This window comes from Alexandromys fortis, unplaced genomic scaffold (genome assembly GCF_014885135.2).
Source record: "Alexandromys fortis isolate MF-2015 unplaced genomic scaffold, M_Fortis_MF-2015_v1.1 scaffold_391, whole genome shotgun sequence".
Taxonomy (NCBI): Eukaryota; Metazoa; Chordata; class Mammalia; order Rodentia; family Cricetidae; genus Alexandromys; species Alexandromys fortis.
This window is the reverse complement of record NW_026068277.1, coordinates 330,124-402,212: the sequence shown is the minus strand read 5'-3', so window position 1 is coordinate 402,212 and position 72,089 is coordinate 330,124. Positions and strand designations below refer to the sequence as shown.

At 42.5% G+C, this 72,089-nt stretch overlaps 2 protein-coding genes and 1 pseudogene across 4 annotated transcripts in view; 1 reads left to right on the top strand and 2 right to left on the bottom strand.

The window, feature by feature from the left end:
- Positions 1-769, bottom strand: part of Tmem255a (transmembrane protein 255A) — a 55,557-nt gene extending 54,788 nt beyond the window's left edge. For both annotated transcript variants that reach the window (XM_050132123.1, XM_050132124.1), the window contains exon 1: positions 570-769. In XM_050132123.1, coding sequence (XP_049988080.1) covers positions 570-627 — 58 coding nt within the window. In that variant the 5' untranslated portion in view covers positions 628-769. The remainder of the gene's footprint in view (positions 1-569) is intronic.
- Positions 770-30,835: 30,066 nt separating this feature from the next.
- Positions 30,836-46,364, bottom strand: LOC126494667 (arylsulfatase K-like; annotated as a pseudogene).
- A 1,291-nt stretch (positions 46,365-47,655) lies between these two features.
- On the top strand, positions 47,656-65,309 carry Atp1b4 (ATPase Na+/K+ transporting family member beta 4). Of its 2 annotated transcripts, none has more exons than XM_050132126.1 (8): positions 47,656-47,718; positions 51,784-52,033; positions 55,621-55,749; positions 56,022-56,126; positions 59,411-59,607; positions 60,961-61,017; positions 63,258-63,353; positions 64,044-65,309. In XM_050132126.1, the coding sequence occupies exons 1-8, from the start codon at positions 47,656-47,658 to the stop codon at positions 64,203-64,205; spliced, it is 1,059 nt and encodes a 352-aa protein (XP_049988083.1). In that variant the 3' UTR covers positions 64,206-65,309. The 2 variants fall into 2 exon arrangements, with proteins under 2 accessions (XP_049988083.1, XP_049988082.1); XM_050132125.1 differs by having other exon boundaries at positions 51,784-52,045.
- The last annotated feature ends 6,780 nt before the right edge of the window (positions 65,310-72,089 follow it).

The following is a 72,089-nucleotide window of genomic DNA, read 5'->3' as shown; positions in this document are numbered from 1 at the left end:
CCAGCATCCCTCTTTTTCTTCCCCCATCCCCATTCCCCGGGGTTGCAGCCCCCACCCCCGTCTGCGAATTGTAAATTAGCCCCCCCCCACCATTGCAGTTCCGAATTTCAGAATAGCACCTAGAGAGTTGAGGGGATGGTGAAGACCCTGCTTAGTCTAATTTTCATTAGTCGTGATCTCAGAAGTGATGAGGACTTTGCAAAGAAGGAGAGTTGAATCGAAAGCGAAGGCGCAGGTTGAAGGAAGTGTTTTGATGCGCAAACAGCTGGAATTTACCACTGGCTGCAAGTCTGTACACACGCACACAAACACGCACACACTCGCACTCCGGGCTAGGTAGGGCTACTCCGACCCTAGCTTGGCGCCCCAGTCTCAGCGCATCACACTTATCACAGCTGGGCCGCTCCCTTGGGGCTCCTGTCCACCTCCCAGACACTCGAGTTTGAGGACCCCCAGCCCAGCTGCCCTCTCTCTGGCTCTGGGGCAGCCAGAAGCCAGCTGTCCGGAGAACAACGCACTTATCCCTTTGCTATCGCTGCCCTGAGGACAGGACTAGCGGCTAGACTTACCCATGGAATCGGGCAGGGACATGTCGCTGGACCGTTGCTGAGTCAGGGACTGATGCATGGTGAAAGCTGTCCAGTTGCCCCGGTCCCCGAAGCTCCTTCTAGAGCCCCTGACTCAGGGCGCTCCGCAGAGCATCTTACTCTGCCGCCGCCTCTCTCGGTCTTTCAGAGCGCTGAGAGAGACTGACAGCCTCTGGTTGAGAGCTGCAGCCCAAGTGCCGCCTCCCCCTCCCTTCCCCTCCTCTCCCTCCCTCCTCTTCTGCCTCCCTCTGCTCCAAGAGGCAGCAGCATTGGCGTCCTTGCAGCAGCGTGCGCTTGCGCAAGACCCCCCCCTCTTCGGCCTCCCCATCCTAGTTATCCACCTCCCAGCCTCCCAAGCCAGACAGGGAGACGGTTTCGCCCCTTGGGGCCAAAGCTGCGCAGAGAAAAAAGAAGGCTTCAGCCTGGGGCCAACTGGCCTCTGCAGTTTAAAGAGAGGGTCTTGCTTGGGCAGTAAACCCTTTACAAGGTTTATAATTGGGGAAGGGTGCAGAGTCAGAGGTTCAGAACTGGAGAGCGCATACAGGGACACAGACAGACAGACACAGACAGACAGGCAGACACGCACGCACGCGCGCGCACACACACACACACACACACACACACACTTATGCAGGTCTGATCTTACAGCTTCCAGAATGACATAATGGACCTGGAGATGATCCAGAGAAGAGCCACTCTATAATCAAAAGGATGGTGGTGGTTGCGGAGTCGGGACGGGGGGAGGGGGAGCAGAATGCCTTATGAAGATAGATTAAACAAATTCGTACTCTTTAGTCTAGAATGATGAAGGCTGGGAAGGGATGTGACCAGAGTGTATAAAATTATGCAGTTAGAGACAGAGAACACAGCCTTATTCATCACAACTGAGAATTCTAGAACTAACGGCCCCCTAAGAGCTAGAAGGAGGTTCAGCTAAAGAAAACATGACACTATGTCAGGATCCCAGTTTGCGTTTTTTGTTCAAGACAGTTTTATATCAAGATAGGCTTTTTAGATCACAGCAGCCATGAAGAGGAGACAGAGGGATTATCAGTAACCTTATTTTATAGATAAAGAAACTGAACAGGAGTTAAAAATTCTCTGTGACTTTGCAGCTACTAAGTAACAGAAAAGTGATTCAAAGAGGGAGCTCGAGTTGAGGGCTCTTACTATGAAAGCGCCTACAAGGTCCTGCTCCTGCAACTCAACCCAAGTAGGAAATTCTCCAGGCAGGCTGGGGAGATGGGGCAAGGTGTCTGCTCTGCAAGCTTGAGGACTGAGCCCAAGCTCAAAGTCAGGCGCACCAGCACTTGCTTGTGACCCCAGCCCTGAAGGTGCAGAGACTGCATAATCCCAGGGGTTGTTGGCCAGTCCCAGGTCCAGTGAGAGATCCTGTCTCAAAAAAGAAAAAAAGATGGAAAGAATGCTTAAGGAAGACTCTCGACAGATAACCTCAGACCTCTTTATGAGCGCGTACACACACACACACACACACACACACACACACACACACACACACACGCACACACACAGAGTCCTGAGAAGAAGGAATGGGGGTGAAGTCCTTGGTTCCTTTCCAGATCTGCCTTGCTAATCTGCTCTGAGACATGTTTCCTTACCCAGGAAATGGAACCAAAGGCCCTTGCCCTTTCTCACCTTCCAAAGGAAGAAAAGATTCTTCCTGAAGGTTAAAAAGGAAGGCTTTTGTAAAGAACTTGGGCGCCCCAGGGGCCAGGTTGTATGCTGTGTCAAGTATTATTAGCCTTCCTACACTACAGACGTGGTTTAAAGATCTGTGGCACATGTCCTAGATAGACACAAGATGGCCGCTCTTGTAAAGGTGGGTGTCTTAATCAAGCTTGGCGTGTGGGTCATTCTCCAGGAGCTCCAGGGAGGCAGAAAGGAAACCCATATTTATACTGTAGCAGTGACTGTCTTTCAATCCGATTTACTTAGCTCTTCCTTCTCCCACTCTGAATAGCTCGTGTTTAATGTGAGTAACTCCTGCAATCAGCTCTGATTTCTCAGGAGTGCTTCAGAATCAGCTTAGTTTGCTTCCGTGAAAGTAGCCTGGAGAAAAAGAGATTTTTATACAGGCTGGAAGACTGTTCACCGCCACCTTGTTTAGCAATGAGTGTCTCCCCTCAGCAACCACACAGCTAGAGAGGCTGAAAGATGCCAAATACAAGCTTGTTACTGTAGCGTGCTGCCTTAAGTAGACTCAAGGAAGCTTTTGCATTTGAGAAAGAAACGCACCTACTCATCGTGTGAAACAGAAAGCGTATGGTATAGGACTTTTATAAAAAGAGCCACAAACCAATAGAAACTCTTAATGGGGGTGGGGGCAAGTAAAGCCTTACCTTCTGCAGCGTCTGTATTCCTGAGTCATGTGTGAAAATTGAACATAATTTCTAAAAGAACTTGAGGAGCCAGCTGTTTAAAAGACTTGCATTCGGCTAGGCAGTGGTGGTGCACGCCTTTAATCCTAGCGCTTGGGAGGCAGAGACAGGAGGATCTCTGTGAGTTTGAGGCCATCCTGGTCTACAAGAGCTAGTTCCAGGACAGGCTCCAAAGCTACAGAGAAACCCTATCTCGAAAAACAAACAAGCAAACAAACAAATAAAAACAAAAAAGCCTTGACTTCTATGTATGTCTTCCATACTATCTCTTGGGGAGGGGGAGGTATGGGCCTTGGAACACAGCAAACACGTAGTCAAGTTAAAATGACTTTGAAACCCCAAGCAGAGAGAGCAGCAGTGGCTGTGACAGGGCATGAAAGAGTAGCAGTCTCCTTCCCAGAAATGATGTACTTGTTTGGATCTCGGAAAAGGAGAGGGGCTAGAGTGAGAACTAGTGGGTAGGGGGACTCAGTGGGGGCCTTTCTTCAGGTATCTAAATTTCTTTCTCATCCAAAGAAAGTTTATCTGAATTCAGAATGAACTGGGCAATTGAAAAGCAAAGGACAATTTCTTCATGGAATTCATCCCGATTTTCTTCCTTTCAAAACATGTGCAGATTGTATGCATAAATAGACTCTTAATAAATTTTACCAATAGACAACCCATCTAGATGAAGGAACAGGTATTTCATGCAAATGGAGACTACTGTAAAATTGCTTTGTTAGTTTCTGATTAAAAAAAGAAATTATTATAGCGGCTTAAAATAAATCCTTTTCATTGCGAGTTTAATCAAGCATATAGTGCTACCCTAGGTTGCAAACTATTTTACGGCACCGGGAAACTTTGCCAACAGAGCTGCAGCCCAATTCTCTCTATCTTCTTGAAGCCAATAATGAAGACTCTTCCCAGAAGCCTTTGGAGTAGAAAAATGCCAGATGGCGCTCTGTTTCGTACACATTCACCCTGGGAATACTCAAAACAATCACCTCCTTATTTTGATAATCAATTTGACTTAGTTAAATTAATGTAGTACGTTCCAAATTTGCGATTCTGAACCAGGATATCTACACACACACATACACATTATGCATGTATATTTAAAAGGGATGGTCATACGCATTCATATCATAAATATACATGCACACATATTAATTCACACATGCCATATGTATATACATCTACACTACTATGTCTATACACTGATTATTACCACTTACTCCCCAGTTTTCTAGCTTCTGTTGACCAAAAATACAGAGGAGCTTCAGAAAAATGGAGCAGCTCTGAGTCCACACATTCCTAGTTGAGGTTCGGCATTGGATCTACCAGACTACTTTAGGTCAATGACTGGTACTTAGTGTCTGTACCACAAAGTGAGTCCTTACTCAAGAGAACCATAGTTGAAGGTCTTATTTCAACCATGAAACCTGAATGGTTCCCATTGTCGGCTGGTCACTTTTGTTGGGCACCAGGACATCAAGTACAGCACGAAGGGATAACAGTGGTACTGTTTTCTCTTTGTTTGTTGTTGTTTTCTATTTTATAGTGAACTTTGTTTATCAATCACTATTTCCCAATAGCAGTAAGCAATTTATCATAATGTGATATTGCCGTGGGTGAGCCATCATTTCCTTACCCTTCAGCTCTTACTGGACATTTTAGTGATTTCCAGTTTTCAAACTTGTAAATAGCATAATGAACTTTTACTTAGTAGAAGCTACAATTATTGAATTATTAATTGAAGAGTTCCAAAATATATATTATTGAATGAATTTTATTCCCATACATAAAGTGCACATACTGATACGTTCACACACACACACACTGACCAGATTAACCTTTCCAACATGGATGCCCTTTCTCTTTTATCCTCCAGGAAGCTACCAGAACTCTGATATTTATCAACAAACCTAAATACTTTTTTGTTTATTTTTGTAAATGTATTTTGATTACAATATTTCTCCTTCCCCTTTCCTCCTTCTAATCCCTCGTTTTTACCCCTCCACATCTCTTCTTCAAATTCATGGCTTCTCTTTCTGACAATTGTTATTGCATGCATATCTGCATTTGCATATATATATGCCTAAATATAACCTGTTGAACCTATATGTTACCCATATGTATGTTTTCAGGGCTGACCATTTGGCACAAAACAACCAATTGTGCTCTTCCCTGGGGAGGACCTCCTCTCCTGCTCCCAGCTTTCCTCAGTTGCCCTTAGTTATTTGTGTAGGACTGAGGACTCATGAAGCCCAAATACCTTAAAGTATGTACTGTCAGATTTCCTCGAAAACATTGGTAGCAAAGTATAGGAAAATGTCTGAGTTCCCGGACCATTTTGGTTTGTCATAGAAAAGAAGATACTTAGCTGAAGCCACACCAAGATAGAGTCATCAATATACAGAGATAGTCAAGAAGCTAAATTGGGGTTCCAAAGAGCAAAACACATCCAGTAGGCACCACAGATATAGACTACAGACACAGAAGTCAGTCGGAGGTGACAGACAGCACGGTCACAACCCCCAAGTGTCTTAGATCCTTCTAGCACTCACGTGTTTCCATCATTGTATTTTTATTCAATTGTTTTTAATGTTTTGACTGTTTTGCTTAAGTGTATGTCCGTGAGTGCCTGATGCCCAAAGAAGCCAGAAGAGGGTGTCAGATTCCTTGGGACTTGAGATACAGACAGCTGGGAGCCACCATGTGGGTGCTGGGAATCGAATCCAGGTCCTTTTGTATATTCTCTGTTGCTCTCTTTGCACATACTTAGTCTTTATATGTAGTGTTCAGTTTTCCTGCACTAATCACTTAGCTGTACCTGGTACAGAGCTGGCATTTAAATACTCGTTGAATATAACACTTTGTAGCTACGTTTCTCTGCTTATTAAAATAAATGGCGACATTCTAAAACTTTCCTTGGCTGCTTAGTTCTACAGAGCAGCAGAGACCCAGCTCCCCACAGTTCCCATCACAAGCAAAAGAAGGGTCTACAGCTTGGTTGTCATTTTTCCAGAATTCTTCTCCGCGAATATTTTTTACTTTTACTCACCCACTTTAAGGACTCAATGTTCATTTTTAAAAGTAAACTTTTGAGCTAACAAACAGTAAATCTTTTATTAATCATTGTGACATACTTAATGGTTCACAAATGATTCACATCTTCAACTAACCAAACCTCCTCCAAGGTTATGATACATATTGAGTTGTTCCAGGCTGGGAGTGGAAATTCCACATCTCCATTCTGTTCACTAATGTGGGATGAAGAGCACCAGGAGAGGTCTAGGAAAATGAAGAAAACAAACACGATTTTTATTTCAGGCAACTCGGTTTGGAATCTGAGCACCGCAATGATGCAAGGATACATAATTCCACTGAATTCTTGATAGGAGTGTTCTGAAGAATGAGCAATCTGTTTCCTACAACAGGAAGGGGATGGTTTCTTTGTAAGGTCAAAGTATTTGTTTTCCCACAGAATTTCACGTCTCCCTAATGTAAAGGCAAAAAAATGCAACAGAGAACAATGGTGCATAAAACAATGGATACACCGAGGACGGTGTGATATTAAAAGAGCTAGACAATGCTTGAGTTTTAGAATAAATGCAGCTGTCTCTAATAATAATAACATAATGATATTAAAATCAGAGTAAAATCACTCAAGGAGTAAATGTAATTAATATTTTATAGAATAAATATTTACATGAAACGCTATTAAAGAAGCATAGCTGTACTGAAAAATTCCCCACGCTTATTACTCTTTCGTCAGGAAAAGAGAATAGATGGTGGAGAAAATAGCTTTAAAAGCACAGGAACAATTTGCAGGGAGCATTCGGGGTAGCTCATCATTTAAATGCCCTGGTTTACCTGATAGCAGCGGCAGTTGGTGGGGTTAGTACATACAATAGAATTCAGTTAAGCCATAACTACCCAGTTTCCTTCCTCTAATTAATTACTGAGCTCAATACATCCTTTTCCCTTTTTGTCATAAAAATATCATTAAACACCTAATTAAATGTGGCATTGTCACAGGCATTGTCAACTGCTTCGTTCAGCTTTAGCCTGGAGAGGATGCCTGTGTTCCGTAGTTTCTGGGAATCAATAGATTTGCTACCAGTTAAAACTGTTCCACAGAAGCTTTCAAAATGTTTACTCTCTGCGACCCAGTAATTCCACTTCTGGGAATCTGTGCTAGGAAAAGAGAAATCTGGTTGAAGATTTATTGTGGAAGTCAGCAGTGGCAATGTTATTTACAGCCTAAGAATTGGAGGGGGGGGAACCCTGAAATACTCAAAATTAAGGGAGTGATTTAGGATGTGATGTCATAGGCACGTGGTGAATTTGTAATGCAGCTAGAAAAATGGTGTTTTCAAATATTTAAGAGCCCAGACACATACATAGCAATGAGGGAAGGGGTAGGCTAATATGTGTGTGTAGGCTATGATTCCAGTTTTGTTTAAAATTCCACACGTTCGCAGAGAAAATGACTCAAAGGTCACTTGCAACATTAACTGTATCTGAGCAGGGAAATGGCCAATTATATTTATGCTTTCCTCTCTTTTTAAATGGATAAGAAATTGTCCTACTGAAATTAGCACCAACCAACCTGTTTGTTGGTTGTTCTGTTTGATAAACAAATTGATGGGTGTGAATTATATTCTCAGCCTTGCAGGGTATGCCTGGACTCACCCTGGACGTGCCGTTTGATTCCCCAGCGCGTGCACATGCGTGTGCATGAACACACACACACACACCTTTTCCAGTCTTGTTTGCCTTCGTACAAGTTTCAGAAAATGTGACACCTCTTTCAAGGGAATTTGTAGTGCTCATTGGTGTGATTAATGCTCGTTGGTGCTAGCAGGTGGGCATGGGCATGCACTTATCCTGGTACGACTATTTATGCCCCTGAAATAACACCAGTAGAGGGCTGTCTACTCTGTGGATTGCTTGGGAGGAGCTGTTTGGTAGAAAACTGGCCAGACTGTGAAGACAAAAGGAAATTAGTGCAGAAACCTAGCGAAGGAGAAGAGAAATTGAAGGGCAAGACAGAATAGCGAGAGTGCTACGTCATCAACTACTGTTTGCTAGGGAAGATTCCCCTGCTAAGACTTCCATGAGTTACAGTTTACATGAACTAGGACTGAGTCAGTAAGAAATCCTATTGGAGGTGAAATGCACGCAAGTGCATGCCTGTTAGCCCTCTCTGGAAGGAACTCAGATTCTTGCTATAACAAGCAGGGAAGTGTTGGGGGAAGGGCTGCCTTCCTTTAACAGAAACTCTGACGTGGGATGTCCTTCTGTATTTGTGTTGCTTTTATTGGTTGATGAATAAAGGTGTTTTGGCCAGGCGAGAAACCCGAACATAAATAGAGAGAGAGAGTAGGCAGAGTCAGAGAGATACCAGGTAGCTGTGGAAAAAGAAAGACACCGCTGCCGGATGCCACAGTCTCATGGTGATACACAGATGAATAGAAATGGGTTAATTTAAGATATAAGAGCTATAGAAAAATGCCTAAGCTATTGGTCAAACAGTATTGTAATTAATATAGTTTCTGTGTGATTATTTGGGTCTGATCATCTGGGAAATGAACATGCAGTCTCTGCCTACAAAACTTTGAAATGGCACAAGTAGAATATACAGGCAAATCTCAAATTATACAATTGCATTAAAAATGAGTCTTCCCTGCCCCAATTTCACTCGCCAAAGGTAACCTCTATTGAAAATCTCTTACCAGACCTTTCTTTTTTTCCTCTGCATATACAACAGGCACAGAGCTTCACACATATTTACAAATGTAACAAACAAAAATTGAACCACACTCTAAATATTATTCTATAGCAGACTTAAAGAAACCCAGCTGGGTAGAGGTGACACACACCTTTGATCCCAGTATTCAGGAGGCAGAGGCGGAGGCAAGCAGATCTCTGTGAGTTTGTAGCCAGCCTGGTCTACAGAGCTAGTTTCAGAACAGCCAAAGATACACAGAGAAATCCTGTCTCGAAAAACAAAAGGAAGAAAGAAAGAAAGAAAGAAAGAAAGAAAGAAAGAAAGAAAGAGAAGAAAGAAACCCAACACCTTTCATGAATCTTTTTTTCTATGTCACTTTCTGTAAATTTGCCTCATTTTTAGCTGCTGCATATTATTCTATAGGGTTTTTGTTTGTCTAAAAACAAATCCCTCCATGATTGAACATTCAATTTAGTTCCAGTTTTTCATACCTATAAGCAATGTGCTAAACATGCCTGTGTGCACACCACAGAATCAATTTAAGGGAAAATCTTCCTTCCATCAGATATGCATTACCTAACCATTTGCAATTAGTTTCCTGGGCTCTGGAGAACAGTTTTTAATGGCTATGCCAAATGTTCTGTAGCATCCCGAATAGTTCAAGGCATCCTTTCCAATTAAGTTGGAGTCTACTACACACTGCATTTTAAATTACATTGTGCTTTAAGGACAGGGAGCTGTCTTACATTATTGATACAGTGTTATAATGTCCTATCTTGGTATTAATATCCTGAACTTGAATGAGCACTGTCTGCAGAGAGGCGACAGAGGGAGGCTGCTGGTACCTACGACCAAGGGCAGGCCAACCCAGGGAAGCACAAACACAGAAGAAACATTGTTTCTCCTCAAGTTGAGCCTAGCATCTGGCAGAAGGCCCAATTTCAGACAAGGCATTTATCTGCTGCCTATTGGTTGGCAGGAAAGGAGGGAAGCACCTATATGGCCATCCGGACTGGTAAAGGAGACCTGCTGCTTTCTGGTACCTCCCATCCTATCTGCCTCCCCTTAGCCAAACTGAAACACATTGTTTCAAAGATGCCGTTTGGCTGCTACAGGCTCTTATCTTGATATCCTACTTGGAGGTGAACTCCTTAGCCATTGGGTGACGCCCCCATCAAAACTTAGCCTTTTTATAACGTCTAGCTACTAGTGTTCATTTGTATTGGCAATCTTAGGATCAAAGACCACTCTTTATCTGTATGTATTTGGTCAAATCAGCAAATGCCTCTCTGAGTCTTTTTTTTTAATTTGTTTTATTTTTTAATTAATTAATTACTTGTTTATTTTATGTACCAACCACAGTTTCCCCTCGGTCCTCTCCTCCCGTTCCCTCCCCCACCTCCTTTATAATCCCCCACCCCTCAAAAAGGGTAAGGCCTCCAATGGGAGTCAGCAAATTTCTCCCTTGCTTGTAAAATGCTTGTAAAATGGAAATCACGCAGATCTTTTTTTTTTTTTTTTAATGTGCATTAGTGTTTGATCTGCATGTCTTTGTGAGGGAGTTGGATCCACCGGAGCTAGAGTTACAGACAGTTGTGAGCTGCCATGTGGGTGCTGGGAATTGAACTTGGGTCCTCTGGAAGAACAGTCAGTGCTCTTAACTACCGGCCGTGTCTCCAGCCGCCATGTAGAACTTTGCTTGCAATATTTCATCATACCTTATCTCACAAGGTTGATGGAAATAAAAAAAATGCAGTATTACATAATGTCTTCCCTCACAGGTGTAAGGAAGGGGTCTCTGATGACATGATGTCAAAGTTCCTTATTATTTGTTTCAAATAAGCTAGTTTCGTCTCCTACTGCTTCAGTTGGATTTGTTTGGTTAAGAGAATGTAAGAAAACTTCTTACTCAGGTGAAACTGTCAGGCAGTGGAGATCCATTGTCATGGGAAAATCTTTCCAGGCCTTCAAACACTCATATGGGGAAGATGCTGTTATAATCAAGAAAGTAGCTCGCCAGCGACCACTAAAAACAACTGTCAGAAAGCTCTCTCGTGGTGTCTATTGTCACCAGTGAAGAGGAAGGTTGGTAGGAAGGGGGCGGGATTGTATAGACTTCTGTGGGTTGGCCGGAGGCTCTGTCTTCCCTGGGGAGATGTGCGCTAGCAACTGTTTGGTATATTTTTAAAGGTCAGAGAGGCTTGGGCTCTATAGGGTGGATTGGCTGTGGCAGCTGATTAATGTCTGTGCAGTACTTTCCAGAATGAAATTTAATCAGCAGAATGATTGCAGCAAGCAGCTGCCTGGAGGAAAATATTCCCGTTCTAATGGTGACTCGTTTGATGTGTTGGCATTGTAGTAAGGCACGTACATTATTAGTTCAACCAAAGGGGCCCCAACTAGGGCACTAGATCAACGAGTCGGGAAATACAGCAAACAGCATCGGCCTTGCCAGGGCTCTGCATAGGGCCATCACTGTCAGACTGCCAGTTCCTCCTCACTCCAAGGACCTTTCCTGTCAGCCTCCTTTTCACCCCTAGGGTCTTCCTTGTCAGCTCTTTTTGCACCCCCCTCATCATTATCCATTCCCAGAGTACCCTCAGATCCATCATTCTGGACACGCTCTCGCACTGCGGCGTCAAGGCTTTCACTGACTGCTTCCTCACAACGTGCGTGCACGCACGCCCAAGCACATCTCCCTCCTCTCCCCTCATAAGTATCCTCGAGATTTAAGTGAAGTGACAAAATTGCCTCTCCTCACAGAAAATGATGGGTGTGTTCAGGTCTAATTAACCCTTCTTGCCCTGTTTTTCCGGCGCCAGCACAGAGGTGATTATACAGACTTGCAGAAACTCTGTGCTCACTATTATACTCTTTAATGTGTAGAAAATTCTGCACAGGCCCACGTGACTGACATCTCCTGCCACTCAAATGATGAATTCTGCATGAAAGCTGCGTGCATGAGGCATTCCTCGCCAGGATGTGTGGGTCTGTGGTGGGCGATATTTTTTTCTAATAGAAGAGGTAATACAGTTGAATTGGTCACGCTTTCTTTGCTGGACTTTATTTCCCTTGTTGGCATTGTTTTTTCATGGAATCTCTCCAGAGTGTCCCCCAAATGATGACCAGTATCTGAGTCAGAATAAGTGCACCACTTGAAGCTAGGAAGTCCACAGTAGGAAGAGAGTCGTGCAGGGTCAAAGTGGATGGAAGCATAGCCTTCTCTACCATCAGAGGCTGGACAGTCCAGTGTTCTGTGGGTCACTGAGACTGCTGCAAGATTCGCACGCTTCTTCTGAGCTACTACCCAAGGGCACTGTGTATGAAATAAATGTGGAATCCAAGAAAATCAGAAGCCCACTTAGTGTCCCTAGTCACTAAGTTGTTGTGGCAGAAAAGGGCTATCGAGATTCCTGGGAAGGACTGGAGTGTGTAAAAATGTTAAGTCGTAGCTAAAAGACACTGCACCTAGAGGAGAACAGACCCTCGGCGAGCACTTGATATTTCTAGGGACTAGAAATAAGGAAAATGCAGATCCTGTTCTCGGGGAGTTCATACTGAAATAGGGAAGACAGATTTTGAAAGATCGTTTCAGTCGGGGTTAATAGCACATACCCATAATTCTAGCACCCATAAGAACCGAAGCGAGAGGATCACAGGTTGGAGACTTCTCTGAGCTGCATGTCAAGACTCTCTTTCATTTTCTTTCAATCCAAATACTTAAGAATGTTGATAAAAGTTGTGTTGGCTACTGAGCGAAGAGGGAGATGAGGTTCATGGATGAAAGGTACAGAGGAAGTGTCACCTGACTTCATTATTAAAGAATTTATTCATTCATTCATTCCCTGTGAACATAGTCAGGGACTGGTTTTGTTCATTATTGTATGCATAATGCTGAGGATATTGCCAGAAATATTATAGATCAATCGATGTTCATTGAACAAATGAATACCTGATATGTGCCAGCCCGTGTGTTAAACACTGGAGATACACGAGGAAGAGGATCTATATAGATTTCAGTCAAGACTAGATAGTTTAGAGGTTGGAGAGATCTCTCAGTAGTTAAGAACACTTGCTACACCATCATGAGAACCCCAGTCCAGATCCCAGTACCCACATAAAAAGCTGGATGTCAGCCAGGCGGTGGTGGCGCACGCCTTTAATCCCAGCACTCGGGAGGCAGAGGCAGGCGGATCTCTGTGAGTTCGAGGCCAGCCTGGTCTACAGAGTGAGTTCCAGGACAGGCACCAAAGCTACAGAGAAACCCTGTCTCGAAAACAACAACAACAACAACAAACAATAAAACAAAAAGCTGGATGTCCTACAAACACCTGTAACTCTGACTTCAAGAAATTCAGTTCTTTCTTCTGGCTTCCATGCCTGTACAGGCAGGCACACACACACACACACACACACACACACACACACACACACACACCACAAAATAAATGATAAAATCAATCTTTAAATAGACTAACAGGTTTTTGTCATTCAGATTGCTTCTTTCCTTTTTTCTCCTATGTAAGTGCATTAAAGCAGGGTATTGAGGTTTTCACCTGTTACTATGGAATTGTTTCTTTCCCATCACAGTTGTAGCTGAGATAGTAGCTATGAAACATAGCAACAACGAGAAGATCCTGGTAGTGTGGGAATCCGGTGTCATTCTAGGTGTGCATTTATTACGGTTATATATTCTTAACTCCAGGTCATTTTAAACTATAAAATGTACCACTTCGTGTCGATTAACTCTTATCTCAAAGTCTATTTTGTCTGAAGTATGTGCTCTTCAACTCTCCTTTCGTTAGACTGCATGGTCTAGTTTGAGCTATCTTTTTACTTTTAACATAATTATGTTGTTTTAATCTTAATCCTTGTCTCTTGCAGCTAGCAAGTAGTTGGATCATTTTTAAAATGTGATAATTAAATTTGTTCTTTGATTGTTTCATACATGTATATAACGTATTCTAATTATTCTCCCCCATCATGTCTTGTCTGTTTCCCATGCCTATCAATAACCCCTCCAGTCTCCAACTCCTTTCCTTGATTTTTTTTTTGATGGGACCAGTCTTGCGCATACACAGCGCAGGTAACTGAAGCTTCTGTGAGCTCATGATTGCAATGGCTATGTCATGCCCAGACGATGGCATTCCACATCCCTTCTCACTTAACTGACATTCTTCCTGCTTCTTCTTCCATGATGCTCCCCTAGTCTTAGAGGGGCGGCTACAAATGTCTTATTTAAGGCTGCGAATTCAGCACACTCAGTGTCTCTGAGCCTCTGCATTCACTGCTATTCACTGCAAAGAAAAGCTTCTCCGAGCAAGGCTGAGAACAGCATCTATCTACGGTTATAAACACAGGGATTTAGAAGACAAGTTGGTGCTGTGTCAATATAACTCAACAGCCGTCATAAGTTCCCCTCTAGGGCCCAGGACTTCCCCAGTCATGAGTTTCGGTCTGGGTTACAGTACCAGACATGGATTCCCTCCTGTAGAGTGGGTCTCCAATTTAGTCAAAGGGTGATTAACTGTCCCCATAGAAGCCGAAGCACTATTGCACAAGTAAACACATCTTGCCTGGGTGGCTGATGTTGAAGATTGTAGGGCTCACACCTGGTTAAGATCATCTGGATCATTTCTTTAACAGACATTTTCGGTCTTAAGTGAAGCCTGTTTCGTTGTATGCTCGCTTCAAGATTAACTAACAAAAGAGAAACACTAACGCGAAGAGGGAAAAGGGACTTTGGTCCAGTCCAGCCCTGCTCATTTCCCTTCCTTTATGCTTGCCACATAAATTACAAGTTCCAGCTTTCCATGCCAGATCTGTAGCAATGCAGGTCTGTTAGGAGTGCTTTCTGAACTAGTCTCTTAAATCTGAAAAGAGTGCGCGAGTGAGCGAGAGAGAGAGAGAGAGAGAGAGAGAGAGAGAGAGAGAGAATACGGTGTGATTTGTGCAAACAGATGATCACCATTAAGTGATTGTGAGGGAAGTTTTCTGGAGAAAAGTGGCGGGGTGGGGGTGGAGGACTAGGACTCTGTAGGAGAACCATGGCAGAACGGTAGGCCAAAGGTTTCTTTCTCTACCGCCTATTACTAATGCTGTCAATGTAACAAAGGGCTCAGTTTTCAGGGGTGCATGAAAGAGAGATGGAAATGTGGGTGCAGAATATGACAAAACTGGACATTCAAAATGTATTAGGATGATTTCTGCAGTGAAACTTGAACTGGGGCAGCCTAGCCCTTGGACCTCTGTATTACTGCACGTATTCTGAAGTGACATCATCCTTTGCTGAAATCCACCAATTAGTAAAGCTCTGCCCATTGATCAATATAGAGAATCAAATTATAGCTGTATCTAGAGGCCCATGAACTGTAAACAAGGTACTCCCCACAATAGTAAAGAAGTAGAGTGGGAACACAGGTGTGACTCGACTCAACTACCAGAATCATTATTTGGCTGAAATTCCCCGTGGTCATCATACGCATTATGCTGAAAAGCCTTTACATTTTTAAATTGGCATGGACATTCTGAGCAATAAATTTAAATTCAATGTTTGGCATTTTAAACTTGGCTCAGTTAAATGAGATGCAATTGTTTCATTAAAATAATTACTATGGCACAGTGTGACTTATAGCAAGGAAGGTCCTTCAATAATGAAAAAGTATTATATAAGCCTTAACCAGCAAAGGGGCAACTATTCCAAGCACATTTCTACTTAACACCCCAGATTGGCCTGTTATGTTTGTTTGTTTGTTTGTTTGTTTGTTTGTTTGTTTGTTTTTCAAGACAGGGTTTCTCTGTAGCTATGGAACCTGTCCTGGACTAGCTCTTGTAGACCAGGCTGGCCTCGAACTCACAGAGATCCGCCTACCTCTGTCTCCCGAGTGCTGGGATTAAAGGTGTGCACGACCACCGCTCGGCCCAAAATTGCATATTCTTCAATCTGAAAAGATAGTGCCTCAGTAGATAACTGCACTTAATACAAGTCACATCCATTAAGGGCCTTATGCCCAATAGCCAGCATTACTGGAATTGATGATTATCTAGTTAGCAGCCAGTAAAGACTAGGTCATTATAGGTTTGGATTGTATGTTTTATCTGATGTCTATTTCAACAAGCTCTCAGTGTAGATAGCTTTAACCTCCTAAAAGATACAATATGCCATTGTGCACGGTCTTTGCAGGCAAGCCACTGTGAGGTCTTCACAATGACACTAAATCTGGGACCTCCAGTAAGTTCTATTCACAAGAGAGATTGGACTTCCTTCTCCTCCATCATTCGCTAGATGTCCTGGTACTGAAGGGAGTCAGCCTTTTGATAAGCCCTTGGCAAGGTAGGAATTCATTCACTATAGATGGCTTCTCACCATTATACAGCATAGAATTCAATAGAGTGTTGTTATTCTTCTCTTTGCTAGAAAGTCTCTGAAAAGAACATATCAAAGAGTTAGCATCATTAGTCACACTTTAGACAGTCAACTGGATGCCCTGGCCGACAAATGGTCCTACACACACCTTGTATCAGCTCTGGAACTGTTGCATGAAAGTTGTCTCTTCTGGAAGAAAGGACTCTTGAAATCTATTTTATAGATACTCAAAATCTAAACCAATATAACACATATTTCTGCATATACTAAGGTCATAGTAAATGGACTTACCAAGATAATCCTTATTCCTTTTGCAGTTTCAAGTCCTGAGAGCGGGAAAAGCACCAATTTGCTTTCCAGAGCACAAAATACCAGGCTCTTGAAGAAGGCATTCGGCATAACTCCCACCCCATGGGCAGCTGCTTTATTGAAAACAAAATGGGCTCTTTAGAGACTCTTCAGTTGAAAAGTAACAAATGGACCCCTCTGAATGTCGCCTTTGCCATAGGTACTGATTATTCTAAATTCATACATAGGAGGGCAAGTATTGCCTGCATCGATGCCATATAGGTCCTTCAAATGCCATTATTGGCTATATAGGACGACACCTGTAATGTTCATGGTGTTTGAGGCCCACCCAACCATGCTCACACTCTTAAGTACCTGCCTACTCCACTTCTTAGGAAGATGCTTCTACTCCTCCACAAGTCTCCGTTGTCACCAGTTTAAATCGGTGTAATGATACCAAGGGGTCAATCCTGCCACAAGTCCTAAAATTAAGCACTTCTTTGACATCCAGAGAAGTCAAAGGGTATTCAATAGTTGAGCTATAACTTTTCTTCTCCACTGTGCGCCTGTAGAGAAAATCCCTAGCCAACCCCCAATCTTTAATATATGAATTCAGCACAGTTCTTGCTTATCCCTACGTGGGAAGCATCAGTCCTTGAAGAGCCCATGAAATTATTCAAACAAGTTAATCACATCCTTCCATGGGAACCAGGATCCTATAAGGTCTCTCTCCCACAAACCCTGCTGTTCGTTCTCTATCAAGGACATATTCTTGTGGCCTTGCATGGTACAAACAGTCCTTCTCTTTTAGCCTGCCAGTTGTTTTGTTTTAGAAACCACTGTCAGTCTCGTCTGACAAATACTGAGTGTTGTGTGTTCGGCTATCTTGATAAACCTATGAGGATCCATCCGTCCTTCACCAATGGATTGAAGATGTGGCCTAAAGAAGGAAATGCAAAGGGGGCAAGCATATGGCCATTTATGCCTACTTCCATAGTTACTGGCTTTTTTTTTTCTTTCATGCGGATCTAAGTTACTAGCGTCCTTTCATTTCAGCATGAATTCTCCCATTTTCTCATTTCTTGTAAGGCTTGTGTACCAGCAATGTATCTGTTTGTTTATCTGGAAATGTTTTCATTTCCTTTTCCTTTTTTTTTCCCTCTGAGATAATATCTTCCTTTAGCTCAGGCTGTCTTGAACCTTGCGACTCTTCTATCTCATGCTGGGATCACAGCCATGTGCCACCACACTCAGCTTCTCCTACATTTCAGGGGAAGTCTTACTGTGCTTGTAGTTCCTTTTCTACAACAGGCTTTCACTATGTTGCCCAGGCTGGACTTGAACTGGTGAGTGTCATGCTTCAGACTCCAAGTAGCTGGGATTTTAGGTATGCACCACCTCTTTCAACATAGACACAGAATTCCTAGGTGACAGCATTTTTACTTACAAGCCATTTTACTGCTGTCTAGCCTCTATAGTTTTCCATAAGAAATGTAACTTTTAAATGTGGTGAATATCCCTTGCACGTAATGAGTTTTTCCTTTCTCCTTGCAAATTTCGTTGCCTTTCGGTGGTTTAGTTATGATATAATTAGGCATGGAACTCTGAATTTATACTATTTGGAGCTCGTGTCATTTCTTGAATGTGTAGAGTCATGTTATCATGCAACTACAATGAAATTCGGGATTTGTTTTTACATTCTTTCAAATACACTTCTACCCATGTTTTCTCTGTTTTCCTTCTTGGCCTTGCATTGTGCTTGCGTTGGTATACTTGGTCATCTTCAGCAGGTCTTGGAGTCTCTGTTCTTTATGCCGTGTTTTATTCTCTCTATCCATTGTGCTTAACAATATTAACTAGCTTATCTTTGGGTTCACCGATTCTCTCTTGTGCCTGTTGAGTCTACTCGCAAGTTCCTATAGTGACTAGTTTGCATTGGTAATTTTACTTTTCACCTCCACACTTTCTTTTCTTCTTTTTTATTTTAATTTTTTTGAGACAGATAAGGTCTCTCTTTCATGTAGCCTTTGCTGTCGTGGAACTCACTATCACGACCAAGCTGGACTGGAGCAGAGATCCACCTGCCTCTTCCTCCCAAGTACTGGGGTTAAAGGTGTGCACCCCCACCAGTCAGCTCAAGTCCACATTTTCTACTGTGTAATTGTTATCTCTTTCCTGATCATCTCTAGTTGGTGATATCACATAATGCTTCTGTAGATCTGAGTTCCTCTAGGTTAGTGCTAGTAAACTTCATATAATAAGTAGTATGTCTGGGCTTTCTCAGGGACTGCTCCTATTTATTATTTTTCTCCATCAGCCTATCACCCATCCTTTGCTGTTTTTTTGTATGTCGCAACTTTGTTTCCTAAAGATGATATTTTAAGGCACTTAATATGGCAGTCATGGAAATTAGATTCTTTCATAAGTCTGGGGTATATTTTAATCACTGATTATTTTGTTATTATTCCTGCTTATGTAATGGCTTGCTGAAGCAATTCTGTGATGTTTATACTCTTTGTCACCTGTGATAACCGAAGCCTCCATTTAGTCTGGTGGCCAAGTAATGATTAAAAAGGTCATTTTTGAAATGCCGGAAGCAGGAAGTTTGATAGTCTTCTTTGAGGTGCTCTGTGTCCATGGAGAGGCATTCAGCACTCAATTTCACAGTAGGAAACTTCATACTGTTCTTCGCATCTGTCTCTGTAGAGCTCTGTCCAGCGCGAAGTGAAGGTTTTGGCTCCCCGCAGGTCTTTCTTGGGAACATCGAGCCCCATTCATGTGTGTGGCCCTCTCGGTTCTCCAGGTCCGGAAGAACTTTGTCAGCACCCTATGGATGTTTATTTTCCAATTTTTCATTTTGAGACCTTTTCTTTCGTCATCCTACACTGTTTGTACCAAGCTTTGCTTTATCAAATGACCTTGCTTTTGAACAGTTGCTGCTTGTTATTTTCAACTCAGTGAAAAGACAAACTGAATTAGTTCAAATAAGGACAGGTTTTTGAATGGACTCTTCCAGGAAATGATGAGACAGTTGGTTTACTCACTATAATAAGGACATGGCCTTATGGGAACTGCAGCCCCACTCTGCTTCCTCAGTCCTCTTGTTTCCACATGATTCTTGAAGGTCATTTTTTTTTTCAAAACTCCAGAGCTAGAGAGAAGGGAATAGTCATGTCACAAGTTAAAACACAAATATATGTGTGTGTGTGTGTGTGTGTGTGTGTGCATGTATGTATGTATGCATGTTTCTGGGTGTTTTACCTGCATGTGTGTATGTATTTGCATTGTTCCTGGTGCCTATAGAAGTCAGAAGAGAGTGCTGGATTTCCTACAAGTTGAGTTCTGAGACGCCATCTGGGTGCTGGGGACAAGTGAAACAAGTGCCATCTCTCCATTCCCCAGTCTTATTCTTATCACAACCTAGATGACGGGGGTAGGGGAACACTTGATTCCTACCATTTTAAGCACTATTCTCTTCCTTCTGGGGAAGATTTTTTTTCTTCCTTACCACACTATTATTTCCGGCATTGCTCTGACAGTTTTGAGCAGTTTGTAATACAGAGAAGCTGTGTGTTAAAATTTGAAGCTTGGAAGGAAGCAATCTAGTTAGTGTAAAGACAAAAAATGGAGAAGATGCCATTGGAGTAGATTAGATCACTCAATGAGAATTTGAAGGATTAGAAAGTCTTAGGACAGAATTCTAAGTAACAGAAATACTTAAGTGTTAGAGAAATTGGAGATAAAGGTCTGATCCCAAAAGGTAAAATGAACCAGAAAACCTAGGCTTTATAACAGGGTTTCTTGTGGACAATCAGCCATAGTTTGAAAGTCAGTATAGCCCCATCATTCTTCTTGCTGATATGGAATCACCACTGTGTCTATCTACCCTAGCAGCTGCTCTAGTTTTCATTCAATGATAGAAAATTCAGGGCATTTGTTGCATCTACCTGATTATTTCACTAATCTTTTCAACTCTTGCTCAAATCCAGACTTCTCTCTAAAGCCTTCTAATATGAATTAAAACAGAATCAATGTATAATCCTTATTTCTGGGTTCCCTAAAACTCTTTTTATCTTTCTACCAGTATTATCTTTATTTGTACATGTACCTATCTAAAAGATTTTGCTTTGTTCCTGAGAGCTATATTTTGAATGCAGCTCCTCAACAATTCAGAAGTTGTCAGTAGTGGGCAAGGCATATCTTTGCATTATTTTCACAATATGTGAACTAAAATTATGTCCACAATAATTAACTTTTAAAAGGCAGTAAGAGAGAAAATATGCAAGTCCTACAAGAGAAAGAGTTTCTTGGGAGACTTTTCAATAGCAACAATGTAGTGTAGAAAGTCCTTCTGTCTATGTGTTGTTTTTATTGGTTAATGAATAAATCTGTTTCAGCCAGTGGCTTAACAAAATAGAGCTAGGCAGGAAAACTAAACTGAATGCTGGGAGAAAGAAGGTGGAGTGAGAAGAAGCCATGTAGCTGCTGCCAGGGACAGATATGCCAGAACCTTGCTGGTAAGCCACAGCCATGTGGTGATATGCAAATTAATAAAAATGGGTTAAGATATGAGTTAGCCAGAAATACACTTAAGCTATTGGCCAAAGAGTATTGCAATTAATATAGTTTCTATGTGATTATTTCTAGACTGAGAATCTGGAATGAACAAGCAGCCTCCCCCAAGAATGGAAGTCAAGCGGTCAGTGCAAGAATTTCCTTAAAGGGCTAGTAAGTCTGTTAACTTTGAACTGATGAACAAATACACTTTCATATATGCAAGCACAGAAAAAAGTGAAAAGGTTATACTTCAAGAAAAGAAATTCCTTTCAGAAAGAAGGTCTCAGACACAAGAAGGAACAATGGGAAAGTATGGTTGAGTGTGTTTGGACAGGGTCTGAAAAAAAGCAAAGTAAATCAATGCTATGGTTTCGTTCTGTACAGAGGCAATACAATAAAAATACTAGGCAATATTTGCACAAAATGTATAAAGGCTTAAAAATGGGCTTATTACAAAGTGATGTTTTTTCAACTAAATAAATTCTAAAAGTAAGAGGGTGAGATGGGAATGCAAATAGAATATAAGCAGAAGCAAACCTAGCAACATTTCATATACATAACATAATCATTTTGGTAACTATGCATAAGGAGAAAATATACAAAGAAATGTTTTGTTTGTTTGTTTGTTTGTTTGTTTTTTTACAAAGAAATGTTTTAACACACCATTTTGACTGAATGTCATCAAGTTAAACACAAAGAACTAGTACTTACTAGGTATATTTTTATGCACTGATATACTTCAACAGGTCTGAAAGTTGTTGTAAATACACTTGAGAATAACACACACGAGGTTGCTTGATGTGAGATCAGGGAGTCACAAAATAAAAAGGAGGATGGCTGGAAGGTAGTCTTGTTGTTTGGGATCTGAAGCATTGTAGCCAATGTGAATTCATGGCTTTTGATATGTGTGACTTTTCCTGACAACTAATAAGTTCCAGTAGTGATGTACATATTTATATGGCATGTATTTTCATATCTATATAATCATCTGTAAGTAAAGGGACAGAAAACTTGGAGAAATCACTGAATCCAGGGTAGAACAAAGCATGTGTCTTAGACTGCTGGAAAATAAGGAAATACTAAAAACATAATAGATAATTGTCAAAGGGACACAGCTGCTGACCTGAAATGATACCAACTGGCCAAATACATGACAAATTCATGAACAGCATGGACATATTAATAAATTATAAGCAATATACAACAATGTTCACAAACATACTAAAATAAATAAAAAAAACACTTTCATATGGTAAAATGCCAGTTAGTAAATGTAAGAGGATTGATGGAATTCAAAAATTACCATTTGGCAACCACCAAAATAATATTGGTTTGGGGCTGAAATAAACAAGTGAAAGTATGGGTGAGAAAAAGTGCCTTCATAATTCTCAAAGAATCCATAAATACATGTAATATTTATTTTATTCAAGCCGGGCGGTGGTGGCGCATGCCTTTAATCCCAGCACTTGGGAGGCAGAGGCAGGCGGATCTCTGGGAGTTCAAGGCCAGCCTGGTCTACAAGAGCTAGTTCCGGGACAGGCACCAAAGTTACAGAGAAACCCTGTCTCAAAAAACCAAAAAAAAAAATTTATTTTATTCAGTTATGTCTATTGTTGCAATGTGGAGTATGACATTACAGTGAAAGGAAAGAGTCCCCTGTTCGGGGCCACGTTAAGGAAGTAAAAAAAGATTAAATTATGAACCAAAGGACAAAGGTGGCTTAGCAGTTACGGAGCACTTAATATTCTTGTAGAGGACCCAGGTTCAGGTCCCAGTACCAAGAGGACTCAGCCATCTGCAGCTCCCATTTCAGGGGTTCCAACTGCCTCTTCTGGCCTCCATGGGTACTGGGTATGCAAGCAGTTCACAGACATACCTGCAGAGAAAACATCTGTACACCAAAAAGAAATTAATTGATCTTTAAAAAGAGAAAGAATGGCAGTTCTGTGACACCCCTGCTCAAGATGCACAAACTAAATCCAATAATGGGGAATCAGCAAAAAATCCCAAATTAAGAGACATTCTAAAAATAGCAGACCTTTAGTTGTTGAAAAAGTCACATCCAGACAGAGATTGAGGAACTGTGAAAGATTTAAAGGAATCTAAAAGGTTATAGTAATTAAATACTGTGTATAGTCCTGGATCCAATCCTGGACCATATTTTTTTTTCTTTTCTTACAAATATCACTAGTTCAACACTGATGAAACCTAATTTAAAATAAAAATTTGGCACATCTAATAATATTATTGTATCAGTGTTCATTTCTGAGTTTGATAATTGTTCTGACATTAAGAGAAAATCTCTGTTTTTTAAAAAATATCTATGTAATATCACAAACTTACAAAACAACCATCTGGTCTAACTTGCTAACTTTGGTAAATGGAGTAAAATGAAATCTTAGATTCTTTGTAGTTCTTGGCATTGCTATTCAGCAATGCACAGTATTCCAAATCCTAAAAGACACACTATGTGAGGGCAATCCTTCACTTGTGTTTATAAAGTCCTAGCATTCTCAAGGTTTCTGCAATAGCTTTATATCTTTTTGCTTGGGGTAGGTGCTAAAGACCACAGATCTTGTTCCCAATGATCAACCTCACCGCTAGAGCATTTATTGTCTCAATATTAAAATCATATTTAATTATGTGTCTGTGTGTGGATGCGTGCACATGCGTGCAGGTGCCTGATGATGCCAGAGGTGTTGGATCCCCAAGGAGGTGGAGTTAACAGTGTTGGTTAGTCAAATGGTGCTGGGACTTGAACACAAGTCCGCTGGAAGTACAATACATGTTCTTAACCCTGTGTCATTTCTCGGGCCCCTGGAGCAGATTAGTATGTGCTAGCTATTAGTTATAAAATACTCATCTACTCTACCCCAGACAGGTTCCTAACATGGAATGTGAACTTGTAAATGAATATATGCTAATCCTGTAGCACACATAAAACACCGAATACCAGAAGATAAAGCCCCAGAAAGATAAACCGGGCCTTCAAGAATCTTCAGAAGGTGCTGCATAGATGGCTGAGTGGTTAGGAGCACTGATTACTCTCAAGAGGACCCAGGTTCGATTCCCAGCACTTACATGGCAGCTCACAACCATCAGTAACAAGTTCCAGGGCACTTGTCATCCTCTTCTGGCCTCCTCAGACACACACATATGTGCATGCAAAAGACTCATCCTCATACAGTTAAAATCAATGCATCTTTTTAAAAAGAATCTTGAGGAACTTCAAGTAGCATCATGAGTAATAATTTGGGGGAACAGTAAGTATGTAACAGAGCAAAAATCATTCAAAATGGCATATGAGTGCCTCAGAGTCATGAAAGCCCTTGTCACATGAAGAGAATGGTGAAGAGTTTGAGGTGCCTGGTGACCTGGTGTCGGGGTGACCAAGAGAACTGGGAGGCTAGCTATGGACAAAATAGGAAAAGATGGGGAACGATCCCTATTCTCACATTTCCCCCAATCCCAACTGCAGCACACTCCGCATTCCAGCTTCTATTGGAAAGAATTCATGCTGGAGACCAGGTAAAGCAAGCGAGTAATCAAGGTTTATTTCAGTAGGCAAGAAAAGCAGAAAGCAAACACACCCTCCAGGCCAGAGGGAGCACCACGCAGAGCAGCAATGCAAAGGGCTGCTTCGAATATGAGGACTCATTAGCAGCACTAACCTACGGTTTCTCCTCCCCTTGCCCACACTTGGGGCAGTCTGGAGTACTCTCCTTCCTGGAATAGGCAGAGGCTTTCTTAGAAATCATCTTTACCCACAATTCAGTCTGCTACAATGCATTCAGTCTGTTAGATACATTAGATGTGTGAATATATGCAAAGGCTTAATTATACTCAAAGCAACAAATGCCTCACTCATCCTCCCCAGGAAGCTGTACTTGGGAGTTGGGCAGAGCTTACCCAGAAGAGCTTTGCTCTTTTGCCCAGAGCCTTTCCTTCCTGTTAGATGGTCAGCTTGGCTATCTCATGCCCAGCAGCAAGTCTTATTTACTTCCTCAAGTGTTCCTGGCCTCACCATTTTCACTCCAACATTGATTTTAATCCTCGCTGTTGTTTTCACCATAACAAGCTGCTCTCCCCAGGGCTCCTCCAAGGACTCGAGTATGTACAGACAATAATTTCATAAAATGGTCACATTCAGACTGGGATGTATCTTGGTGGTTGAATGTTTACCCAGCATTATGGATGACCTGAGTTCCATCCTCAGCTCCACAAAACAAAAATGAAACAAAAATTCCAGATTTAGTTTTAGTCTATTAAATTCCGAATATGAAGTAAGTTCACATTCACAACTTGGAGGAATAAGTTATTCATAATTCACATTAAATGAAAGCCACTGCTAGTGATTTTATTAGTTCTACTTGGTCATTTTTTGTTTTTATTTATTTATTTTCTATTTTCTTGATCTTTTTTAAAATTAGATTTTAAAACAATACCAATCCAAATTCCCACGCCCTCCTCTCCTCCCATTCTCTCCACACACCCTCCCACCCCACCCCTTCTAATCCTGAGAGGGTAAGGCACATGGCTTTGTGGAAAGTCCAAGACCCTGCCTACTATATCTAAATATGCAAGGAATACATCCAAGGAGAATAGGATCCCAAAAAGCCAGTACATGCAATAGAAATAAATCCCAGTGCCACTGCCAGTGGCCCCTCAGTCTGTCCCAGCCATACAACTGTCAACCACATTCAAAGGGACTAGTTTGGTCCTATGCTTGTTCCTTCCCAGTCCAGCTGGAGTTGGTGAGCTCCTATTAGCTCAGGTAAACTGTTTCAGTAGATGAACCCTTCATGGTCTTGACCTCTTTGTTCATATTCTCATTCCTTCTACTCTTCAACTGGACCTTGGGAGCTTGGTCCAGTGCTCTGATGCGGGTCTCTGCCTCTGTTTCCATCTGTTGTTGGATGAAGGTTCTATGGTGGTATTTAAGATAATCATCAGTCTGACTACAGGGCAAGTCAGGATCAGTCCCCCTCTCCTTTATTGCTTAGGGTCTTAGCTGGGGTCATCCTTGTGCATTCCTGGGAATTTTTCTAGAGCCAGGTTTCTTGCTAACCTCATAATGGCTCCCTCAATCAAGATATCTCTTTCATTGCCCTCATATCTGTCCTTCCTCCATCTCGACTATCCCATTCCCTCAAGTTCTCCTCAGCCCTCCTCTTCACCTTCTCCTCTTCCTTCTACCCCACCCCCACGCTCCCAAATTTTGTCAGGCGATCTTGTCTGCTTCCAATTTTGAGATGGATGTATATATGTTTTTCTTTGGGTTCACTTTATTTCTTAGCTTTTCTAGGATCATAAACTATAGCCTCAATGTCCTTTGTTTATGGCTAGAATCCACTAATGAGTACATACCATATTCATTTTGGGGACTCTGGGTTATCTCACTCAGGATAGTGTTTTCTATTTCCATCCATTTGCATGCAAAACTCAAAATGTCATTTTTTTCCCACTGAGTAGTACTCTAATGTGTATATGTGCCACACTTTCTTTATCCATTCTTCAGTTGAGGGGCATCTAGGTTGTTTCCAGGTTCTGGCTATTACAAATAATGCTGCTATGAACATAGTTGAACAAATGCTTAACAGGTGTTTTAACCAAAAAAAAAAAAAAAACCTTGTATTGCAATACGTGAAAGGGAGCCTTATAAAGACATTTCTGAAGAAGCAGAAAATAAAACATGAGATCCCTTTCCCTAACATGAGATTTTTTTTCAACAAATATTTTATTTATCTATGCATGGGTTTATGTATGTATGCATGCAAACATGTGTGTGAGACTGTACATACATGTGTGTGAAAGCAGGGCCTTTTACTTAACATGGAGCTCACCAGTTAGCTAGGCATGCTCACCAATGAGTTTAAGGGATCCCCTATCTCCTTTCACACCGCCGGCACTAGGATTACACATGCGCACCACCTTGCCTGACTTCTTACATGATCCCAGCTCTGGTCCTCAGGCTTGTGCACAGGCATTTTACTGACTGAGCCGTCTCCTCAGCTCGAGGCAGGAGGCTTATTGTAAAGCCACAGCAAACAAGACAGTATAATATTGGCAGAAGTAAAAGGACAGAAGGAACAAAAGGGAATGGTTCCAAACAGATTCTTATAAAACGGAGGTTTAATATATAATGACAGATTTAGCACCGTAGTGGAATGAAAAGGTGACAGCCTGTCATTTTAAGACCTGTGGTAGAGCTGAAGAGATGGCTCCCACTGTTAAAGGCACTAACTGCTCTATCAGAGGATTGGAGTTCAATTTCCAGCACCCAGTGTGATTAAGAACTGCCCGTAACTCCATTTCCATGTGGGGAATCCAACACCCGCTTCTCTCAATCATGGGTGCCACTCGTGCACGTGGTACACAGACATGCATGAAGGCAAAACACCCGCACACATAGGATGAAAATAAATAGACCTCCAAAGATTCACAGACACTTGTGAGCCACCATGTGGCTTCTGGGAAGGGAATCTGAGTCCTCTGGAAGAGTTGCCAGTGCTCTTTTAAAGAAAAGAAAGGTTATTTTCAGAGTTTTGTCATTTGATCTCAACTGGAATTCTGTACTAACAATCGTGCATAGAGGTCAAGTTGCTTTGGGGGAAAAAAGAAAGAAAAGAAATATCCTCTCTCACTTCATTTCAAATGCATTTTAGTTTAGTGGGTTTTTTTTCATATAATGCATTTTGACCATATTCTTTCCCATTCTCCAATTCCTCTCACAACCCTCTGTATCTCCAGTCCTAGGGGATTCTCTGCCTATTTCTGGCCTCTGTGGGCACTGCATGAACGTGGTGCAAAGGCATGCACTTGGTGCACAGACCTACACGCAGGCAAAACACCCATATGCATAAGTAAATAAAATAAGTAAATAAAAACCTTCCAAGAATTAAAAAAAACACCATTTATTTCTTTTCTTTATAAATCTAGTTAGCAAGTGATTTTAGTACTTTGAGGCTTTTTTATTTTTGAGGTTTTTAGTTTTTGTTTTTATTTTTTGGTCAACATAGTAGATGTTTACTGGGATTATTGATCCTCTCAAAGAACAAGGTTATGCTTTTGCTCATAGTCTCTACTTGTATTGCATAGTTTATTCATTTCTTTCCTTCTTGCTTGGTTAATGCTTAGTCTGCTCTTTTTTTTTTTTTTCTAGCTTTCTCACCACAAAGCTCAATTTATTAGTTTGCAGTCTTTATTCCTCCTGGACTCCTGTGCAAAAGAGTCTGAGCACTTTGCCAAGGCTAGTATCAAACTCCTGGACTCAAGGAAATCTCGCCTGTGCCTTCCAAGCGCTGGTACTACAGGCATGTGCCCACAGCACATGTTCTTCCTCCTTCCCTCATTTTCCTTCTCCTCCCTCTCCTCTTCCCCACTTTTCTTCTTCTTTTGCATGCTGGGTACTGAGCCTGGGCCTTATGCTTGGTAGGCACAGGTCTTTCACTCGCATGTCATATAAGTGCTTGCAATTAGAAATTTCTCTACATTTTTTACCAGCTGTGTCTTGTAAGTTTTGATATACAAGCCTTCATTTTCATTCATCTCAAGTTATGCTCTAGTTTCTCTTATAATTTACTCATAGATCTCTAAGTGAGTTTATTAATTTTCATTTATTCGTGAATTTCTGAAATTTTTCGTTCATCTCTAACTTTATTACATTGTTTTTGCAGAATGACACAATTTTTTCATATTATTTCTAACACCCTGAGTGTATTGCTGCTTGATTTTTAGACTAGCATATGATTTACTTACCTCAAGAGAACATTTTATATTTACTTGAGAAGAATATGCGTTTTGTTGCTGTAGGAGAAAATTTTCTACACGTAGCTGGTAAAGCAGTTCAGTTTCTAGTACTGGTCAAGTCCTCCATTTCCTTGTGGATCTTCCCTGTAGTTATCCTAATTGTTCCCAAGAATAGGATATTGGTTGATTTGTCTATTTTTCCATTTAATTATCTAAGTTTACCTTATGTGTTTAGTTATTTTTTTGTTAGGTGAAAATATATTGATAGTATGTTTTTGAGTGGATTAAACTGTTTTTTTTACATTTTAAAAAATATTTAATTGAAAAAACTCATTAGACTTATTCAGAACAAAGATTTCTAAGTATGTTACAAGAAAATGCCAATTTCTACTTGTCAGAAAAATTTCAGATCAGTATCAAAAGATATACTTGAAAGAAAGCATCATTGCCGGGCGGTGGTGGCGCACGCCTTTAATCCCAGCATTCGGGAGGCAGAGGCAGGTGGATCTCTGTGAGTTCAAGACCAGCCTGGTCTACAAGAGCTAGTTCCAGGACAGGCTCCAAAACCACAAAGAAACCCTGTCTCGAAAAACCAAGAAAAAAAAAAGAAAGTATCATTTTCAGTATTTTTAAATATGCTTTTCTTTGTTACTATTATTTATTTTATGAGTACGGTTGTTTTGCCTGCATTTATGTCTTTGCACTACATGGTGCCTTGGAGGCCAGAAAAGGTTATTGATCCACAGAAACTTAAATTACAGACACTTGTGAGTTACCATGTGGGTGCTGGGATATGAACCCATGTTCTCTGGGAAAGTAGCAATTTTCTTTATCACTGAGCCATCTCTCCAGCCCATCCCCTTCCCCCTAAAGTGAAATGGTTAAACATACGTGGAGCAAAACAAAAAGCAAGGCTAGCAACCAACAAAACTGGCTATAAAAGAAACAGGGAATGTCATTGTCTTAGTTAGAATTTCTATAGCTGTGAAGAGACACCATGACCATGGCAACTCTTATAAAGAAAAAATATTTAATTGGGTACTTATAGTTTCAGAGATTTAGTCCATCACCATCACAGTGGGCCACGGTGGCATTTAGGCAGACATGGTGCTGGAGAAGGAGCTGAGGGTAGAGAAGGAGCTACATCTTGATCCTGTAGACAACAAGAAGTGCACTGTCTCACTGGGCATGGCTTGGGCATATATGAGACCTCAAAATCCACCTCCACAGAGACTCACTTCCCAATACTGCCATTCCCTCTGGGGACCATTTTCTTTTAAAGCCCTGCAGTCATCATAATGCAAATTCTGATGTCTATTGGATCCATGAGAAAAGTTTAATACTTACAATTAATACAAGTAAAATATTTGCTATCAAAAATATTTGCTATCAGGCTGGCTAGAACACCAACTATCCAAACTTCCATCTACTGCTAACTGGAAATAAATAAACCAGAATGCAATATTCAAGAAGAAACAATGTAGCATATTAGCAATTGTGTGTGTGCTTGCACGTATGTGTAAAGAATATATCTATTTGGTGGCAGGTGTGTAGCTTATGTAGAAAAGGTCCAAACAAGGTTGTTTTCATAGTTGCCTTTTGGAAGGGGGCCTGACTGGGAAATGAAGAAGACTTTGCATCGTCTTTGTAGCTTTGAAGCTTTCCTTTCTGCAGATGCCATGTGTTTACAGAAAGAAAAAAAGGAGCAATGAAATAAGTTATATCTGGGGTTTATGTTCCACTAAGTAGTTCTAATGTATCAAATACAACCAAATAGTCCCATCAAATACAAGTCATGAAGCATCATGATTCATAAGTAATAACCAACAGTTATTAAAAATATTTCACATTATATATTATCCAGAGAAACTTCCACTATTAAGCTGTCAGAGATTGGTAACAATAAGGTCTTAGTGGCAATCATTTTTGAAAATATATAGTTCTGTAATCACTGGTTTTAAGATATAATAAATATTATACCACCTCCACCTACAGTCCCCCTTCTCTACCAACTGAGCTAATGGATGAAATTTATAATATATATATATATGTACATATATATATATTTAAAGTAAGTAAAATTAGCAATTACAAATGCTGCTTCTGTTTAAGATGCACCGGCATATTTATACATACCTCGAGAACCCTGTTTTATTATCGCTCACTGCTACTAGAGAAGAGTGAGTTTTAAGCCACTGGTAGATTGTGTTTTCACGCTTGGTTCTTTTGCCCACTCTTGACGCCACCTAAGGTGCCATAACATTTGAATAATTTAGTCCTACACCTTGTTTCCACATCATAAGTGCTCTCTATTGTGTCGGCGGGCAGAAGAAGACACTTCTGGGGAGTTTATAATAGAATGAAGCTTCTGGTCCTTAGAATAAGTGATTCCTGGAAATTCTGTAGCAGTATTGTTCGTTCATCCAGATCTGAGGAAAGATCAAGAAGCTGAGGCCCCGCCGGAGCACCGTCAGAGTGGGCTATGTACTTCCACTGCCAACTCACAACAATGCTTGTACCTAGAAACATTTGCATAGGATCCATGGAATTCACACAGAATCCAAGGCATACCGAAGTTTTGGTATGTACGTTTATTTGTAGATGGTTCTGATGGCAGTGGCAACGGAAAGTATTCACTCCTGGCCTGAGGCCGAGGACTCCCAGTAATAATAGCAAATACCAAACTGAGTATGATAAATATCCCCAAGAGAAACCACATTTGGTATGTGTAGGTTCCTCTTAATTCCTGGTCCCATCATTAAAAGTGGAACATGGGCACAATCTTTGTATGTACTCCCTTTATAGAATTGCCGCTGCTCCTCGGCCATCTCTGTGTAGATAACAATAGTTTTCCCGGAGAAGAAAACTTGAAGAACCAAAATAATCTCTGCTACCATGGTATCTTTCTCAGTATGCCTAGCATAACCCAAAACCTCTAATATTCTTCATTTCCTTTTCGGTAAAGCCCGGTGAATCTTTTTGTATAGGAAGAATCATATTCCACAGGGCGCATCTCTGACAAAGGCAAGCACTTTGAGACTTTAATGACGCCACAAGCTACTTTTTCAATCCAATAAAGAGGTTGTGTGAAATGTTGAAGAGCCAAAGTTTTCTCCTGGAGATGGCGAAAGCTAAGGGTGTGGTCAATTCAACCCCACACAAAGGACAAATGGTTTAGTGTAGTTAATTGCATCCTGTCTTAGCCAATCGACCGTTTTGTAAGTATCCTACTAGTCCCTCCGGTCACTGCTTTCTATTTATATTGGAGATAAGATTAACCATAGGCCTGCCCCCTGGTCTGAGTCAGACTGCAACATCTTTTGTCCATGTTTCCACACTGATGGAGTGATGACCTGGAGTATAGTTTACTTTCCCAAATGTGTGTGTCTGACAGCCTTGCTTCTCCATGACATCCGTCCAGGTTGTATAATTTGGATGGAGGCTCCAAAGAGCTCACTCCACACTGCTACGCGTGGTCGACACCAGAATGGAGTTTGTGGAGGCATTCCGAAAGGAGATGCTGTGTACCTTCATGAAGTTGATGAGTGTAAGTTTGGCTGAGTGGCTCCCTGGTTGTAGTGTTAACATTTCCATCAAAGAAGTCATTGGCAACCAGCACCGCATTAGGTGTCTTGGCCACTCCCTCAGCTCCTATGCACTAGAGTTGTTGCCCCAAGTGCAACCCTCACAGCAGCAGCTGTTGAGGGGTGAGGAGGGCTAGGACTCTGGATTTTTCGTTTGGTTTCCATATACTACAGTGGGATTGAATTTTTCTCATTACAAAGTGTGTCTTTTATGTTCAGTATATGTCTCTCTCTCTCTCACACACACACACACACACACACATATATATATGTTTTTCTAGACAGGGTTTCTCTGTAGTTTTGGAGCCTGTCCTGGAACTAGCTCTTGTAGACCAGGCTGGCCTCTAACTCACAGAAATCCGCCTGCCTCTGCCTCCCAAGTGCTGGGATTAAAGGAGTGTGCCACCACCACCTGGCTTGTTCCAGTATTTTTATCTTAAATCTACCTTGTTCTGCTTTCTTTATTTAAAAAATATTTTATTTTATTTATTCCTTACTAATTTTATACATGTATATAATGTATTCTGCTCGTAAACATCCCTCTTCCCCTCTTGTGCCCCACTCCCATTCCCTCTCTTCTCTTTCTTCTTCCCAGCAGCATGTCCCTTTCCTGTTTCTATGTTTGCCCAGATTTCTCGTGGTTGTTTTTTGCTTATCTTTCCTTTCTTTACTTTTAATATATATGTATATATAATATAATACAATATTCTGTCTGTGTGTATGTCTGCATGCCAGAAGAGGGCAACCGACCTCATTACAGATGGTTGTGAGCCACCATGTGGTTGCCGGGAATTGAACTCAGGACCTTTGGAAGAGCAGGCAATGCTCTTAACCACTGAGCCATCTCTCCAGCCCTATATTTTATATTTTTGAATCTAAAATGTGTTTTTAAAGTAGCGTATATTGGATATGTCTTTTAATCCATTCTCGAAACCTCTGCCTGTTAGATAGCTTATTTGATAGCACCTATGCCATTATTTTGGAGATAAACCTGAAGTTTAAGCTGTCCTGCGTTAGCCTCCCAAGTGCTGGGATTCCAGGCATGTGCTGCCATGCCCAGCTTCAATGTCATTACTGGTATAGTTGGATTTATGACCACCTGTTTCCTGTTGTCTATATGTATTACGTCTGTTTCTTTTGGTTCTGTATTATACCTTTACTGATATTTTTATATCAAGTAGATTTTAAATGCAACATTTTAATTTTGAAAATTTTTTTATACTTTTATTTTCTTAGGGCTCTTATAAGCCTAGCATATTTATATTATCGTCTTTCAGGTATCTATGAAATTGTTTACAGTGAAATATAGATGACAGTCCTATATTGAACAATATTGCTTGTGACTATGGATTATAAAAATGTTGTACTAACAAATATGTATCTTTTGGACAATATGAAATGGTTACATACTGTATGGTTCTAATTGTATAACATTGTAGAAAAGGAAAAACTAGATACTATAAAAATGTCAGTGACTGCCAAGTTAGTAAAAAAAGAATGAATGAGCCATAGACTATAGAGGATTTTGAGAACTACGAAACTGTTGTGAATGCCATTGTGATGATGGACAGGTAGTCATTATACATTTGCTGCACAGAGTTAATCCAAATGTGAACTATGGGCTTTGGGTGATAGCTATGTGGGCTCATCAGTTATCCTAAGTGCACTGCTCTGATGGACGGAGAATATAGGTAGTGGGGGGAAGAACCGAAAGTAAGCAGGGAGTGTTAGCTTCACTTATGCTCCGTCTTGCTGTGCCCCAGAACTGTTCTAAATAAAGCCAATTAAAATGTATTGTTATGAGGGCTGGAGGTGCAGCTCAGTAGCAGAATTTTGACATAGTATGTGTGTGACCCCGAGTTCCATCCACAGCACTGTAAAGAAAATTGCTATGTGCATTTCTTCCACGTTTTTAAATAGATGAAAGCCTGAAGACTTATTGTAACCGTAGCACTTTAAGGTTCTTTCATTTTTATTTTTTGAGACAGGGTCTCTCTTCGTAGCTCTGGCTGCCTGAAGCTTGCTATTTAGACCAGGTTGGCCTTGAAATCCTAGAGATCTACCTGTCTTCACCTTCCAAGTGCTGAGAGATTAAAGAAAGACCTGTGTCATCACGTCTGGCCAGGTTCTTTTATTCTGAGTAGATGATGGTAGTTAAATTTGGACCTGGCTATGTATACTGATATGTCTCCATCCAAATTCAGTGTATTTTCCAAGCCTGTCTTTCTCCATGATACTGTCCTGGTCTACAATTAAGTTAGAAAGCGTTGACTTCCCAAATGCTTAGTGCCAATCCCAACAAATGAACAGAAAGACTCAGTAAGCAGGCTAATTTTCAAAGTTACCATAGCTTTCTTCCTTTTCGCTACCTGTAAAGTCCCTGTGCCACCATATCTGAAGGCTCCTTCTGTCCCTAATCTCCCTCAGGAGCCAGCTTCTTCCCTTGGACCCCCCCCCCAAAATGACAATAGCTGGAAGGTAACCGCCCCTCTCCCAGACCTTGCTAGAAGTCAATCAGCACCTGCCTCCTGCCCATCTCCCAGGATGAAGTGTGGAAGAAGTTTTGACCTCACACTTGGAAAATTTCCTGACTCAGGATCAAAGGGATTAGAGCAAGAAAGAAGACAAGCTAATGATTAAAGCGAGAGTTGGGGATACTGTTTCTTTGCGGCTATTCCTAGCAGTACTGTACTAGCATGTGATTGGCCCAATTTAACACGACTTTCTATCTGTGAAAACAGGGAAACTAATCTGCCTGGGCTCACAAATGACTCAGGGGAAAGGGTGTCTGTTGCTACCATAAGGAGGTCTGACCAAAGAAGTCTGGGAATTTTTATAAATAAATAATGAAAAAAAAAAGATTCTGCTGGTAAACACCGTGCCTTTCCACGGCATCATTTCTTTTCTTAGCCAGGTTTTTTTAAGGAACAGTTTTTTTTTTTTTTTTTTTATCATTGAATAGATACGAACTTGGCTGGGAATGGAGGACCACAGGTTAGAAGGGATTTAGAAGGTACACATCTTGCCTTCAAGGTTCTTATACTCTACTTGAGAAGGAAAACTTAACTGGAGAGGAAGGGTGGTAACAGACCAGTGGGCATTCTAGCAGTTCATACTGCATGGTCCTTCCTATCAGGAGCGAGGCTGGGTTTTTTTGAGAGGAAGTTTTGTGTGGCTAATAAACTGTGAAAAATGAGGACACTGGCCAGACATGGTAGCATATGCCTGTAAAGCACATGAGAGGCTGAAGAATAACAATTGTGAGTTCAAGGCTAGCCTGGGCTACATAAAATCTATCTTTAAAAACATGAGGGTACTGTACATGTTTCTTAAGAATGAAAGACGAGCCGGGCGGTGGTGGTGCACACCTTTAATCCCAGCACTCAGGAGGCAGAGACAGGTGGATCTCTGAGTTTGAGGCCAGCCTGGTCTACAGAGTGAGTTCCAAGACAGGATCCAAAGCTACGGAGAACCCTGTCTGAAAAATACAACAAAAAAAGGACAAAATTATTTGAAAAGTTGCTTTCTTTTAAAGAATGACTCTGCTAAGCCAGGTATGGGAGCACAGGTCTGAAATCTCAGCACTTGGAAGATTAAGGCAAGGCAGGAGAATTACATATTTGAGGCCAGCCCGAGCGACATAGTGAGATCCTGTCAAAGGAAGTAATGGAGGAAGGGAGAAAGAGAAGGAAAGAAAGAACAGGGAAAAACAAAGCTCTCCTAAAGCCTGCCTGGATCTGTTCTTTAAAGGCGTTAGCAGATTCCAGAAGCCTTATTTCCTTGACCTTCGTTTCCATCGCCAATGTTGCTGCCTGTGTTAAGAAGAAATAGGACTCCGCTCCTTGGACAGTGCTACATCTCAGCTGCCCTACAAGTTTAGACTGCCCTTTCATCTAGTTAAGGCCCAGGAGAGACGGTTGACTCCATCAAGGAAAAGTGGTGAGAGACTTGACCCTATATGGACAGTACCTTTGGCTTGGTGAGACAGTGCATACCAAATTAGTAAAGTAGGGGCGCTCTTCTGGATGGTCTGCTTTCCTGATGGACAGTAATTTCATGGGATTTGTTTATTTGTCCCCCAAACGAAAGAGCAAATAGCGTTGAGAGTGGTGATCGCGTCTGTTTTGCATCCAGTACCACTATCTGGGGCAATGTGTTGTATTAACCATTTAGTTTACGGATGGATAGATGCATTACTTAGCAGATTCATTAAAGTAGACTTCCAGCCTGACAAGGTGTAGATGACAAGGAGCAAGTAAGTGAGGACAGACAGTGAAAAATAAACTGAGTTCTTTGTTGGGAGACAGGGAATGACTATGAGAACAGAATGGGCAATATGAGCTAATAACCTTGTATAATTGTAGTAAGAAAGTAAGGGTGAAGATAAAAACCAACGATCATTGAGCATCCTCTGACTGACTAGTACTTTAATGTGTATGAATTCATTTCATCTCCACAATTCCAGAGATGAGTACTATTATGACACATGCTTGAGAGATGAAGAAGAATTGGGACCCGAGAGATTAACTAACTTGCTCATGATGCCCTCTTGAGTCTCATCTTCCACTGGTTTTGTGTGTTTCTGAGCTTCCTCTGAGAAGGCATTCTGGTTGACATTGTTCCAGTTCACTTTGCCAGGTCTGTGTGAATAGCTCTAGAAGATAAGCTTCCGGCCGGGTGGTGGTGGTGCATGCCTTTAATCCCAGCACTCGGGAGGCAGAGGCAGGCAGATCTCTGTGAGTTCGAGGCCAGGCTGGTCTACAAGAGCTAGTTCCAGGACAGGAACCAAAAAGCTACAGAGAAACCCTGTCTCAAAAAAATCCAAAAAAAAAAAAAAAAGATAAGCTTCCCTGTGGTACAAGCAAAAAGTCAGGCGTAGTTACTAGCCCTCATGAAGGACTTCAATACTCAGTACTCAGGAGGTAGGTGAAGCTCTGAGTTTGAGGCCAGCCTGGTCTATAGAGTGAATTCCAGGACAGCCACAGCTACACAGAGAAACCCTGTCTCGAAAAACAAAACAAATAAGTACAAAAAAAAAAAAATCCAGTGAGTTCATTATTTCCTCTTTGAGTAACTGGGACAGGACTTGGAAAGAAGGGATATTAACCTAAGAAAATGTTTATATTCTGGCCAGTGCTATCGCTGTGAGAAAGAGTCTCTTATCTCTCAGGAAATTAAGTCAGGAGTTTCATGTCTTCTGCCAGCATCTAGGAAGATGTGACAAATTACCTTGTTACCATGCGAGTCACATTGAAACCCTCAGTATCTTCCCGGCTCGTCACTGTCCCAGATGAAGTGTATAAAAACTGCACCCAGAGTTCTTTAGCTCTGCAGTCCACACACATCTCCCAGGGTGGATTTGCTTCCCAAGGTGCTGGGGTTGCATTTGATGGCTTTCTACCGTGGGCTGTCACTCATTCCTCTGCTCCACTAGACCTGAGCTCACTTTTCAAGTATGGGGACAAAGGGAGCAGGTTTAGCATATCCGATTGGCTCTCCTTCTATATTCTAGGATAATGCGAATACTTTTCTTATTTTCTTAGTCACGCTCTTTTCCAGGACTGTGGTTCTAGTGGGAGTCGGGTTTTTACCAGGTAAAGATATAAGAACAGACAGAATCCCCAGATAATACAACTGGAACGCCCTAGACACCTCATAAGCAAACAGCTAGTCTTAGCTGTTTCAGGAAAACTGGCTAAACCCTACATTGATACAGTAAGTAGGCTTTGTTCATCTGTCCTGGGCCACCTAAGTGGTGGGATCCAGAGATTCCACTTCCCCACTAATTCTAAGCCTTGGCTTAGTCAGGAAAAGTAATTTCAGTAGCTATTTCTTGTCTCAGGTGTCCCAAGCATCCCTATTGTTCACTTAGGTCTTTTCCGCTCATTGTTTACCAACTCTTTTTATGTCCAGTGACGTCGAGGTGGCAGACAATCCATTTTCTTTGTTCACGAGAGCCAGAGAAACAGCTGCCACTCTGGGGCTGGAGAGAGAGGAAACAGGAGGCCGTGGAGAAACGAGGCCATTTTCATCTATCATGTTCCCAGAGGACTGTTCCACCAGAAGGCCTGATGACTTGTCTAGGATTTCCATCAAAATGATTGTATACCACCCTCACAACAGCCCTCTGAGGACACCAACGCCTGAAGAGATGAAGTGACCAGGTCACCATTACATGCAGTTACAGCAGCCCTATGCTAGGGTTTCTTTCCCCACCCTGGGTGTTGGCAAGTCCAGAGGGGGGTTCCAAGAAGAGCCTCAGGACAAAGACTCTTTGATTCTCACAGATTCTGTCCATACTGTCCAGAACACGGAAACTCAGCGGCAAAGAGCAAGATAATTCTGCGCTGTACCGTGCATGCTTCCTTCCAGAATGGTGGGGTAGAAGGAAGATTTGAGTTGGTAAGGACTGGTGTACTGCAGAGAAGCTCCCCTGGCCTTCACTATACTCACCAACCCCCAACCACAAGATTATTTCATTGCTACTTTAAAAACTGTAATTTGATACCTTTGTGAATCATAATGTAAATATCTGATATATAGGCTATCTGTTATGTGGCCCCCAGAAGGGTCGCGACCCACAGGTTGAGAACTGCCGGTCTGCACACTAAGGAGGATCTTGAGCAAGTTGACTCCAGGTTCCTTTTTTTTCACTTGTGCGTCTACATGAAGAGGCCAGAGAAATGAAAGTAGCTTAGTTCTGGCCTGCACATGCCATAGAAAAACCTTTTCCTTCATGGTCTGAGGCTTAGGAATTCTGTAAGGGCAAGGCAATACAGCTTCAATGGTAGAGGACTTACCTAGCAAGCACAAGTCCTGCATTCTGTTCCCAGCACACACACACACACACACACACACACACACACACACAGAGCGGAGGTGGGGGAGTGGAGAACACACGCACAGCACAAAAGTACAAAGCAAAAGGGAACTAGGAATTCTTTAAGAACTGGTATCTTCACCAAAGATGCAATAATTTAATACATTCGCCATGGAAAACAGAAGTTCTCTTAGGACGCCACAAGAAGAAAAAAAGGCTATGGGGAGCCTATGCACATCCTAGAAAGCCACCAGCAATCTCAACTATCTCCGGGCAGCATTATGCTGTTTTCTACATATGTGGGTACCAGGCAAGCACTCGACCAACTGAGATACATCCCCAGCCCCTCTTTCTCTCACGTGTAATGTGTTCCTGCTTCCCTCTCCATTTTCCTTTCTCACCGCTGACTGGAAGAACTCGCAGCAGATAGAAATAATTCCACAGGGTGTTACTCTGGTTCTCTCAGCTTGCTACTGTCCAACTGGGAAGGGTCTCCTGTGTATCTTTTATCTGTTAGCAAATCGTGTGGCTCATTCCTGACATAGTCAAATTCTATAGCCAAATATATACATGTGTATATGTTCTATGTGTGTCTAGAACAGAAAGCATATATGCAAATGTTGCCAAATGTTAACAGTTTATAGATAAAAGGCATGCTGGTGTTTATCACCATTTACTTTTGGTTTTCTTTGATGGTGTTGTTTTGTTATTATTTTGTTCTTGTTTTTTTTCCCAAGACAGTGTTTCACTGTATAACAGCCCTGGCTGTCCTGGAACTTACTCTTCGTTTGAGCTATTGCCTATTTCTAGAAAGTTTGCCCCCCATTTTGTGCTCACTGGGAAAAAGCGTGTTCCATCCCTAGAGGCAAAGGTCAGATAGCAGCCTTCCCAAAGCATTTCTTGATTTCATGTCCCTTTAACTCCAATATTCTTCGGTTAAGAGAGGCGAAGAATACTAGGGGCATAGAAAATGAGATATAGGTAGCTATTGGGATATGAGAAGGTCATATTAAATGAAGGGGGAGTTAATAGTTTGTCCCAAATTTTTACTTGGAAAAATATTACAAATTGAAAATAACCTTGATAAATACCAACATACTCTTGGTGTGTCAATTGATGACATCTTAATTTACCTGTATGTATTCTTTTATAAACATATATAGGTAGTACTCACAGGCATGTATTTGCCTGCAGCATTAGAAATGAAATTTCAATCATACCAATTGACAATTAAATACTCCTAGTATCTTCTAAGAATAAGAGGACCCTCTCCTTCTCTTGCATAGCCATATAGCATTGTCATATTCAAATATTATAACTATTTTAATAGAATAGAATAACATCAAATCAATGTTCTAGAATTGCCTCCAAAATATTCTAGTGGTTTGTGTTGATAGGATTCAATCAAGAACTACGGGTTTCATTTTGTTGTCTTTTAAATCTTCTTTAATCTAGATTCTGAAAGACTACTTCTGTTTTTCCCCTTTTATTAATACTAATATTTTTGTAGAGTCCAGAAAACGTGTCTCATAAACCATCTGAATTAATGTTATTTGATTTCCTGCTTCTGCTGGTTAGTTTTATGTCAACTTGACATAGGCTAGAGTCGTCTGGAAGGAGGGAGCCTCAATTAAATAAATGTTTTCATAAGATTGGCTATAGGGCATCGTTCTGTGATTGATGGGAGAGGGCCCAGCCAGTTGAGGGTGGTGCCATGCTCTGGCTGGTAGTCCCAAGGCCTATGAGAAAGCAGACTGAGCAAGTCATGGGAAGCTAGGCAGTAGCCAGCACCCCTCCCTCCATGGCCTCTGCATCAGCTCCTGCGTCCAGGTTCCTGTCCTGTTTAATTTCCTGTCCTGACTTTCTTTGATGATGAACAGTGATATGGAAGTGGAAGCCAAGTACACCCTTTCCTCCCCAACTTGCTTTCGCTCGTGCTGTCCATGACAGCAACAGTCCCCCTAGCTAGGACACAACAGGATCAGCTAGAGGCTCATATAGCACTAACAATGACCCTGTTATTAGCTTTAGTAAATTTGATGCCTTCACTAAGATGTAAGTTTTCTGAAATTCTTCATTGCAAATGTGCGTTTTTCTTTGAAAATAATAAGTCATCTTTGGAGTAATACTTAGAGACTGAAATGACCTAAAAAGATGTTACTAGTAGTTTTAGAATCTATAGATTCAATTGCTGTACTGATAAAAAATAGAAAAGGACCTTAAGAAGTCACATGTTCTTTGAGGTACTTCCCAATAGCAGCCACACCAGATATGATATTGTGGCACCTGCTTTTAGTTCCAGCACTTGAGAGGCAGAGGCAGGCAGATCTCTATGAGTTGTCAGCCAGCCTGTCTATAGAGTTCCAGGCCAGCCAGAACAACATAAGCTCAAACAAACATATGTCTCAAACAAAAGCTATAATAATGTACCAAGACAGGAACTTTATTTAAGTTAAATCATTTATCTTTATACCAATATAATGGCTGCACACCTAGGAAAACCGAAGTTCAGAGAGGTGAAGGTCATAGAGTTATTATGAGAAGAAATGAGGTTGGGAGATGGCTCTGTGAGTAAGAAGGTTTGCTCTGCAAGCATGAGAACCTAAGTTCAAATCCCCAGAACCCCCTTGAAAACCTGGGCATGACTGTACATGCCTGTAATCCCAGCACTGAGGAGCAAAACAGGTGGATCCCAAGAGCTCACTGGTCAGGCAGCCTAGCCTAAATGGCAAACCTCCAACTCAGTGAGAAACTCTGTCTCAAGGCAGTAGGTACACAGGTAGAGCAGGCTTCTATATGGGCGTGCACACTCACATTCTTGGGTAAATGTAATATCTCTCTCTCTCTCTCTCTCTCTCTCTCTCTCTCTCTCTCTCTCACACACGGGGGGGGGGAGAAGAGCGAGCACAGTGTGGGGGGATGGAGTAAGAAGGAGAGGGAAGGAGCTGTTCAGGTGTAGTGGCAGTTGCCAGTAACCTTAGTATTCAAGAGATAAAGGCAGAAGGATCCTGAGTTGCACGCTAACCTCAGCTACCTAGCAAGCACCTTTCCAAAATGATTGAACATGTAGCCTATATTATGCCCTGGATTTGATGCCCAGCACCACAAAATTAAAAGTGGCTACCAGATTAAATTCTAAAATCCATGTTTACACAGTATAATGTATTCCTTAATAAATAATCTCACCTGACTTAAGAAAACTCTTCCCAGTGTTTTTTCAAGAGTTCCAGATTCGTGACACTCCTGAGAATGAGGGAGCGGAGACAAAGAGCTTTCAAGGGGGGCTTGGCAGATGATGCCATCGAGAAATCAATTGGCATTCCTGTGGTCTTACAGCAAATGAATCACTGTACTCCGATGCTGATGGAGAGACCTTTAGATCTGGCTTACGAGTCTGACTTTGATTTAAGAGGCAGCTGAGAGCCCCTGTGATTTCTGACTACTGCTTGCTGAATCTAGAGTGAGTTCATATTGGATGAATGTCATTCACGGCCCTCGGTGTGATGAAATGCAGTTGCCTGATCATAAACAGGTTTGCAGGATTTTATGGGAAAGCCGCTTGTTATCTAACCACCCCTTCTACGTTCGGCATGTCTGATTGGCTCTCCTTAGGCTCACTGCTCTCTCTCCTGCCTGGTGCAGGGAAAACTCTCCTCTTCGGATATAACTACTTCAAGGAGATCTCTCACGCTAGCCCTCCATCCTACATCCTCTGCAGACAGGAAAGAAGTCTTGCAGTGTATGATGGATGAGTGTAGTCCATGGCTTCCCTCCCAGTCTACAAATGTTTGCTTGAGAATGCAAAGACAATGTGGCAGGGAAACACATACAACACATATACTTACATACGCACATGCATACACTAGCATGCATATGTGCTGGTGTACAGCACACACATAAACACAAATATATACCAACGCACACACTAACACACATATACACACAAATTAGCACCAACACGTGTACCTAAACACACAAATGCACAAAAACACACATATATACTAACGCGCACACACACAAATGTATGCAAACACAAACACACAAATACACATTCACACATAAATATACAGCAACACATATACATACAGAAGCACACAGAAACACACACCTACACAAATACACGCACCAATACAGATACACACACACACACACACACACACACACACACACACACACACCCCAACAATCCAAAGGCGCTGTTCTGCTCAAAAGGGCCATTTGTGATGTGGGGCTTCGTTGAACATTTAATTTGAGGCCAGCCATTTCTTAGTGATAGAGGTGTCAGGAAAGCATGCCCGCACCTGTTGCAAAGTCTCACTTGCTGCTGGGCACAGACACACACATATAGAATATCATCCCAATTTTAGCATATGTGCTCTTGAATAAAGTGCGTGCGCGTATAAAGTATCATCCAAGTTTAGCATATGTCCCAATAAAGCAGTCAGCATCAGATATAGACAGCACATTTCAAGCTTAGGCGAGTACTAAGAAGAGGTCATGCATGCATCAAAAGCCCCCCTTCCTACTCCTCAGCCTGACAGTGGATGCTTAGGGCACCTCTGTCCTATGACACCAAAGTTTGAGCAGCTCCAGGGACAAGTTGCTTCCCAACCTGCAGAGGAGACTGAACTCTCTGACTAGATTTTTTTTAACAATAATCTACCAAAAAGAAAATCTGTTACCCCTGTAGCTTTTTGCCTTTAAAGGCTTCTGCTCTTCCCCCCCCCCCTTTGGAGTCACTTGGAACAAGGAATGCGCTTTCCCACATAGAAACTTCTGCCACTGGTTCCCAGCAGGGACTCTGAGATGATTTGTTCCCTGTGTGTCTCTAAAGTCCATTTTCACAGTCAGCGCTGCCCCCACCTTTAGTGCACCACTCCACCTTGCTCAGCAAGCAAGCAAGAGTGGCTGGGAGGCTGTCATTCTGCTGGCCAAAAGCCACTTAAGGAAGCAGGTAAGTACGCGGTTGCAGAGGCACATTGGGGTTCTGAGAGGTACCAGCCTAGTTTAGGCAGGAATAGGCTCTAACTTAAGAATCTGCTCATCACACACAGTCAGAGACACCCTGTCTTATTCAGAGACACCGTGGGTGGTGCAGAGGATGAATAAGCATGATTCACTGCCACTCTGGCACCCGGGGCACGAAGAATAATAAAACCCAAAGAATTGTAGCCGCCTGAGTAGTAAATTAAGAGATCCAGGGCTCAGCTAGACTCTAGACATCAATGTTACCATGGCAATAAAGGGCCCCAGCGTTCAGCAGCTATTACAGAGCAGGCATCTAATAGGCTAGTCTATGTCACAGCCAAAGCCCAAGGGGCCAGCAAAGAAGACCAATTAGCATATCCATTCATTATGGGCCTCTGCACACTTCTTCTCTTAATTCCAATTAGTTGTTTGTTTGAACCAACATCTCTTGCCTGTATTATACCCATTAGTGCCTTCTAGCCAGCAGAAATAGGACTGAATTTCCACAAGGTCTTCACAATTTCCCAAGCCTTCATTTTTCCCTGCAGGGGTCTAGTCTTACATAATCACAAACCCATGGCCTTCAGTCCCTCGAAGTGAAAGCCTCTCTCACTTTCCAACTGTACTCGACAGGTGGAAACCGCTTTGGAATGTGTTGGGCTAAGGGATTTTCCTGGAACCTAGTGAAATAGGGATCTGGGGCCGTAATCTGGACCATTTAGGTCAAGGAAACCCTCTGATCTTAGCCAGTGAGCCTGCTGGCTTGGCCTACTGGCCATTACTCAGAGGTTAGCTGTTCGGGAGGCGGGGGGGGGGGAGCACTGGACACCAGGAACCAGGCTGACACCACCAAAGTCAAGCCGTAACTATTCCAGTCCAAAGTACTGCCCCTCAAGGTCTGGCCTGAGGCCTGCCTATTCTGGAAACTCTCCCTTGGTCATCATAGCCCCAAGTGAATTCTCCCACTTTCTTCACTTCAAGAAGGACACCCTTTGTTAGGAAGTGTTTATGGGTAGCCTCGGGCCCTAATGTGGCCTGATCACTTCCTTCCTCAAATGACTTGTCCACTGAGAACACAGGTGACTAAGGCTAAGATGGACAGAGGATTTGGGAGCATACTTAACAGTGCCTGAATGACTCCAATATCAAGAAACTCTTAAGCTCCATTGCCCCGCCTACACCCTACTCCTCACCCCTGGTCTGAGGAGCCAGCTACTCCCTGCAGAGAGAAGCTGATCTCCCGTGACTGTGACCCACACTGCCAACTCATATACAGACGCACACCTCCATGGAAATGGTCCACAGGAACCGATGTGAAGAATTAGCCTATGTCACATGGTACCGCCAAACATCCTCTAAACTGCTCTGTCTCCTCTTCCTTCTACTCGGGACAGAAAAGTAGAAGAGTCCAGAAGACTGTTTCTGTTCTTAACTGCCAGCCAATGGCCATAGAATTTTACCAGAGCAGACAACCAGGACATCCTATGGGGGGAGAAAAGCAGCTGTTAATGGGAAAGAACGTGAGGCTTTGAAGACGTGAGTAATGTTGTCTTTGAATCTGTAGTCATATTCAAGGCTTTTTCAATTCCTCCTTCCTTCCCTTTGCAGCCACTGATCTACTGACTGGTTCTGGCTCCATTCTGTACACTGCTTAGCATATTGTCTTTTTTTTTTTAATTGACAGAAACGGCTTCTTATTTATTTCTTTTTAGGGTGTTTTGCCTACATGTATATCTGTATACCACATGCAAACTGTGCTTGTGGAAGCCAGAGAGGGTGTTTCATCCCCTGGGACTAGAATTACAGATGCTTTCGAGCTATCATGTGGGTGCTGGGAATTGAACCCGGGTTTTCAGGAAGAGCAGCCAGTGCTCTTAACTGCCGAGCCTTGTGTCCAACTCCGACAACTCTTTCAACTAGAGTTGAATGTGAACTCATTCAGACATTTTTGGATTTGAAGGCAGTCTGGGCTGTAGTCGAAGCGCATTGCAAATATCCTGAGTATGTATTAAACTAGTTGGGATATGAGATTCTGGAGAATGCAGTATTTTATTACTTGAAGTCTTCTCACTCCAAATTTATTTTGTCTCCATACTCTTGATTTTTGAACTGTCATTAAAAGATCATATTCTCTTTTGTTAAGATTTGTTTTATTCTCTCTCTTTGTGTTGGTGCGCGAGTGAGTGTGGGTATCCATGGAGGTCAGAAGAGGGCATCAGTTTATCTAGAACTGGAGTAATAGGTAGTTGTGAGCCGCCTGACATGGACGCTGGGAACTGAACTCAGGTCCTCCGCAAGAGCAGAAAGTGCTCTTACTGCTGGGCCATCGCGCCAACCTCTAGGAAGATAAGGCCAGTTAATAGATCCTGTATTTAGTTTTGAGGCTTCCCTAGGCCTCTGATTTATCCTTTTCAACCCCTGGGATAACACAAAGTACTGGAGTGGAGAACGTATAAGAAATAGAGCTAGACATGTGTTCAGCACTGATGATGCCCTGAAATAGATCTTTATTTTATTGAAATTCAAAGAGGGGAGTGACTTAATTTACTGTTTGCCTTGGTTATGCACTATTCTGTAACTTGGGTGAAATTGAGGTAGGGGGTGGTTTTTAAAGAAAGGATCACAAACTCCACCCAGGCCTCACAGTGGTGGACCAAACCAACCCAAAGTGCTCTACAGTGTTCCTAGCAGTTTCTAGTCATTTTCTTTCGCTGGATCCCATCTTGGCTTCAGGGGTTATATATGTCTGGGAAACGGACACTGCAAAGTTCTGCCTTGTTCCCTGCCCTGAAGCTAAGGGATAAATATAGACCTCAACCACTACAGAAATTTGGCCAGGATTCCAAGGGTGTGTATGAGGGGCAGTGACTGATGGGCCCACTGTGACATGTGGCCTAGAAAAATGCTTCTTTCTATCCAAGACCCTCTTCGGGATAGGTCAGATTCAAGAAGGAGCCTTTGCATCTAAGATTAAAGGGCATAATACACATTCTTAGGAGTTCATGAAGTGATCAGGCAAGGAATATTTCATAGGTGGCTTGGAGAGCGTGGCGGCGAGAAGAGGATAGGGAGAGCGAAGGGAATCTTCCCTGACACCCTAGATCCTTTTGCATGAGATCAGCCTTACGAAAAAAGCAAGTTATTCTTGTACATCTCCCCTCACCCTAACTCCCACCCACACCCCCACCCCCTTGCACACACACACACACGCACGCACACACGCACACACATACTGATATTCAACTCTCAATTGAGAAGAATATGACTTAAGATTTCCACTGAGTCCATCATATTTCGGGTGCTGGCGAAGGGCAAGAGGTGGAAAGGCACACGCAGGGGGCGGTGAGTTGCCCATCCTCGTGACCCAGAATATCTCCCCCTCCCTGTAATGATGAGCTTGCTTTTCCAAAAGGGCTTTCCTTTGATTCCAGGAAGGGGCCAACCAATGAGAGAGGAGCATGTTAGATTATTTTGGGGAAGGGCTCGTGCCAGCAAGGTTCACTTTTAGTAGGCGCCAAGTGTCCCCAGCAACCAGTGTCTCCTGTACCAGCAGAAGCTCCAGAACTCCGACCTACTCGCCTGCCTCTGCTCTGCAGCATCTTGGCCCGCTGAACAGCCATGAGAAGGCAGCTCCGCTCCAGAAGGGCTCCGGCCTTCCCTTACGGTTATCGCTACAGACTTGTGAGTCTCGGGGAGCCGAATATTTTGCTGCCCGTTTTTAATTGGTTGGGTTGGGTGCTGTGTAGACCTTGGATTATGGCTGTCTTGCCTTGGAATAAACAGGAATAAATAAAGTTTAGGAAAGCCCAGACTTCGCAGGAAAGTGACTCCCAGTATCCCAGGGCACCCTAAACTGCCGAATGGAAGGAGGGCTCACCTTTGTGGGGGAACAGAGATAAAGGAGTGGGAAGATATCAGGGAATAAGCTTTATTTTAGGAATCTAGAATATGAACAGACCTTTGCAGATGGGAGCAGAGGTTTCACTGCAAGAAATTTGGCCAGGAGAAAAAAGAAAAAGAGGAAATGCAAGATGCTCCCTGGCCAGCTGTCCCAGCCCCTTTGGGTGGTGGCTTTTCGGAACCAGCTCCTCTTTTTCTAAGGCAGAAATTCAAACTATAGCTAAAAAACACAGGATCCTTGATAGGAACCAGAAGGAAGCCTAGCCATCCTTTCCCCAGCACCGCTTGCTCTGCTGAAGGAGGCTACTGGTGATAGCTGCCTTCGGAAGTTAGCAGGGTGCCAGATTGACTTGCAGGTTGGTGGGGACCCCAACATGAGAATGTGTATATTGTTTGTAACTTGTGCTCTTTCCACTGTGTTTCTTGTATCCAATCTCTGGAAGCTCCGGCCCACCATCACCCATTTCATCACCCTGTCCGCCACCTTGCCTCATCACACACATCTGTACACACTGGTGCACATGTCCCTGCACATACCTCCCACATCACCGCTTACTCTCAAGTTCTTTACAAATGCATTTGGTCCAAACGTGCCTTTACATTTATTTTGCTCTAAGCCATAAGTACGTGTGTGTATGTACAACACTCTCAGGAGGGGTATTCTGAAATGCAAGGTTATTAGATGAACCCCAAAGAAAGCAAAGCATTTACCATTTTTCTTTGTTTATGGCCACTTATGTACCTAAGAAATTAAGGGAGAATTGTCAAGAGCGAGAAAAAACAAAAAACACAACACAATTCTTCTAACCTCATGTCGACCACTAAGGAAATTTCTTATCACTCTGATGTAGAATCTTTATTTTAATACCTGAAGTTCTTCTCTCTTAAGACCAGTCAGTCTATGGAGTATATATAGCTGTACATTACTTGGTTTCTTTTCTATGCTGATTTGCTAAAATTGTTGTACTTAATTTGAACTATTCGCCCAGAAGTTTGAATTTTTAAGTGCCACAGGGGATCTTGGTCATTATAATATCTGATCAAGTTAAAATAAATCGTTTGATGCAATTGTATGTCTAATTTTTTTTACTTTTAAATCAATCATCCATTCAGACGTTTGCATGATGTTACTCGGTGCAAGATCCAAATTTATCCTTTGGGTCATATTGCTTGTTTGTATATTTGTTCAGATGTTTATATATTTAGATTGCTCAAAATGGAGCTACCTCCTGTCCTTCAGGTTTCCCTTTTAGGGAAACAAGAGGGCCCCAGCACACGCCCACTACCATATCTGAGCATGCTCACACTCCCTATCACATGAGGGTGGTGCCACTTTAGGAAACTGACAGAAACAGAACCTTGGAGATGAACGTCCTCATCACCAAAACATTTCCTACTGGAGCATGTTAAATAATTGCATGAAAGTGCATTTTCCGAAGGCTTTCGTTAACAAGGAACCTTTGGGGAAAGCCTGTCTTGCACGCTGTGACATTTCCCTATCCCTGCAAGCAGAGAAGGGGAAAAAAGATATTTTGGTTCCTGAAATAAAACTCAGGTAGTAGGAATCCATGAGGGGAAAATAAGCTCCAAGAAGATTAATTCTTCCTTGGAGGATAAGACTTTAATGACAGCCATTTTAATAAGACTATGTGAAGCACATATCTACAAATAAAATAAGGCCGTGCCCATGGCCAGCTGCTTCCTTTGCAGAGCAGAGGTGGTAGGGCAGGCACAGGCAACAAAAGGAAGTTGTTCCAGAAATATAAAAGGATTTGAAACCCTTCCTGATGAAATGTCACATCTTAAATTCTGTGAGAATTTGGTGCATGGGCTTTCTAGGGACCATGATGACTAGCCAGTCTAGTATGTATAACTTCTGAGGTTAAGAATGACAAACTGTGAGAACCATCCTCCAGAATCCAGGCGGGAGCCCTGAGAGTATCCACTGAGTACCTTGCTGTGAGCTTCACACTGTGAATAGACCACAAAATGGCAGGAAATATGGACCTTCCGCCTGTGTGTCCAAAGCCTGATTTGGGAGATAAGCGTGAACATAAGTTCACACACATTTAAGAACGTGCGTCAGTTCATTTAGCAGTGAATGATAGGCAAGGTTGATTTTCCTAAGCCTTATACTATGAGTCCATGTCAAAACATCCTTGATTATAAGCACCTACATGTCGGGAACACAGACTCTAAGACATTATCATGTTCATAAATCTGCTAAGCCACTTCTAGCCACTTGTGTTCAGTGTGATGGAGGAGAAACTGTGCAGAGTATCAAGAGACACAAGTTCCGAGACTGTCAACTCTGTCATGGATTTGCTGTGTGGCTTTGGCCAGATCCTCTCCCCTCTCTGGAGCTCATTTGGACAATCCTAATTTGGAAGCCCCCGTAAGTTCTGATATGGTATGTGATGTGGAGCTGTGCGTTTGAACAAATTCAAGGGTTGCTCGTACTCGAGAGCTAGTGAGCTCTGGGCAGGCTCAATGCAGAGGGCAGAGATCAGTCCTTCTGAAACACTGTCACTGTTTCGGAACAATCCAGTTTGCTCAACTCTCTGCTCAAGGCAGCATGGGTAGCCGAGTGCCCTCTAAGTGGCCTTTGAGGAATCGGGCGGAAAGGGGGCAGCACCGAGCCCATGGCTTTTAGCATTTGACACATCCAACCCCGACAGGTGCACCAGCCCTGACACTCTTCAGACTTGGATGGCACAGAGAAGGGAGGGTGGCCTGATTTTTTGCTCGTGCAGTAAGCCTTGGCAAACTCCCAAAGAGCAAGGATACAAGCCTCCAGCCTTTACGTCGGAGGCATGGGAAATACCACTGTGGATGTCTGGGTTTTCTTTTTCTTTCTTTCTTTCTTTCTTTCTTTCTTTCTTTCTTTCTTTCTTTCTTTCTTTCTTTCTCTCTTTCTGGTTTGTTACACATCTCAAGTACTGGCTGGAATCAATTGACATATAGATGCTGAGTACTTACTTTCTGCCCAACTTTTGATTTTACATTTTTATCTAATTTTTGCAATTAAAACATAACTACATCTTTTCCCAACCCCCTTTCCTCCCTCCAACCTCTCCTATTTACCCGCTCCCTTTTAGGCCCTTTCAAATTCATGGCCTCTCTCTTACTTAAACTTGCTCAGTCTGTTTAGTGTTAACGTATATGTGTGTGGATATGCCCAAGTTTTTAACTAAGCTACAGGGGAAAACAAAGGAAGTATCTGTTGGGATCTCATCTCTCAGGGGGTCTGTCTGTCTCGCTTAAGACAGGAAGCAGGAAATGAGTCCTTGTTTGTGTCGGGAAGGCTGTGGAAGTTTTGAGGAGGGGTACGGCAGTTGGCTTCTCCTCTTGATATCTGTCTGAGCCTATTTTTAGACGCAACTTAGTATGGTGAGGTCAATCAGCTGAAAGTGTACAGAGCATTAGGACAAAGCTGGCTTGGGCTGGGAAGTTGCCATCATAGGCATAAATGTCCAAGACTGCTCGGCCCTTCAGTGTGAGCTCAGCTCAGTCCTGATAGGTCAAAGTTCAGTGGCAGGCCAAGGCCCGGGACAGAGCAGTGACATGAAATATCATAGAGAAAGAACCTAAATACCTGACGCTAAAAGGTAAAGTTAGCACTACTGTGGAAATAGCAGGGCTTCAATATGGACTATAGAAAGAATGCTTCCTCCAAAAGAGTGGAGAAGGAAAATTCACCTCCTGCAACAATGGGTATTTTTCTGGGGATGTGGAAATTTGAAAGACCTCCAAATAGTGAATGTTTTCCATTTACTTTTGGCTGGTGGGCTTTGCCATTGGGCTTGTGTTGCTCACATAGAGCTTCGCATTTTGTCGCTGCCTTAGGATGACCAGGATGAAGTAAATCAGAACTACTTAGCAGACGAGGAGGATGAAGCCGAAGAAGAGGCTCAGGTGATGATGGCTCCTGGTCTGGAGGAAGAAGAAGAAGAGGAGGAGGAAGGAAAAGAGGAGGAGGAAGAAAGGGAGGAAGAAGGTCAGGGTCAGCTGACAGGCAATGCCTGGAGGCAGAAATTGCAGACCGTGACTGAATACCTGTGGGACCCGGAGAAAAGGATGTCTCTGGCCCGAACAGGTCAGAGTCGGAGTAAGTCCAATTCATCCCAATGCCCCAGTCTGGTGTCCTTGGCTTTTGATGTGGTATCCAGAGCTCCTCGGCTGTCCAATCAACGGGTTTGTTACAGACTTCTCCTAACATTTCACAGAAAGACCAGTGATATCCTTGAACTGAGGACAGATCAGCTGCATCAGAAAAGCCACTAAATAGATGAACAAGAGTGAATGAAATCTACTAGTCTCAATATGCAATATAAAATAACACTGAGGACGAGTTGACAAAGCACGGGATTGTGTGTGTGTCCCAGGCCTGTCACTTTCTATGCATGTGACTGACTACAGGCTTAGCCAAATGGGAAGGTGGTGGATTCTGCGTTGCCTCTCTATCAAAATCAAGAAGTGACTAGCGTTTGTCCAGTATAGGATGAAATCCATAAGATTGAAAGGAATATGTAGAAGACTGTGTCTAGGATATGAGAGCAAGCTCCTGCTAACCCGACCACGGCTTTATAAAGTCTTATCGGTTCACTTACCAGTGTCTGAGAAGGAGAGCCCCGAAGCCTGTCCAGACTCCAGCTTCTGAGTGCTTTATGCCTCCATGGTACATAGAGAAGAGCTGCTTTTAAAGAGATCATTGCTAGGGAATAAGGTTGAGCTTCCTTGTTGATGGATCATTGATAGAATTTCATATCTTAGCCCTTTCACTTTAGATCACAAATTATCCAGAACTCGACTCCCAGGAGTACTTAAACTTTCTTCGTAAACTATTGCTGCGGAGCTTTCTCCTCAAAAGATTTTGTGGGTAGGAAAATTCATACTTGCCACATTCTGCACAGCCCAGCAGAAAAGAAAGCAGCTGCTGGTTAATCCATAGAAGGAACTAGAAAAACACAGTGGGCGTCATGGATGAAGTAGTAGTCCCCTGCTGCCAAGTCTCGAGGTTGTTGCAGTCAGTGGCCCTTCCTCCCAAAGGCCCTTTTGGCCAAGATTCATGTGTTTTGTAGCCAATGTTGCTAATTCAGCTCCGTTTGCATGAAGTAGCCAACTCTATTTCCTGAAATTAGGAAGAGCAGGTGTGAGGCTCTAAACAAAGCCCATCTCCCTTAGCTCCTCCTCAGTTCCCAGCCCCACCCCTGCCCAACCCTGAAACTGTAACTAATGTACCATGTAAGGGACATTCCAATGTCCTGGAAGCTACAGACAAATGCTAGTCACTCCTTGGAGCTCCAGAGAGGGTCCAACTCTTTCTTCCTCGCCTGAAGAGGACTGGAAAATCTGGCGTGGGAAATGCAAGTCCAATTCTGGGAGAGGGGAACCCATACTTTAACCCTTAAACAACCATTGGCACTTCACTAGGCATCATCCATATAAATTGCTCTGGTGGATGACAAGCCGTGGGACAGCAAAGAGGGGTGATGTAGAAAGGTTCAAGTGCTTGGGGAAGACATAGCAATGGGGATGCTTAATTGTAGGCTGCAGCCAGACCCATGGCGCACAGGTCTTGTGCTAGCGCAGTAATTCAGACACCTGTCTGCAAGACAGCAGAATATTGACAAGAATCATATGAGGTAATAAATAATATTATTATTCTATTTTTCAAGTGCAAAAACAGGCTTAGAAAGGCCAGTTCTGGGATTCAAATACCAGAATTCATTCTCTTGCCAGAATGCCTCATTATCTTCATGAATTTGACCAATGAGCAAGGCCCTCCCTGATTTGTAAGGTCTCCAGAGATTAGAAGCGCTGTTGGGTAAAGAGTTGGGAGCATGGGCCCTTAGTGGTCTGTCCAAGCGTGGGGACTACTCAGGACAGAAACCGAGAGGAGGATCCCGGGTACAGCTATCTATCTGGAGGAGGAGAGATTAGAGAGATTGACGGCTGTAGGTGTGGCAGTGCTTGCTTTTGCCTCAGGGCTGTGAGAGACCAAACTAGCCAGTCTCAAGGTCACCTCTCCCTGCCTCAGGCTAAGGGGACTCACTAGTAGCACCACTATCTTAATCTATAGCTTTCTGGCCCACACGTTTTAAGGAAAGAAGATATTGCCAAGGGAATAAACAGGTGATTCATCAATTACCCTACATGCACAAAACTGAACGTCTTGGTCCCCTAAGATGGCTCCAGGCTGTTGGTCCATTCCCTGGATGGGAATGGGAGTGGAGAAATGGAGGCAGAAACACAGGACGCATCCCTCTAGGATAGCCAGTGAACAACAGGCAAGAACCACAAACACACAGACATGGTTGCTTCTTCTCTGGGAACTCCAGCGAAATCAGTGCGTCCATGTTTCAATTTTGCTTTAGTTCATCTTACACAAACTTAAAGGGTCGATTCCATTTCTAGCTGGATTACTAGAGTCACTCTCTCTCTCTCCCCCCTCCTCCCCCAATTTTATTTTGGTTCGTGGTTCAATTTTCAGAATTAACATTTGAACTTCTTTTGGGGTACACTGGAGTTGTATGGTTTATCCCAGTTTCTGGTTCATGATTCAGTTCAAACCTTGAGTCCCAGTATCATTGGCACATCTGTGAGTGAAGGCAAATATATTTGCCTGAGAGGTCCCCAAGGAAGGCTAAAAGAGCTCTGGGCATCTAGCTCATGCTCATTTTCCTCACCCGGCTATATAGTCCTGGAACAAACATAACCCTAATACAACACAGAGAAGGGCAATTCATATAATCATGCATCTGAGCTTATAGCAATAATAACAATATTAATAATAGCAGTTATGATGGATGCCATTTATAGAGCACTTAGGATCTGCCAGGCAATGTGCCATGGTGTTGACATGCATTATTTAATGTTTATTTAATATATCAAGTACTACGCTTCTGTCCTTGCTACCAAATGAGGACACTAAGGCCCAGAGTGGCAAACCTCAGATCCAAGATGAAACAGACAGAAGTGGTAGAATCAGGATAAGATTATGAAAAGACTGGATTTGGGATACTGTCAGGGATACAGATGAATATATGTTGTAGATTCTCCAACTTCCCCAAGTTCACATACAGCAGGTATCAGTGATGAAGTACTATTTTCCCCTACTGTCTTCCCCACCCTTCATTAGTGTGCTCTTTGGAAAGAAGAGCAACTTGAACTTTGCTAAGGATGAATAAGATTTTAAATAAGTAGTCAAGGATAAGCCTTGATTAGAAGTAAGTCCAGTGGAAATGAGTCAAAGCTTTGAATTCTAGATCGTGTGAAAAGAAAGGCTGCTTTTCAGTCCCTTGCAAATATCTATAATCACGTTGCTAGGTCTCTTTAGGATACTTGACACAATGAAGAACAAATGATCTGTATTCAGGACAGACTAGAATACCAGTCTAGAAGACTCCCAAGCAATGTCCCCACTGCTCTCTGTTGAAGCCCACTCCCTGTAATCTTGCTTATAGTCCTCATGTGCCCGGCAAGACGCTTCTCTGAAGATACTGTAAAGCGAAAGCACTTCCAAACCCCTGACACAGTCTATCTTCACCCGTTCCAGATTGACAAAGTCCAATAAGAAAGGAGATCCTGAATCTGCCTGAGTTGATTTGGGTTCACGAGTCCAGCGGGGAGGTGGGGCTCATTGGCAAGCACTGACTCCTGTCATCTTTAATTGCTCTACAGGTCTGATTTTAGTCATTTACTTCTTCTTCTATGCCTCCCTGGCTGCTGTGATCACGCTATTCCTGTACATGCTGTTCCTAGCCGTCAGTCCCTACATGCCAACCTTCACCGAGCAGGTGAAACCTCCCGGTGAGTGTGCCCAAATGCCCTGCATTGTCAGAGCTCTCTGGACAGAAATCCGCTTGCACAGCATGTTCCGCCTCAATTAACTTGGGTTCTTCCCGGTAATGACTTAGAGATTCAATTATTAAGAGGGAAAGTAAAATGGTACTTGGAAAATTATGGCCCTTTTCATTTTGATTGCTGTGGGGTGTGCAGGGAGGAAAGTGTCATGGGAATCTGTATAGGAAAAAAAAATCCAAGAATGGGTTAATCTATCCCAGACCTGTTTTCATTGCCAGGAGTCATGATCAGACCCTTCGCTCACAGCCTTAACTTCAACTTCAACGTTTCCCAACCTGAAACTTGGCAGCATTATGTGGTCAGCCTGAATGGCTTTCTCCAGGGTAAGTTGCCCTGAGGAGTGAAAAGCTCTTCAGAAAAGTAGTGGGTGGCCCGGAAAGCTGATGTAGTCACTCCTACCCGCCATGGTCCTCTGCTGTCTCACAGGCCTGCTTGCACCCTTTATAATTTTTTTTAAATGCTCCGATTGTGTTTGGCCAATGTGAGCTTTCTAAGGCACAGAACTTCTTTTCTCTTCACGAGCACACTGCACCACCTACTTAAATCCTGGGCACACCCAGGTGATTGGTTTTCTAAGTGATCTCATCTGAAGGGAGCTAATGGTGAGGAAAGGAGACTGTCCTCCGAGAGCTGCAAGATCCCCGCCTCCTGTACGTCCCTGGGGTAAGAGAAGTCTGGGATGAGCTATCTTGAAGAGGGAAAGTAAGTGTCTTCTTGTAACAGCAATTTTTAAAAGAGTCAGAGGACTGAAGCTCTGCCTAGCACGTTGACCTCAAGTGTTTTGAGAATTCCCGTGTCTGTAATGTTCTCAAATGAATGGCTTTGTCTTTCACTCTGTGAACGCTAAGGTGGGAGTAGCTTGGAACCTTTAGGAGAGAGAGCAGCTCTCTGTTAGCCTGGGGTCTGCAACATCAACATCACACAGGTGTTGGTAGAATCTCAGGCCATACCCCATAGCTATTGAACTGGTCTTCATTTAAAATTTTTCTAGTGGCCAGGCAGTGGTGGCGCACGCCTTTAATCCCAGCACTTGGGAGGCAGAGGCAGGCGGATCTCTGTGAGTTCGAGGCCAGCCTGGTCTACAAGAGCTAGTTTCAGGACAGGCACCAAAGCTACAGAGAAACCCTGTCTCGAAAAAAAAAAAAACAAAATTCTGTTGATTTGTATGAACTTTTCAGTGTGAGAAATGCCATGATTCCTGACCATGCTGGTACCATTTCAGCAGGAGTTAGAAGTTCAGCTTTGTATTAGTGATGCTCACTGCTGTTTGGGCTGAAACAGCTTCAGAGTCCGCACCTGTAGAACGACAGAGCTGGGTTCTTTCTGATCCATGGAGTTCTATTTTGGGCCACAAAGGTATTTTGGACATCTTAGTCAGCATAGTGTCTTTCTTTAAAAATGCTTGTGAGCTATTTCAAGGATGCAAGTTGCCAGCATTTCTGCTGAGGAAATCCCTGCAACAAGATAGTAGATGGGGAAATACCAATTTTGACGGCAGGGAACAACAAGAAGGCATTGGGTTACTTCTAAAGAGTCGATGGCATGTGACTGGGAAGGTGGCTCAGCAGTTAAGCCCTTGCCACTTGCCAAGCGAGCAAGAAGACAAAAGTTCGGATCTCCAGAATCCCCATATGCTGTATGGCTATGGGAAAGAACCTATAACTCCAGCCTCGGAAGGCAGAGCCGTGCAAAGCTGACTAGTGAGGCGAGCCAGATTGTTGAACTCTGTGCTTGATTGGAAACACCCTTGCCTCCATAAATAAAGTGGAAGAGCAATCCAGGAAGCATCCCAGCATCAATGTTGGGTCTCCATATGCACGTGCACATGGATGTACCCACACACATGCAACACACACCACATATGCAATACATGCACATGAAAATAAGAAAAAAAACTAATAGATACGATATATTTCCCAAAAGGACCAGTATCTGAAATCCATATGCCAGAGCATCGGTTTCATCCCTATGAGGATGGGAATGGTGCAGTCAGTGCCACACCCATGCCCCATTTTTAACGGAACTACCTCAAGAAAAATGCTGAGTTGTGTGAGTGCAGTTTCTATTTTAAAAGTTAGTGTTTGAGCATAGTTTTTATTCCTGTAAAAAGATTAAAACAAATCTTTGAATTAATTGTAGTTTTGTCAAAATAAGTTCTCTGGACTGAGAACATAGCTTAGTGGTAGAGCATTTTTCCTATTATGTTCAAGGCCCAGGACTGCAAGTAAGAGTTCCAATGGAGGAGGTAGATAAAGAGACAAAGTGGGATCTATGTGTGAAAATATTATAACGAAACCTATTTTCATTACTAACTTAATTGCAATTCAACATTTAAAGTCAAGGAATTTTGAGAAATAAAATTAAATAACCAATTTAACGTCTCACTATATCCAAGTTACAACCTGTCTAGATGTGGAGCCTGCAGTCCTTTCTAAGTTCTGCCTCTGGTGGGTCAATCTTTTCCAAAAGAGTGAACAGCTTCGGACATGACAGCATGTCTGGGTGCAAGAGGATTCACTGAACCCCGCCATCTAGGATGGCTCAGTTTCAAGTACATTTTCAAGGCCCAGTTTTATGGACTCTGAAGGCTCCAATAGTGAACGTGCAAATAGCTCCACTTGTCTCTCTGAGATAAGTAGCTGGGACAGATGCCCCATTCTGTCTAATATAAAAAGACCAAAGTACCTCAGAGTTGGAGAAGCCCTCCCTCCCTTACTCTCTTGCTGGGGACCCTGTAGCTGTCTTCAGTTTCTAGACTTCAATGTAAACCTCCCTTTTGCAGTGGTGACTTGCCTCTTTAGACGTTGAGGAGTCTTCTTGGGTTTTTTTTTTTCCTCCTCTTCTCCCTCCTCTTCTCTCCTCTCCTTCTTTCAAATCCCTCCAGTTCCTCCACCACAGTCACCTGTGCTTGATCTCAAAGGGAGACATTTCCTAAGTTGAATTGAAGGACTTTTAGGCTAGAAACAGCCTCCTGACATATACTGTGTCTTGATATGATATAGCCCCTCTTACAAAATCTACTGATACAGGCCCGTTCCTCTCTCAGAATAGAAGGGACAGCCACTCCAACTTTGCTGTTTGCCATATCCAAACAGAAATAATGAGAAATGGAGAAAAGGTATAAAATGATCAACTTCTAACCCCGAGACGGACACTTGAAAGTTCTAAAGAAGTGAGAGGCAGTGGATTATACTAGCAGCTGGACTGAGAGGCAAGCCGGCTTCCTTGAGCAGTGGCTCTCAACCTATGGATCACAACTCCCTTGAGTATAGCATAGCAGACATCGTGTGTATCCGATATTCACATCATAACTCACAACAATAGCAGAACTACAGTCAGGAAGTAGAAATGAAATTAATTTGATGGGGGGGTCAGCACAACATGAGGAGCTGGATTAAAGGGTCGCAGCATTGGGAAGGTTGAGAACCGCTGTGTGAGGGATGGTGTTGGGAATATCCCTTGGTACCTAATACCAGTCCCCAGGGATTGTGGTAGAACAAGAGGACTTCAGAAGGAGTACAGGGACTTAGAGGGAAACCACTGAAAGTGTGGGCTTCCCTTCTGGCACCTCTCTAACACGATCCTTTGCCACCCACATGTGCTCTAGGCTATAACGACAGTCTTCAAGAGGAAATGAATATAGATTGTCCTCCGGGACAGTTCTTCATCCAAGATGGCGATGAGGATGAGGACAAGAAGGCCTGCCATTTTAAGCGCTCTTTCCTGAAAAATTGCTCTGGGCTGGAGGACCCTACTTTTGGATACTCTACTGGACAGCCTTGCATCCTCCTCAAGATGAACCGGGTATCTTAGCCCTTGGGGTCTGCTGTGTTAAGTGGATGCATGGGTAGAGAGCATGGAAACCACATTTCTGCTGGACTCTGGTATGCACACACTGCAGCTCTGCCCATCTTTATCCACATCATCAAAACTGCAAGCAGCCGGACACATTGACCAATTAATTTTTTCCTGAATATTTCCTACACACCAGCCTGCCCCTTGAGGGCCACTAGTTGAATACAACCGAGTGTGTCTCTTATCCCAGCACTCAGAAGGCAGAGGCAGGATGGTCTCAAAATTCAGGTCAGCCTCTGTCTCAAAAATAGAATGGAGGGGCTGGAGAGATGGCTCAGTGGTTAAGAGCACTGCCTGCTCTTCCAAAGGTCCTGAGTTCAATTCCCGGCAACCACATGGTGGCTCACAACCATCTGTAATGAGGTCTGGTGCTCTCTTCTGGCCTGCAGACCTACACACAAACCGAATATTCTATACATAATAAATAAATAAATATTAAAAAAAATGGAATGGAAATCCAGAGATGGTTGGAACACAAGCAGGGTTGACACTGGGCGAAGATGGAGAGCCATTCTTATGTTTTTATAGCACTTAAAAATGCACTGTTCTGGGATGGGAGATGGCTCAGTGGTTAATATTACTGCTTACTTTTCTGAAGGACCTGCATTTGATTCTCAGCTTCCACATGGCACCTGTCTCTAACTCCAGTCTCAGGGGATCTAACACTCTCTTCTGGCCTCTGCAGCCATCAGACATGTATATGGTGCATGCACATACATGCAGGCCAGTCACCCATACACATACAAATAAATTAATAATTAACTTTTTAAATGCACCTTTTTGAAAAAAAAAAAGTCTTCCTTAGGGAGTGCCAGAACCTTTTTGTCAAATATAGTTATTGAAACTAGAAAGTTCTTTACATCTTTTTGGTTATTTTTGCAGTAGTCTTTTATTCTGTGGATGGACCTAATACACAAATATTTCAGGAAGCAAGCTGGGCTACACAACTTTGAAGTTGTTTGTAACATTTCTAAAAGGGGGCACAGATGAAATTTAGGTGTGAGGAGTGATGAGCAAAGGCAGGGAGAAAAATCCCATTTTGACTGTGAAGTCTGTTTCTTAAAAAGTAAATAAATAGGCCAGGGTGGTGGTGGTAGATGCTTTTAATCCCAGCAATTGGGAGGCAGAGACAGGCAGATGTCTGTGAGATTGTGAGTTCGAGGCCAGCCTGGTCTACAGAGTGAGTTCTGAGACAGCCAGAGCTGTTACATAGAGAAACCATGTCACATAATTAATTAATTAATTAATTAATTAATTAAAGCAAGCAGTTTTTTGTTTGTTTGTTTGTTTGTTTTCCACTAGATTGTAGGCTTTCGTCCTGAGCTTGGAGACCCTGTGAAGGTAGCCTGCAAAGTTCAGGTAAATTCTCCTTTGGAGTAAGTATGGTTAGCACTTTTGCTTCAGTCAATCAGAGATAGTTCTTCTGTTCCAAGAACTTCTACATGGGTGGTAAGTAGGAAAAGCATTAGTGTTTTTCATAATTTTTCTTCCTTTTAAGGTATTAAGGTCTTATTTCCATAAAGCATTCAGTATGTGTACGCGTGCGTGTGTGTGTGCGTGCGTGCGTGCGTGCGTGCGTGCGTGTGTGTGTGTGTGTGTGTGTGTTACACCTGTGAAAGCCAGAGGCTGAACCTCACCTCGGGGCCACAGCAGGGAACAGACTGTGCTGAGACATTAATTGGGGTTCTGTTTACACTCTTGCTTTTAGCTCTAATGGCTTTGCTTCTTTGAACTAAACAAGCAGCTTTCATTAGAGTCATTAGTCCCTGATTTTAAAACCGAACTTCACATTTTACAGCAATGACCAGTGGCTCTGGGTGTTGCAATAACAAATGACTACAAGGGAGGTATACACAGAGACCCATTAATATGCTAATTAACGGTCCTTCAAGGGACCATTAACTCCTATCTCATCTACGCCAGTTAGCTCCTTTGTAGGCAAAAGCCCTCAGTCTTGGCATTGCTTCTTAAACATTGCTCTCATCTGTTCAGTGACGTCATGTGCATCCTTTAGCCTTGGATAGTTGCCTTGCAAACGTTGTGAAAATAGTCATTGTCAAAACTAGGAATAAAGCAGACAACGCTAGGCTTCATAGGGGCATAACGGAAAACAGCAAAAAAGACTCATTCAGCCACCCAGCCACATTCAGCAAATGTCTATCGATCACTTTCTATATGCTAAGTGTTTAGCTAGCTGTTGGGGATGCCTAAGTAAACACAACTGAAATCAGGGCCAAGAGGTCTTAACAGGCAGAATGAAAGGTACCGTGGGGACACGGAAGAGAATGGCCAGTCCCGCGTGGGATGTGGTAATAAGGAAGATGAGCTTCCTGGGGTCAGGCCGTATTTGCCAGCTGAGTAAGGTGAGAAGAGACAAGCATTCCTTCTGTTCAGAAGTATGTGTGTGTGTATAAAGTCACATGTGGGCTATGACTACAAACTAATGGAATTGATCCCACAGGCCATCATTAAAGATAAATTCATTCGTTTTTGAATATATGAATAAGTCATAAAGACCAACGCAGTCGAAAGTAACAGCAAGTGCTGTGCCACTGAGCCACATCCTAGCTCTCAATCTAACACATTAATTGGTCCAGCTTCTATTTGCATTTCCCTAATGTAAGCTGTTCATTTTCAAAGTTACTATATACTGAACCTTACTTTAAAAAAAAAAAAAAACAGAAACATTAACAGTCAGTATACGTTTAAAAAAATCAGTAGTGGTCAAATCCATACTCACTTGTAGCAATCAAGCAGAATGAGGTAATAACCAAAATTGAAGTATAGGGTGCTCGGTTTGTACCAAAACCTGTTACAGCATACTGTATATAGTATATTGACAGAAGTGATCCTATAGCCCCAATGAGTAATGGACTAGTAGAGATGGACTCTTTGTCCGTATGAGCCCCCACACTGCCCGCTTATAACAGCCATAGTTCATGGCACTCCAATACCTGGTGTCGTGTAATTCAGGGCAGTCCTGTTTAATCATCCCCCTTATTTGGGTCCTCTTGCTTACTGTCGGAATTTTGTGCGCAGTGGTTAAGAGGTACAGAGAACGCGAACAGAAGCATGCGTTCATGTGCGCTAACTATAGATGGTGTGGCTATACTTCAGGCTCCTGTGTACTTGATGTGACTTCCAGTAGAACTGAACCTGCAATGGGAACTTAGGGAATGTTCCCTAATGCATACCTGCTTCAGTTGCAAAATCCAAGGCTGGGTAGCATACTGTGATTCTTTGGAGACAGGCTACAATCACAGGCTCTTCCTAGAAAAGTACAAAGTTCTCAACTGCCTTTGAAGCCTTTCTGCCTAGGACCCAAGAAACCAGAACAAAGTCATACCGAGTAACTTTGCTCTCAATCACCCAGGCCTTCAATACGATTTCCTTTGAACTATAATGCCAAGGCACAGTCACACCCTAGAAACGCTTCTCTGAGGACAAATCAGGGTTGAGCCCTAGCCAATTCTGAGTTTAGGTTTGAAACAATAGGTTGAGAGTCACATAGTGACTTTACCTGAGCCAGAATCCCTTTAGACTGGACTCTAACTCTCTCTGTAACCCAACATTTCACATTTATCTGCTTTTGCTTACAGAAAGGTGACGAAAATGACATTCGATCCATCAATTACTACCCAGAGTCGGCGTCTTTTGACCTCCGCTACTACCCTTACTATGGCAAACTGACTCACGTAAGCTGTATCCTTCTCTCCCCCTTTCATAACGAGCTCAGAGACAGAGGGAGAGCTGCCTGGGATTTGTGAAGATGAAGGAGCAGGTGGTAGTAACAGACAAGTGAGCTGTGGATTGCAATAGGAGTGGGGGAGGGGACCCCATCCACACATTCTAACAACCGCACATCCTTCCAGACCGGAAAGGCTGTCATATATGGTCTTATCTAAGCACGTCAGTGTTCAGATGAGAAAATTGGAGCTCAGAATGCAGAAGGGATTACCCAAAGTCACACAGCTAATTACCAACCAAGCCAGGAGGAGACATTATTAACAGTGTGTTTAACGTCCAAGTAATCACACATTCCTGTGGGCCAGTGCAGGCTTCGTCTCCACTATAGGATCTTTGAGGTATACGAGCTCTCGTTTGATTTATGGTCTGATAGCCATAAAATCAAATCATTCTGAGTCAGAATTGATTTTCCCCCAGAGGATAATCAGACAACTTGACACTGACTTATGAGAGAGCAGTGTAATTTCTCCAAAGGAGGGAAAGCATGTTAGTTGCTGGAATCACTTGGGACTTGGCATCAAGGATGTCTGCACAGTTCCCTTTGCCGAGGTTATCCTACCTTGAGCCTCTGATCACCACCTCCCCAATCCTTGCTGCCACCTTGGTCCGTTTAGAATGTATTGTTCTTGCCCCTACAGGTTAACTACACCTCGCCCCTGGTCGCAATGCATTTTACAGATGTGGTGAAGAACCAAGTAGTGCCTGTACAGTGCCAGCTGAAGGGCAAAGGCATCATCAATGACGTCATCAACGATCGTTTTGTGGGGAGGATAATCTTCACCCTGAACATAGAAACCTAGGAACTCCTGGGGGGCCACTCACACCGGTTCTGGTTTCATTTTGTGTTATCCCTGGTAGCACTTCGATTCCTTTTTCCTCGGTTAAGACACAGCCAGATGGACGCCTAAGACCAGATCATCTTTCCTTGCCTTTGACGTGTGTATGAAGTGATATTGTGGGACCTGCTTGTTTTTTTTTTTTTTTTTTAGGTCGTCTCTCCCGGTGACAGACTATATTAATTTCCTCTCCTTCCCTTCAAACTCAGACCTCTTGATACAAGTCTCACTATCTACAGCATCTGATAGCGTTCATATTGTCAGGACAATATTTATCATGTTTTCTTAAAATGTGTTGGTTTTAGAGGTGATATTATTCCCAGTCAGGTGGGTATTCTAACCCACCACGCACTCACCTTTAAAACTGCCTTCCAAGGTCTTTCCTCAGAAACTAACATCAGACAAACCCAGAATATACAAAACTGAAAGCTACTCTCCCTACAGAACTTTATATAGGGGTAGGGGGCTTGAACATTTGGCTGTCTCCCATAAGTGACTTAATACTGATTCATGATTCCGTTATTTTCCGCCAGGACAGCAAGCAATGCTGGCAGGTTATTGGTCTGGGATAGAGATGAAGACCTTCTGTGAGACGTTTTGTGGAGGGAAGTAGATCCTAGTGCAACCAGGGAGAAGTGTTAGCATAGGGAGGCGCTGGTTCTTGATTGCTCTGTAGTATAACCAGCCAAAGGCAAAAATTCTTGCAAACAAGTTTTTCTCAACTCCTAACAGAAGAGAAAACATGAAAAAAAATCTTCTTTGGTCAAATCGTCTTGGCCCGCTTGCTTGATAGTTGTGTGGTTGTCTTTGAGATCAGCAGGGATGGGTGCCTTGATCCCCCAGCTACAACCTTGGGGATTGAAATTAGGGTTCTCCAACTAATATGTGGCAGGACCAAAAGCTCCTGCCAGGCCTCCCTGAAGCCAATGCCCATTAGCCAGTTTTGCATTTCCTTTAAAAATCACACGAGGCAGATGTTTATCCAGGTTGTGTATCAGCCAAGTTGCTTTGTTTTTTCTTTGGCCATGTGACCATTCCAATTGCTTCTTAATGCCTCCACCAGAGGGAGGGCTGGAACAAAAAGAGGAGGCATGCATTACAGAATAGCATAGTGTCTCAGGGTCCAAAGCAAATTAGAATTCCACTTCCAAGCCTGCAGTTTGGATCTACACTGCAATGTTTAGTTTCTCCAGGAAGGGGCAACTGAAAGCCTGACGGGGAAGACAAGTGAAGACATGACTGTGATATAGGGTAACGAGAGCTACAGACATATTATATGAAAATGCTATGGGGATCACAAGGGACAGTAACTCTCTCTGGCTGAGAAAGTAGCAGAGGGAATCGTGCACTCAAAGCCATAAGCATGAAGCAATCATCTCATGCTTTGGTAATTCTGAACCTTTCACATGAGAGCTCAGAGGAAAGGCTGGGAGAGTGGATTGCATGAGTATTCAGGGACGATGCATGAGAGTCTTTAAAGCATTTTAATCAGGGAATGTCTGTGTGCACATTGGCATTTTAGCCAGAGCACTTGGGCAGTAATAACATAAGGGATGAATCAAAGACAGAGACGACAAGACCAAGACAGGAATTGAGGGGAAGGAAAAGTATAAAATGACCCCAGAGTTTTAAGCTTGGCTAAAACCAATGAGATAGTGATATTGTTCATCATGACTGGGTATAAAAGAGAAAGAGATTGGAGAGGAAGTTTCTGAGATCACTTTGGGACAGATTTAGCTTGGTTTCCTCTGGTCAGACACTGCTGCGGAGATACAAACACATGTAGAGTAGAAGAGAAGGAAAGCTGAGAACAAAAACAACGCTTGGTGAAGTGAACTGATTTAGGCAGTATTTAATCTTGGGAACTTGATCCGATTCAGCTTGGGAACTAGAGCCACGGATCTAGCTCCTAACACGGTGCTTTTCTCTGGGTTTCGTGGCAGAATGGACTGCTGTTGCATAGATTAGAGAGGGGCTGGTCGCATTTAACAAGCAACTGAAACAGGTCAGTTGAGCAGCAGAGTGGGCCCACGTAACACGGAGACATAAAGAAACTCACTCCTCTGGCCCTACTTCCTCAGTAAGTTCAAGTTTCCTAGCCCTTGCAAGGGAGAATTAGGAAATGAAAACGACAACAGCTTGAGACCGGTTCAAAATGACCTCTGTCAAAATCTCAAGGTTTAACAGCAAAAGAGTATACTGCATCAGATCTGGGAAGGCTCTTTAGGGAAAACAACCTGCATTGCCTCTGACTCCAGGTCCAGTGCTCTTTCCACTCAGAGCCACTGCTTACCAGGAAGTGCCTACCATCTTTTGAAAAAGCATATCCCAAATCATATCCCAAACATTCTGAAATATATCAAACTTGAGTTAAGATAGTTAACGGTTCGCAGGAACCCAACTACTGGTGCTATATTTTATACATAATACATGGTCCTGGTGAATGTGTTTAACTATTAGATAAGAAACTAGAAATGATCTTGTCTTGTGTGTTTCTCATTCAGTGGCAGATATCACGTTCACAGTTTGTTTCCAAGAAGTATCAAAAAGGACTAAGACAGTTTGGGCTGTCAGCTAGAACATGGAAAAAATAGCTTTCTTATACAAAACTGAATATTATACAGAACTGGATTAATGAGTGTGTTCATTCATGTGAGAGTCGAACTGTTCAGTAAGCTTCTAGTTGATTCATTTAAACAGGCTCCCATACTGTGCTGTACCAGGATTTGATTTGGATACCATCTGTTGCAATGTACTTGGTTTTACTTGATTGTCAATGAGAAATACTACTTTCACATGGCTTCATGGTTTTGTTCTTGCTATACTTTGTGTATGCTTTTTCACTTTCTACTCCTCTAAAATGATTATTCTAAAGTCATCTTTCTTAGGCATCCATTTACTTGGGGTCTTCATGTAGAAAATATTTATATTGTCTTGGGGAATTGGTGGCAACAATAAATGAAATTTAAGAGCAATATATGAATTTCTTTTTCTGAATCTTACCATTGATTTTTCCCCCCAGAGGAATATGGGCAGCAAGCCATATGGGGGGAAAGCTTGACAACTGATATTCTATTAGTTCAAGACTGGTTGGTTTTTGTTTTTGTTTTTCAATATTGTTTTTAACTTGTAGGGCTTCATCTATGGGGACATGAAGTTAAAAGCTGTTTTATTTAAGGGCATCTCTCTTTCCAACATCCATTCTCCATTTCCTGAAAAGACCACTTTGTCATAGCAACCTTACTTTGTCATGTTATCCCACCTCTTTGTTTTCTAAACAGGAATTTGTTTTGTACCCCTAGGCTGGTCTTGAAGTCACAATCTTCCTGCCTTGTCCCCCATCATGGCCAGCATCTTCCTTTATCAAAGTTGAATCCTGCTATAAATTGTTCTGTTTGTTTATATGGGACATGGACACTGAGTGATACTTTGAGATAGGGGGATGGAAATAAGATCTCAATAGAAACCTGGATTGTTGTGCAATAATCGGTTTGTACACTGTGAAGATGTGTCTTCACCAAGGTGACTTCTGATTGGTTTAATAAAGAGCTAAATGCCCAATAACAAGGCAGGAACTATAGGAGGGACTTCCAGGCACTGAAAGGACTCTGGGAAGAAGAAAGGTAGAGTTGCCAGCCAGAAACTGGTAGGAAACAGGAGGTGCAAGATGGAAGCGAGGTAATGCTATGTAGCATAATATAGATTAATATAAATGGGTTAATTTAAGTTATAAGAGCTAGTTGAGACAAACCTAAGCTAAAGGCCAAGCTTTCATAATTAATAATAAGTTTCTGTGCCATTAATTGTGAGCTGGTGGCCAAAGAAAAATCTGACTATACTGGATAAGGGACTTCCAGGTTTATCTGACCACATAAGTGTCTCCCAAAGCAAATCTTTCATGGATGTGGCTGTTAAAGACAAATATCCCTAGCCCAGCTCTTTATTTAAGTTAAAGTCTAGGTTGCAGCAGGAATACATTATTGACTTGGGAGCTTGCCTGGCCAAAGATCTACTAAGCTGATATGGCTTGACTTGGAGTGTATCAAGGAAAGGGAAAATATGCTTTTCTGTTTTTGGCTCTTCATAAGAATCTGTTCTTTTACTGGGCTTAAATATCTGTATATATTTAAAAGTAACTTAAATCATACAAAAATGTGATTACACTGTGCATTTCTCCAGGCAAAAGGTTTGGGGATGGAGGGGGAAGGAGAAGGAGGGAGAATGAGAATGTGTGTTGGGGGAGATGAGGGCAGACAAGATTGATGGATGTGAAACAGAAAGAAGAAATTTAAAGGCTCCTTCACAAAGGTCTTCTGTAGAGCAGAAGGTAAACACATTTGATAGGGAGAGCCAAAAGATTTGAGAAGGACGTGATCGGCTCCCCCTGACAGCTTACTTTCCAGAAGGTACTGCCATGCAGGCTTCTGGATCAGTATAGCACTGATCAGAGCCCCACTATGAAATAGATAGTTATGGGTAAATTGATAGTAATTGGGAGAAGGTTTAGTTACAAAGGTATCGTGTACAGAAAGCATAAATGTAGGGAAGTGCAAATAGCACAGTACCCAGCCAGTAAGGGTTGAACACTTGCCACTTCCTAGACCCCATGGTTCAGGGGCAGGTGTGGGGTATGTAGAGTTGTCTGTCTGGAGGAGAGCAATGGCTTCATTGAAGGGTTAAGAGAGCCTAAGTGACAGGTCGTCATATAGAGAGAGGAAAAAGGAGACTACATACTCAATCTTCTTCCCTCTGTCTCCTGCTAGCAATTCTCAGTCAGACCACAGAACAAAACTAGCAGCTACTGATGTGGTCCATGAAGGTCAGCCTCCCAGGGAGGAATACAGCATGCAGAATGGTAAACGCGTATCTGGGAGATTAAAGAGCGGGTACCTAGCGCAGCTATCGGGTGGAAGTTCTGTGCAGAGATTCTTTGAAGCCTGCAGAATACAAACAGTCCCAGAATGGACTCCAGTCACAGGGTCAATTGTACCTTTATACCTACTCTTTTCTGTGGCTGTTCGGTCAAAAGCATTTGACTTAACTGTGGTCGGAAGCTGTTCTCTCTTCTCCGGTATCCATTCTCTTTGTAAATGTTCCGACTTTTCTAATCCAGCATCCTCTGGTACAGCAGACTGAATTATTTTGCTCGCGCGTGACAAAACAAACCTATCAACAACAACCAGCAACACAATCCAATTTTGCTTCAGGAGAAAAAGGGCTGCGAAGTCTGAATATAATTTAGCTTCTGGTATAAGTCATGTCCAGAAACTCGAATACTTCATTGGGGACTAGTCTTTCCTGCTCCAGATCTCCCTTCTGCTCGCCGTCATGCTAGCCTCGTAATCAGGCTCACAATCAAGACAGGCTCAATTCAGGCAGAAAACTACCAGAATTACTAGACTGTACCCTAAGAGCTAATGTTACCTTGAAAAGTGAAAAGGTCTCTCCTGAGTTCAAACTCGAGTTCCTTCAAACTTTCTACAAAACAGAAAGGGGATGGACACCAACATATTCATTCTTAGAGCCCTGATACTGGAAAAGAGAACTAACGATACTTATTTTCCACAAGAGATGGTGAAATTCTCAATGAAATCCTTGAACATTGAATTCAAAAACATATTAAGAAGGTCGCATCAATGACCAAGTTGGTTTCATTTCAAAGATGGAAAATTGTGTTTACAGTATGTTAATTATTAAGTACAATTCAACACATGAGGAGACTTAAGAACAGAACCCTCATGATCATCTAAATCCATGAAGAAAAGGCCTTCCATAAAAGTCTAAATCTTTTTTGTGATTAAAGATCTGAAAAACTAGAGATGGAAAGTACAGGCCTTGGGACTGGAAAGATGCCTCAGCAGTTAAGAGCACTGGATGCTCTTCCAAAGGAACCAGTCCAATTCCCAGCACCCATGTGATGGCTCACAACAGAGAGAAATTGGGGTTCAACCTGAAGACCCAAAAAGAAAAGCAACCAGCCACAGCCATTGGCTCTTACCTCAACCTCAGTTCAAAATGGTGATCCTACCTCCAGGAATCTCAGAATGAGACTGAGCCTGAGAGTTGTCTTCTCCCATTTTATAATCCTCTCTAGTTCTAGGATTAAAGGTGTGCACCATTACGATCTGGTTTCTATGGCAAGTTAGTGTGGCTACTGGGATTAAAGGTGTGTTATTGCTGCCTGGTCTATAGGGCTAATCAGTGGGGCTATTTTACTCCTCTGATTCTCAGGCAAGTTTTATTTATTAAAATACAAATGAAATGCCACTACACAAACTGACAGCATTTATTATAACATCAGGAACAAAACAAGATTTCCACTAAATCCACTCATTCAATTTAGTGTTCAGGTTCTTAAGACAGGAGAAAGAAGTAAAAACAATACAATTAAGAAGAAGACAAATTATCCCCATTTATAGATAACATGATCTTATACTTAAAAAGATACATAAACGTCTCCACCAGGAAATTCTTAGAAGTGATAAACATTTGTTTTGCAAAGTAACAGGATACCAAATCAATACACAGCACACAAGGACTAGTGGCAATGAATGAAAATAAAGTACAATGACATGTGTAAGAAAATGCTAATGATGTCTTATACCTGTAAGAATGGCCAAGATCAAAGACAGGGATGACAACTTATGCTGGAGAGGATGTGGGGTAAAGGGAACACTTCTCCATTGCTGATGGAATTGCAAACTAATACAGCTGCTTTGGAAATAAGTATGGTAATTTCTCAGAAAATTAGGAAACAACATTCCTCAAGACCTAGCAATACAACTTTTGGGTATATATCCAAAGAATGCTCAATTGTACCACAAAGGACATGTGCTCAGCTCTGTTCATAGCAGCCTTGTTTGTCATAGCCAGAACCTGGAAACAATCTTTAAAAACATCATATTGAGTGAGGATCTAGAAAACATTATATTGAGTGAGGTAGCCTAGATGAAGAAAGACAAATATAATATGTACTTCCTTAAAAATGGCTTTTAGATTTAGACTTGGACTTTCCACAGGGCAGGGAACCCTGACTGCTCTTTGGACTAAAGAGGGAGGGAGAAAGGAGTGGGGGGAGGTGGAGAGGAGTGGGAGGAGGGGGAGGGAAATGGGAGGCTGGGAGGAGGCGGAAACTTTTTTTTTTCCTTTTCTCAATAAAAAAATGGCTTTTAGGGGGCTGGAGAGATGGCTCAGTGGTTAAGAGCATTGCCTACTCTTCCAAAGGTCCTGAGTTCAATTCCCAGCAACCACATGGCGGCTCACAACCATCTGTAAAGAGGTCTGGCGCCCTCTTCTGGCCTTCAGGCATACAGACAGAATATTGTATACATAATAAATAAATAAATAAATATTTTTAAAAAAATGGCTTTTAGAAATAAAGCAAAGAAAAAACCAGCCTACAATTCACAATCCCAGAGAACCTTAGACAACAAAGAGGACCCTAAGAGAGACATACATTGATCTGTTCTACATGGGAAGTAGAAAAAGACAAGATCTCCTGAGTAAATTGGGAGCATGGAGATCATGGGAGTGTGTAGAAGGGGAGGGAAAAGAATGGGAGGGGAGTGGAGAAAAATATATACCTCAATAAAAACAATTTAAAAAATCACACAAGAACAATGTTTAAGTTCATCAGTAGATAGAAATAATAAATGATGTGGGATTCCCCTCTGTATGCTGTGAATACCATTGGTTAATAAAGAAACTGCCTTAGGCTTGCAAAGGGCAGAATGTAGGTAGGTGGGGAAAACAAAACTGAATGCTGGGAGAAGGAAGGCAGAGTTTAGAGAAGCCATGTAGCCCCATGGGAGACAGATGCTGGAACTTTAGCCAGTAAACCACAGCCTC

Bases quoted from the DNA above. Each gene is read 5' to 3' on its own strand.
- Atp1b4 (XM_050132125.1), top strand. From the start codon at position 47,656: ATGAGAAGGCAGCTCCGCTCCAGAAGGGCTCCGGCCTTCCCTTACGGT. The intron at 55,750-56,021 runs GTGAGTGTGCCC...TTTCATTGCCAG, and splicing joins CGAGCAGGTGAAACCTCCCG to GAGTCATGATCAGACCCTTC. The intron at 61,018-63,257 runs GTAAATTCTCCT...TTTTGCTTACAG, and splicing joins AGGTAGCCTGCAAAGTTCAG to AAAGGTGACGAAAATGACAT.